The sequence below is a fragment of the Camelina sativa genome, chromosome 15, assembly GCF_030686135.1.
Source record: "Camelina sativa cultivar CO46 ecotype springtype chromosome 15, ASM3068613v1".
Classification (NCBI taxonomy): domain Eukaryota; kingdom Viridiplantae; phylum Streptophyta; class Magnoliopsida; order Brassicales; family Brassicaceae; genus Camelina; species Camelina sativa.
In genome coordinates this window covers 18,442,548-18,508,258 of record NC_141894.1, presented here as the reverse complement: position 1 = coordinate 18,508,258, position 65,711 = coordinate 18,442,548, and the positions used below count along the sequence as shown (strand labels likewise).

General features: G+C 40.6%; 2 protein-coding genes and 2 non-coding genes across 6 annotated transcripts; 1 reads left to right on the top strand and 3 right to left on the bottom strand.

Annotated features, from left to right (window-relative positions):
• The first annotated feature begins 14,407 nt into the window (after positions 1 to 14,407).
• On the top strand, positions 14,408 to 14,514 carry LOC147926792 (small nucleolar RNA R71). Its single transcript, XR_015583127.1, has one exon. It is a non-coding gene; the product is annotated as a small nucleolar RNA R71 (small nucleolar RNA).
• Positions 14,515 to 20,018: 5,504 nt separating this feature from the next.
• Positions 20,019 to 20,125, bottom strand: LOC147926791 (small nucleolar RNA R71). Its single transcript, XR_015583171.1, has one exon. It is a non-coding gene; the product is annotated as a small nucleolar RNA R71 (small nucleolar RNA).
• A 4,599-nt stretch (positions 20,126 to 24,724) lies between these two features.
• Positions 24,725 to 26,538, bottom strand: LOC104747247 (uncharacterized). 3 transcript variants are annotated; one of them, XM_010468847.3, is made up of 3 exons: positions 26,278 to 26,521; positions 25,466 to 25,585; positions 24,725 to 25,131 (listed from the first exon to the last, which is right to left on the bottom strand). In XM_010468847.3, the coding sequence occupies exons 1-3, from the start codon at positions 26,475 to 26,477 to the stop codon at positions 25,050 to 25,052; spliced, it is 402 nt and encodes a 133-aa protein (XP_010467149.1). In that variant the 5' UTR covers positions 26,478 to 26,521; the 3' UTR covers positions 24,725 to 25,049. The 3 variants fall into 3 exon arrangements, 2 of the variants coding, with proteins under 2 accessions (XP_010467149.1, XP_010467150.1); XM_010468848.3 differs by having other exon boundaries at positions 24,725 to 25,124; XR_015581792.1 differs by lacking the exon at positions 25,466 to 25,585 and having other exon boundaries at positions 24,725 to 25,124; positions 26,278 to 26,538.
• A 2,783-nt stretch (positions 26,539 to 29,321) lies between these two features.
• On the bottom strand, positions 29,322 to 33,461 carry LOC104747248 (ATPase 6, plasma membrane-type-like). The gene is made up of 9 exons (XM_010468849.2): positions 33,258 to 33,461; positions 32,467 to 33,138; positions 32,058 to 32,384; positions 31,320 to 31,974; positions 30,728 to 31,242; positions 30,475 to 30,648; positions 30,206 to 30,388; positions 29,924 to 30,099; positions 29,322 to 29,838 (listed from the first exon to the last, which is right to left on the bottom strand). Exons 1-9 carry the CDS (start codon positions 33,306 to 33,308, stop codon positions 29,742 to 29,744), a joined length of 2,850 nt encoding a protein of 949 aa, XP_010467151.2. The 5' UTR covers positions 33,309 to 33,461; the 3' UTR covers positions 29,322 to 29,741.
• Between the last annotated feature and the right edge of the window lie 32,250 nt (positions 33,462 to 65,711).

The window sequence follows — 65,711 nt, the reverse complement described above, 5'->3', positions numbered from 1 at the left end:
GGTGTTTTACTTTGTTAACCTAAGAAAAATTTATATTAACAATTTTTAAGTACTTTTGGCAATTTACCTTTTTAGTTATACTAATCTACAAAGTTAATCTCTAGAAAATATCATGACATAATAATAACTAAAATATGACTACAAATATCTATTACTTCTTCAATACAAATCTTGTAAATCAAATTTTGTTTTTTAAAAAAAAATATATATATAGTGTAAATTCAATAGCTTCTAATTCAGATTATTATTAGGGGTGCTTGCAAAAGTGGACCTCTAACTTGATTCAACTGCAATGTTAGACCCCTCTTTTTCTCTCTCCAACATTTGCCACTTTCTCCCTATTAAATCCTTGTCCATTCATTGTATTCACAAAAATGTCATTATTTCTGATTTATTTGAATTTCTTACGAAAATGTTTATTACATTCATATCCTCATTTTCTTCTTTTATTTACGGTTGTGCCACCGCCATCAATTTTCCAACAACCATGAACAACCAAATTTGAAGCTCTTAAAGCTTCAACAACCTGAATTTGTAAGCTTAAATAACACTCAATGCTAGGAGCACTTCATTTTCTTCCATCTACTCTCCATTTTAATCCAAGAAAATTTGCAAACGCATTCATCTTGTTATATGTCATGATTCTTGGATAGTGATTAAATTGGTGATGGGTTTCTTCTGTGGTGACTAAAGACGACGTCCTCGGTGCTTGACATTGCGAAACAACCACCGATAAGGTTATTTCCGGTAGATTTCATGATTTTCCTTGATTTTTTTTTGCGAAATTAGACTTCATTTGTTAGTCTAACTGTCACAATATCATGTAAAGTCTACTATGTTGTCAATTTTGCAATTAAAAATTTATCGAGTTTCGAGCCCGTAGACTGAAATTTCAGTCTCCTTAATTTCATTTGAAAACAAAAAAATATGGTTCAGACTGCATTATAATCTTTCTGTCTGATACTTCGTTTGCAGTCTACTAAGGTGTATTTTTGCAATTGACCAAATTCTTGACTTTATAGTTATGACTGCCGGACGAAGTCTTCTTCCGATAATAAAAGAGTAGACTTCTATAGTGGCTATTTTTGGATTTGACCAACATATAAAAACATTGACCGTAATATTACTGATATAAAATTAATTAGTTGACTGCAAAAGAAGTCTACTAGTTAAAAAATTAAAATGTTGGTCAACCCCAAAAATGACCACGGCAGACTGCAAACGAAGTCAACATTCCTGGAGACTTCGTACGTAGTCTACTTGGTGAAAGTCAAACTTGGTCAATTGCAAATTAACCACAACGAAGTTTACTTTTTCTAGTTGACGGATAGATGAAGTCTACTTGTCAGCTAGAAGTCTACTACCAAGTCAATGGTTTGGTCAATAGCAAAAATAACCAGAGTTGAATGTAATCGAAGTTAACTTGTTGAAACTTCCTAAGAAGTCTACTATGTTCTATGTTTTTAATTGCAAAACTGACCAAAAAATTAACAAAGGAAGACAACAAAAGAAGTCAACTATCCTAGTAGACTTCATCTGGTGTCTCCTTTATTAAATTGTAATTGCAAAAATAGACCACACAAAATAGACTTCGAGTTAAAGTCTCTGCGTAGAGGCTTGTTGATGTCTACTCGTTTGACATCAACATGAAGTCGGCAAAATTTGTAAACCAATTTATTGCAAATTGGTGAATAATTTTTAAGATTTTCTTGTTATATTTTTTGATATATGTTATGTACTTGCTTCTATATGTTTTTGACATGATTATATATTATACATATGGAGAAATCAAGTTTTTGGTTTTCTTAGGCTATTAGGTCATTAACTTAGACTTTTTTTGAAGTCAACGTGTTGGAGTTCTGTGTGAAGTCTGTATAATTGCAAAAGTTTTTAATTAAAAATATTTATATAAAGAATTTTTGATTTTTTAGTTCAAAGATGAAACGACGGCGACAAATTCATAGTGGGCAATACAACACATTCACACAATTAATATTCATTTTCTTTGTTCTATTGATATTTAAGTTAAACTTTTTCTACAACAATTCTATCTCTAAGACGCTAACTGTTAGACAACTTGAAACAACCCGACCTTTTTTATATATATAATTAAATACAATATATAATTAAGCATGCCATACCACTTAATTAAACCAATAACAACCAACATCCAATAACATGCACAGCGGAAACATATCAATAATACAAAACCAATACAATAACATTTCTAACCATTCTATCCAGCAACCTAACATAACACTAACCAAGGTTCAACCAACATATCCAATAAATCTAATAACACCCAAACGAGACCCTAGATCATCCTCCTCCTCATCGCCATGATTCCATGTCACATACATGCACACCACAAACAACAATTAAGATGCGTAAGTATTATACCAAATACTTACTGAGGCAATCCTACCATCTACTAGGCAATACACACAAGCAACTGAGATTCCAATGCTTAACAAACCACAAACAAAACACAACAAACCAGGAAAACACGAAACAGACAAGTTGGTGCCGATCGGCACCCCCTCCGCAGACGCTTTCTGCTTGAAGCCAATCGTCGAATCTCCTTTCCAATCCATCCAGAACTCACCCAAAAGTCACAAGAACCATTAGAGACCCTAAAGCAATCACAACCAACGAGAAAAACACCATAACAACACCAAACAAGCAAAACATAAGAGATCTCAGGCTTAGATCAGCCATGGTCATGCACTCACCTCTTCTGCAGGAAGATTTGATTGAGAAACGGCGGAAACAACACCACAAGAAGCTTCTCCTTCGTTCCCAGCAACCACACTCCCTTCCACAACAACAGATCTCCCCAAAACCTCCAAGTACAAGCCAAAATCTCTCAAGAACACTCACAAAACTTTCTCTCCTTTTTCTCTCTTTTCTCACTCAACGGCGACCAAACACACCATCAAACCCTTAATTTGTCGCTTCTCCACTTAAATACTCGGTTTAGATAACTAAACCAAAACAACCAAACCAAAATCGCGAATTAAAACAAACCCAACGAACCCATAAATAGTGGTGTCGATCGACACACCCTTGGTGTCGGTCGACACCAAACCCAAAATACCAAAAATCGGTTCGCGGATGTTACAATTCTCCCCCACCAATAAGGATTCGTCCTCGAATCCCGCAGCACCGTCCATCTATCAAGGACCTCCGTGCCACCATCAACATGGCCCGCACAGCCTCCGACCGGACTAAACACCGTCAGCCAAGGTTTCCCGCGCAGCTCTCGCAACAGCCCGCACACCTCTGACTGAACCACGAGGTCTCCTCTAGTCAATATACTCACATCCTAGACATTATTTGCTCACAACTCAGTGCTTCCCCCGTCCGCGGTTGCAACCAACGAATCATGCTGGCTCGCTATCAGGCTAACCACCTTAAGCTACGGCATCCAGGAAGTCACTCACACTCCCCCCGCTCTCAGGTCGCAACCTTCGAGTCATACCGGCTCACTGCCAGGCCATAGCCTACAACTACGGTATCCAGGGAGTCTCACACGCCCACTCCCCCCGCTCTCGGGTCGCAACCCTCGAGACATACCGGCTCACTACCGAGCCACGGCTCACAGCTACGGTATCCAGGGAGTCTCAAAATCCCGCTCTTGGGTCGTCACCCTAAAGCGCGCTCTCGGATCGTCATCCGAAGCAAACATACAACTTCCACTCTCTGGCCACAAAGTCCATCGAGCTATCGGTATCACATGAGTTGGGCTCACACAATCTTGAGCAAAAAAGTCTGATGTCATCGAGTATCTCCCGACTAGATCTACCTCAACTCTTACCATTAATAGGCAAGCTTTAACTATTCATAAAACTTCTCATTTTAGAAACTTTCCTTTTAGCACCCTCTCTAGCCATCTGCACTACCCAGAACAGAAGGCTAAGCACACAATTCAAAACCGCACATAAAGTACACATCTTACCGTGGAATCTCATTGAAGGCTCGAAGAGGATGATACTAGGACTCCATACCACAAAAAAATTGACTAACTATGCATATTCAATTTCTTCACACAACATCATGCATCAATCAACAGGAAAAGTAATTCCACCAATTAAATTCTTAAACCGCTCTAATCCATTCACTTAACCATCCTAGAACCGTAAGGGCTCTGATACCAAAATGAAACAATCCGACCTTTTTTTTTTATAATTAAATACAATATATAATCAAGCATCTCATACCACTTAATTAAACCAATAACAACCAACATCCAATAACATGCACAGCGGAAACATATCAATAATACAAAACCAATACAATAACATTTCTAACCATTCTATCCAGCAACCTAACATAACACTAACCAAGGTTCCAACAACATATCCAATAAATCTAATAACACTCATACAAGACCCTAGATCATCCTCCTCCTCATCGCCATGATTCCACGTCACATACCTGCACACCACAAACAACAAATGAGATGCGTAAGTATTATCACAAATACTTAGTGAGGCAATCTGAAACAAGATTTTGTATGTGTGGGTGAATGATGATGATGATGATTGTAATGGTGAGATATGAATGAATGGATGGTAAGGTGTTTCAATTCCCCTTATGCAGTTGCAGTATAAGAGGTGTCAATCCTATCTGAGTGTTTGTGAACAATTAAGACATGCATATGAGACTAAGTCAAGCCAAATTGTAAAGGATGTTTGTCACTAACAATCCTATGATGGAAATACAAAGTGCAGAAAGTAAAACTACAAGAACTAGATGCTAAATGTAAATGGAACAGAATGATTATGACTAAAATGAAGCTAGAACAGAAATAGAAACTACAATACTGAACTAATGCAAGACAATAATGAACAGGACAATAAGTAAATGCAACAGAAATGCAAATAGAATGAGACTAGAGATAAGACAGGACAACTACAAATCATAAACCAAAGTTTTGGGGAAGAACTCGAGCAAGCACTCGATCGAGTGTAGATCGAGTGCAGGGTCGAGCTGGACTAAACGCAAAAATAGTGCAACACAATAAAAACAGAGCAATGCCGAAACGAATCAAACAACAAGCAAGCAACATGATTAAGACTTAAAAATCAATAAACAAAGAAGATCCTGAGGAGGGATTCATGGGCTGAACTAATCATTGTGGTTATCTAACTTGGTCAACAAATCTCAAGCAAACTATGAGCTAATCTCTAGACATATAAATCTAAGACAAGTTTCATCCACTCTCATGGCAAGAAACAATCAAACCTATGCATCTCTAGACTTGTTCTCACATAGTAAAGAGTCTACACAATCAGGCATTAAGCAATACATCTCAAACCAAACAAGACCTCTAATCTCTTAGCAAGCCTAATGGTAAGCTCTAGATCTAGCCTTATCTATGCTTCTTAAACATTGGTGTGATGCTAAGATGCTTGAAATCAAACCATACCTTCTCAGATATAGGATCAGCATTAAGAACATCTAGCCTAGAAGAGATCTACAACAATCAAGCTTGACCAAATCAAACAAACCACAAGATCAATCCAGCCTAACCCATCCTCAAGATCCTAGAGAACTACTTACAAGAACACATGATGAACAAAGTCAAAAACTCAGAAAAATACGAAACTTGCATCATTAGAAAGATGAAACAAAGATCTATAGTATTGGAGAAAGAATCAAACTCGAATTCTCAATATTAAGAAAGTTATGGAACCAACAATATTGAAGAATTTAGTCTTTTCTCCTTAAAAACAAGTACAAGATCTAAGAAAAATAAAAGTGCAAAAAGAATAATTCCCAAAAGGGTAAAAACTAGGTTTAGAGAATATCTAAAAAGCTGGACTCTTTTGGTGGCTGCAGGTACAAGGCTTTATATAGGAGAGGGAGTGGAAGCCCTAAAAATACTAAAAGACAAAACAGTCAACGGCTCGGTCAACTCGACCCGTGCTCGGTCGAGTGGCAGGTCGAGCTGGCTTCTCTCGTGCATCCTCCACTCGGTCGAGTCCTCCTCAGCACACAGTCGAGTGTCTGGTCAAGTGTGCGGTCGAGTTGGACTCTGGACCTTGGTTCTTCAGCCTTAACTCTCTTGCTTTCCTTTCATGATTGCTTCACTTCTCCTCAGCATTGCTTCCATGCTCCTTAAGCTCCAAAATCACCTGATTATGCATGAAAAAATGCAAATGCAATGCAACTAAACTCTAATGCATGATTAGTCGTAAAGCTATGAAATAATGGTGAAAATGGCTAGCAAAAGATGCAAAAGATGTGAATAAACTAAGGGAAAATATGGTAAAATATATGAACATCACAATCCTCCCATCTACTAGGCTATACACACAAGCAACTGAGATTCCAATGCTTAACAAACCACAAACAAAACACAACAAACCAGGAAAACACGAAACAGACAAGTTGGTGTCGACCGACACCAGAGTGGTGTCGATCGACACTGGCCCAAACATGGTGTCGACCGACATCAACCTGGTGTCGATCGACACCCCCTCCGCAGACGCGTTCTGCTCGAAGCCGATCATCGAATCTCCTTTCCAATCCATCTCCAATCCATCCAGAACTTACCCAAAAGTCACAGGAACCATTGGAGACCCTAAAGCAATCACAACCAACAAGAAAAACACCAAAACAACACCAAACAAGCAAAACATAAGAGATCTCAGGTTTAGATCAGCCATGGTCATGCACTCACCTCTTCTGCAGGAAGATTTGATTGAGAAACGGCGGAAACAACACCACAAGAAGCTTCTCCTTCGTTCCCAGCAACCACACTTCCTTCCACAACAACAGATCTCCCCAAAACCTCCAAGAACAAGCCAAAATCTCTCAAGAACACTCACAGAACTTTCTCTCCTTTTACTCTCTTTTCTCACTCAACGGCGACCAAACACACCATCAAACTCTTAATTTGTCGCTTCTCCACTTAAATACTGGGTTTAGATAACTAAACCAAACCAACCAAACCAAAATCGCGAATTGAAACAAACCCAACGAACCCATAAATAGTGGTGTCAATCGACACACCCTTGGTGTCGGTCGACACCAAACCCAAAATACCAAAAACTAGCTGTTCGATTAAATTAATTAATGATCATGCTTTTATTTTTATTTGACCAATGTTGCTAAGCAACACCTTTATCTAACCATGGATTTTGTACAGCTCTGAAACCAGTTTCTAATAATTCGGTTATATGTCTATATTTGTATATAGAATCCTAGAGAGCAAAAGATAGCTCAAACGTTGACCAATGTTGCTAAACAGAATTTTATTTGGATTTGGTTTACAACATGCCCTTTTCTTAACTTAAACAATGGAAAGCTTCCATACCCATCAGACAATGTATCTTAACCTTACACAACGAAGATAACTATAATAAATTATCAACTGTAGCTAAATAATATTACAGTAATTATCTATGACTTATATATATTATATATTATATATATTAAATTTGGTCAAACATATATTTTTTATTTCATACAAAATCCATAAAAACGTCTTACAAAGATTAAAACATGTACTTTAGAGCCTAAAAAGAGCAAAAAGAAGGGTTAATAAGTTGCAGCTATCACAAGGAAGGAACTGGTTACATTTATAGGGTTTACACAGACGCATCAAGAAGGAAAAAGGAGGCACCCAACCATCCCATCCGATAATTTCCACATAGCACCTGGTCGAGTTCATGACGAGACATTCAAATACCACCTCTTAACCCTATTTTCGACAGACAAGAGGCGACATCTGTTTTTACACTTTTCTTTGAACAAATTCTCTAGTTTTTGTTATTCTTTCAACTTGAATTCTGTTTACATTTTGCTATTGCTTCTTTCTAATAAAACGTTTATCTCTTTTTCATCGTTATGATTATGCAATTTTTATTTATTTCTGGGTTTATGTTCTTTGCCATGAGATCTGAGTAGTGAATCAAAGTTTCTAGGGATGAGATAGGCTAGTATGTATTTTTAATCAGTTAGGATATTTTAGCTTGATTGTTGTTATGAAAATTCCCTTCTGGATTAGTGTTCTTAGTGCTATTTTCAGACCGAGAGGTTGAGATTAATTTCAAGGCATTTCTGCCCGAGAGGTGTTCGAAGAAATGCCTGAATTAGCTAATGCTAGAGATTTACTCACTTTGCCTAAGAGATTAGATGAGTAAGGAGTTTATTGACAATCTAGACCATCTAGAATCAATGTCCAAGTATTGACAATCTAGACCTAAAGCTTGCAAATAGACCATCTAGAATCAATGTCCTAGTTACTAGTACTATGATGCAAGTTGAATGAGCTGTACTTAAAGACTTTAGACAAGCATATCACAGCCTTTACTGATTTGAGCCTAGGATATCCACATGCATTCAAATCAACCATTTCCTTTAACATTCATTAATCAAGAATATGAATAAATTCTATGCAATTCTTAAAACTCATTTGGCTTGGAGATAAAGGTTTTGAGACAATGATGGTCTCTTTTTAGAGTGGGGCTTGTCAATATCAAAGTTCTCTCATAAAATGGATTGAGCTTTAGAAGAATGCTAAAGGTAAGAACACTTAGACACATACAAGAACAAAACCTTGTCTACCCAAAGGTACCCAAAGTGTTTATCCTATCAATCTAAACCCAAATGATCCTAGTGCTACCCTTTAACTTCTTCTTTTCTCTTTCACCCTTTTCTCTTTTGGTTTTCAAGTCTTAGGAGAGGTTTCTTATTTGATCTTTCTAGTGGGATGGGGGATTCTTACTTATTTTCTATGGTTCTCTTTTCTTCCTATTCTTAAGACATACAAGCTTTTTGCTAGACTTTTCTTTTCTTTCTTTTCTTTTCTTTAACTAGAACCATCTTCAACAATTTTTTACTTCCCATCCTTTCACTAGACTTTGCTTAAACACATCCTCCTCTTAAAGACTCTACCCTTTTTTTCTTTCTCTTTTTCCTCTTTTCCTTTCAAAACAGCCAAGTCCCAAACCCAACAAGTGAACCACCTAGTCCTATCTAGTTTGAAAAATGCAAACTAGAACTACACAAGGTTTTACTCTTGTCAGTTCAAACCTAACACTTTCTACCAAGCTCAATCCCAAAAATAGGCCTCACACACACAAGAATAAACATGGCTTGAAAGAAGGGTTGGTTAAGGGGTAGGGGAACTGATTTTAAAGGTTTAATCAGCTACTTGGATCAACAAGAGTGGTAAAAAGGAGAAAGATGATCCAAATATGTATATGGTATCCATGAGTCTAAAGCAATGCACACATTGATAATTAAAATTCAATATTAGGTTCTTATAAATAGGAAATGGTATCAAGTCACAACATGCTTCAATATAGATCAAATGCAATGCAGGAACTCAAGGCTTGGTTCAATCTTATGCTTCTAACTACTCAACTAGCATCAAAGTACTATTAACTTGGGCATTGATCCTAGTCTAGTGAATAAGCAAGCTAACAAGAAAAACTCATCATAGATCCCTAATGCAAATATTACACAATCCTATATGAAACATGCTAAACAAGATCCTAATATGCAATGCAAACTACATGAACACTCTTTTTTTTATAAAGATTTTTGCAAAAAAATTTCAAATTTTTAGGGTTTTTCTATGCCTTAGATGCTATGCAAATACTAATATGAGGATGCTAAAATTTTGAAATAAGAACACAAAACACAATGTCAAATGCTATCTCAAACCCTCCTCCAAACTTAAATCACACAGTCCTTTGTGTGAAAGAAATTTGTAAGAGGATTCAAGATCAAAAACAAAACATAATATGAGATGCAATGGTATTTACAAGTGAAGGTGATAGTGGTACCTCAAGGGTTGTGGAAGAAGTTGTCCACATCCTCTTGCATGCTGTCAAAGGAGTAGTTGGGGTCTTGTTGGTGACTTGGAGATGGAGATTGGGGCAGCTCGACGACGGCGATCGACCGGCACTCGGTCGAGTGCGTGCTCGAGTGGGGGGGGGGGGTCGAGCTGGACCGCGTGTGTCAAAATGTTGACCTTGCTGTTGGCAAAACTGCTGGTAGAGAGCTGGATCCATGAAGTACTGAGGTGGGATGGGAGGGTAACCTGGATAGCCTGGATAAGCAGCTGGAGGTGGGAAGCCATAGGGTGATCTGGGCTGGTACTCGGTCGAGTACGTCGAGGGTGCTCGGTCGAGTGGGCACTCGAGTGACCCGGTTGAGTGCCTCGAAGACTATTGTTCGCGGGTACTTGAGCTCCTCTTCCTCTGATTTGGCTCATACATTGAAGCCCTAGCTGGTTCCAAAGGGTTTGCAACTCTTGAAAGTGCTCTAGTTGAGCTACTTCTCCTCAAAGGGCTTGAATGGCTTGGAGATGAGTTTCCACTTTTCAGCTCAGCAATCTCCTTCTTTAAGCCTTTGATAGACTTAGCCATGTTGGTCACCTTCTTCTTCAGCTTATCAAACCTCTTCCCATGCCACTTGCTCCACTTTTGCAAAAGAGTCAACCTCTTCGCAGTCTCCCTCACTCCTCTACTATCCCTTGGGTTGGGCTCATAATCCTCAAAATAAAACTGCTCCTCCCCATCAGCCACTTGTGCATTCCCAGCTTCCTCAACTCTAGCTTGAACTACTCCATCAAACAAGTGCTCCTCAGCTGGCCAAAAGTCAATGTTGGCTCCTTCTTGAATGGTGGTGAACTCTTGGTTAGGCAAGATCAATTGTTTCTTCCCAAGTGTTGGAAGCTCAAAATTGAAAATGTGATTTCCTTGATGCATCTCTTTGGCCAGAATGAGAGTATAGGTGAGGTAGCTTGAGTCAATCCATCTTGGTGAGACCCTTTCTCCTCTAAGTGGGACCTTAGCTGCTTGTAGAATTGGAGTAATGATGCCTCCAATGGTTAGTGCTCCTCTTGAGCCTTTGTTCTCCAACTTGCCTACCCAACTTCTCAAATATATCATATGGTCTATGAGCACCATTGCAAGGTCAGTCTCCACAGTGCTCCCAAGGATAATGGTCCCATCTCTTGCCTTGAGGATGATCCCATTGAGAGCCATATCAATCATCTTAAGCTCTCCCTCATTAATATTCCCAGTTTCCTTCCTTTCAAAGAAGGTGTTGGCAAGAGCTTTGTGGAAGTACCTTAGGACTGGACTCCTTATCCTTGAGCTCTTGGAATTGGAGGATGAGTAGAGTTTGTTGTCCCCAATGGTTTCCCAAACAGAATAAAGCTCCTCTCTTGGTATCATCAAGCTTCTATTACTCCCAACTTCAAAACCAAACACATCGGCTATCTTCCTCATTGAAAGCTCATGCTTCTTCCCCTTGATTGTGAAGGAAATGTGACCAGCTCCAGCCTCAGCATCCTTCCTTGCATATGTATGCAACTTGACAGTGGCTAGAAACTCACAACTTTCTTCTTTGTAGCCCTCCATGCAAAGCCCCATGAACTTGGTTAAGTTACTCTTTTCAAAAAGAAACTCCACATCTTCATCAATGGCAAGCTTCTCCATGGTTTCCTTGTGAGGATATCTAGTCCCCAAGAACTCCATTCTCATGAAGGCTTCATACAGCTGCCTCTTTGTCAACCCACAAGATTCTGTTTCTCCATCATCCTCTAGCTCTTCTTCTTCACTTTCTTCCTCACTTTCATTTTCACTCTCCTCTTGCTCAACCTCAACTGCTGGCCTCTTCCCTTTGGCCTTGTGTCTCCTCATGAACTCATTGAGAGTTGGCTCCCTTTCTTCTTCACTTTCAGTCCTCTCAGGATCTTCCTTAACTGACTCTCTCCTTGGACACGGCATCTGGCTCGACCGACTGCTCAAACCACCACTCGGTCGAGTGCATGATCGAGTAGGGCGTCGAGTTGTCTTTCCAGCTTCTCCTCTTGAATCAAGGCCAGCATCACGACGTTCCATGGAGCTTGCAGTGGTTTGTTGAGACTTCCATTCAAATTTGAATTGGGAATCTTTGACCTGCTTTTTGCTGCCACTCGACCCCACACTCGACCATCACGTGGTCGAGCTCCCTTAACCAAAGTTTGAAAATTCAAATTTTTCTTCTTGTTCTTCCCTCCACTCGATTGTTCTAGCAATTTGAAGATCAAATGGGCCTTAGTTCCTTTCCAACTCGGTCGAGTACCTCTCGTGGGCTGGTCGAGTGGGCTTGCGTTTCTCCTTCTCCAAGTCCAAATTTCTCCTTACCCATCTACACTTATATTAAAAGGCCTGTCCAACACAAATATAAAAGAAAACACATCAAAACTACAAGGAAATTAAACCATATTTACAAAGGATACCTTAGGGACTTCCTCCCTAGTGAGCTTATTTAGAGTCACTAAGCTTGACTTTAGTTTCCTTCTTAGACTTGGTCTAGGTACCAAGGAGGTGATGAAATCCTCCCTGGAACCTCTTGGTCACTGTGAAGTTGATCCTTGATCACCTCACCCTTAGCACACAAATCATATTTCTTCTTAATTTTGAGCCTTGGTCTTGCTTTCTTCAAAGACCTCTTGTTCAGCTTAACTTGGAGATCCTCAACCATACTAGTCAGCTCTTGAACTGACCTCTTAAGCTTCTCCACAGAATCCTCTTGAAGTGAGAGCTCAGCCTTTGGAGTTGCTTTATCACTTAAGACCTCTTGACCACCTTTGTCCTTGATAGTAAAAGGCTGATCATCTATGGTAGGAAGGTTGGTTGGGTTATAGATGTTGAACTTCATAACTATACCCTCTGCAATATTCAAGGTCACAAGACCTTCCTTGACATCAATGACTGCTCCAACAGTGGCTAAGAATGGCCTCCCAAGGATGATTGGATCTTCAGGTTCCTTGTCCATCTCCAATACCACAAAATCTGTATGAACCATTTCCTTCCCTATCTTGAGTGGGACATTCTCCAACCTTCCAACTACTTCTCTGTTTGACCCATCAGCTAGGCATACATGGAGGTTGGTGGATTTGAAATCAGTTCTCCCAAGCTTTTGAGCCATGGAGTATGGCATCACACTAGTTGAAGCTCCCAAATCACAAAGGCATTGGTTGTAGTGGAGGTAACTGATTGTGCATGGCAGATAGAATGGTCCTGGATCCTTGAGCTTAATTGGGATGATCACTCCTCCAAGGTTCTCAAGATCCTTCTCATCTTGAGCTTGAGCCTTCTTCTTTGAAATATCAAGCAAAAAATCTCTATAGAGAGGATAAGGTTCATACTGTTCCATGGCAGGTCCTCTCTCCTCTTCTTGATAAGCAATGATGATCTCTTGTATAGCCATCACTTCCTCTTGTTTCTCAACCACAGCTTCTTTCTTCAAAGCTTCCTCATCCTTTTGTTGCTTAGCCAACATCTCCTTTTTCTCAATTATTTCCCTTAATTCCTTGATCCTTTGTGCTTTGAAACGTCCTGGGAATGGTAAAGGTGGTTTGTAAGCAGGAGGAATGTACTTAGCAGGTTTAACAGCTCCTGATCCTTCAGCTTAATCGACCACTCGATCAGGCACTCGGTCGAGTGCTAGCTCGAGTACCTGGTCGAGTGCAATGTCGGATTCAGATTTCTCTGCACAAACTTCACTCAAAGCTTCAATAACTGACCAATCCTCCCCATCTTGAACATCACTGTCCTCAGTGACTTCCCCATCAGAGATATGGATGGCTTTTGCAGTGAACTCCCTTGGATTTTGAACAGCTTTTCCAGGGAGTTGGTTGGGTTTAGGAGCAGAAGTAGAGGCAATGTTGCTCTCTATATACTTCACTCTTGAGTTGAGACCTTCAAACTTCATGTTAAGGTCATTATACTGGGATGTGAGCCTTTGATTCAACTCAGCAAACTGTTTGGCTTCCTCAATCTTTCCTTGTGTTTGCCCAATCAACAATTGTTGTATCATAGCTCTTAAGTCTTGTTCTTGGCCTTGGTTAGTCTGAAACCCTGTTGGGGGACACAACTGAGGCTGGAACACTTGATGTTGTTGTTTGGGAACATAGTTTTGTTGCTGTTGAGGCTGTTGAGGTGGATACACTTGGTCTTGTGGATTAGCTACATTGGTGCTCCTATAGGAGAGGTTGTTTTTGTTGAACCCTCCTTGGTTGTAGCCTTTGAATCCACCCTGGTTTTGCATGTAACAGAGCTCAGCAAATTCAGTCTCCCCCTCTTGAACTGGAACCTCTTCTTCACCAATGAAGTGAATAGACTTTTGTTGGCTAAGAAGGATCTCGTCAAGCTTCTCATTGACCATCTTCAAGTCCTTCTTGTACTTGTCCTCTTGATCAGTTAATGATGACCTTATGCTTCTGTCATAGTCCTCATTATAGTTGCCATCTGACTGAGCAAGATTCTCAACTAATTCCCAGCCTTCTTCCACATTCTTGTTAAGGAAGTTGCCATTAGAGGCTGTGTCAAGAAGCATCCTGATCTTGGGAAGCACTCCTCTATACAATGTGCTAAGTAGGGACTCATTGCTGAAGCCATGGTGAGGACACTGAGTCTGAAATCCTTTGAACCTCTCCCAAGCTTCACAAAAGCTTTCATTGTTTCTTTGAACAAACCCAGAAATTTCATTCCTCAATCTAGCAGTCCTTGCATTTGAGAAGAATTTTTCCAAGAAAGCCTTCTTGCAAGCATCCCATGTGGTTATTGCTCCAGTAGGAAGAGTCTTCTCCCAAAGGTGTGCCTTGTCTCCAAGTGAGAATGGGAAGAGCTTCAACTTGAATCCATCTTCACTCACTCCATTAATCTTAGTAAGACCACAAATTTTGTCAAACTCAACAAGGTGATCTAGTGGATCCTCCATTGGCAACCCATGGAACTTGTTGGCTTGAATCATGGAGATCAATCCACTCTTGATCTCAAAATTATTATTAGGAACTGTAGGAGGCACAATACCAGCTCTTTGGTTGTGTGTGTTGGGTGCATCTCCAGCACCAATGTGCCTAGGTCTCTGCTCATGGTTAGCTTGTTGCTCCATGATGACTTGATCCTCTTGCTGAACTTGAACTACTCTTCTTCTCTGATTTCCCAAACCTTTTTGCAGCCTATGGATGTTGTCAAGAGGCTTTTGAAGATTATCTTTCCCCTTAGACCTTGTGTGCATCAACAGACACGAGTACAGACTCGAACAGGTACACAGTTGAGCTCAGGCTCGAGTAGGCGGTTAAGGCGACTGGGAAGTGGTGTCCAAATAGAGATGGCTTCTGACTCGATCAGGTGCTTGATCACTGCTCGGTCGAGTGGTAGTCGAGTGGGTACCTGAAACTCAAGACAACCCAGCAACAGAAGATTCAAATCCAACAACTTCACAAGTGTATAAACGAACTTAATCTTAGACTAATATGGATCCTAAATGTCACAAAAACACACTCAAATGGGCAACGGCGCCAAATTGAAACAAGATTTTGTATGTGTGGGTGAATGATGATGATAATTGTAATGGTGAGATATGAATGAATGGATGGTAAAGTGTTTCAATTCCCCTTATGCAGTTGCAGTATAAGAGGTGTCAATCCTATCTGAGTGTTTGTGAGCAATTAAGACATGCATATGAGACTAAGTCAAGCCAAATTGTAAAGGATGTTTGTCACTAACAATCCTATGATGGAAATGCAAAGTGCAGAAAGTAAAACTACAAGAACTAGATGCTAAATGTAAATGGAACAGAATGATTATGAATAAAATGAAGCTAGAACAGAAATAGAAACTACAATAATGAACTAATGCAAGACAATAATGAACAGGACAATAAGTAAATGCAACAGAAATGCAAATAGAATGAGACTAGAGATAAGACAGGACAACTACAAATCATAAACCAAAGTTCTGGGGAAGAACTCGAGCAAGCACTCGATCGAGTGTAGATCGAGTGCAGGGTCGAGCTGGACTAAACGCAAAAACAGAGCAACACAATAAAAACAGAGCAATGCAGAAACGAATCAAACAACAAGCAAGCAACATGATTAAGACTTAAAAATCAATAAATAAAGAAGGTCCTGAGGAGGGATTCATGGGCTGAACTAATCATTGTGGTTATCTAACTTGGTCAACAAATCTCAAGCAAACTATGAGCTAATCTCTAGACATATAAATCTAAGACAAGTTTCATCCACTCTCATGGCAAGAAACAATCAAACCTATGCATCTCTAGACTTGTTCTCACATAGTAAAGAGTCTACACAAGCAGACATTAAGCAATACATCTCAAACAAAACAAGACCTCTAATCTCTTAGCAAGCCTAATGGTAAGCTCTAGATCTAGCCTTATATATGCTTCTTAAACATTGGTGTGATGCTAAGATGCTTGAAATCAAACCCTACCTTCTCAGATATAGGATCAGCATTAAGAACATCTAGCCTAGAAGAGATCTACAACAATCAAGCTTGACCAAATCAAACAAACCACAAGATCAATCCAGCCTAACCCATCCTCAAGATCCTAGAGAACTACTCACAAGAACACATGATGAACAAAGTCAAAAACCCAGAAAAATACGAAACTTGCATCATTAGAAAGATGAAACAAAGATCTATAGTATTGGAGAAAGAATCAAACTCGAATTCTCAATATTAAGAAAGTTATGGAACCAACAATATTGAAGAATTTAGTATTTTCTCCTTAAAAACAAGTACAAGATCTAAGAAAAATAAAAGTGCAAAAAGAATAATTCCCAAAAGGGTAAAAACTAGGTTTAGAGAATATCTAAAAAGCTGGATTCTTTTGGTGGCTGCAGGTACAAGGCTTTATATAGGAGAGGGAGTGGAAGCCCTAAAAATACTAAAAGACAAAACAGTCAACGGCTCGGTCAACTCGACCCGTGCTCGGTCGAGTGGCAGGTCGAGCTGGCTTCTCTCGTGCATCCTCCACTCGGTCGAGTCCTCCTCAGCACACAGTCGAGTGTCTGGTCGAGTGTGCGGTCGAGTTGGACTCTGGACCTTGGTTCTTCAGCCTTAACTCTCTTGCTTTCCTTTTATGATTGCTTCACTTCTCCTCAGCATTGCTTCCATGCTCCTTAAGCTCCAAAATCACCTGATTATGCATGAAAAGATGCAAATGCAATGCAACTAAACTCTAATGCATGATTAGTCGTAAAGCTATGCAATAATGGTGAAAATGGCTAGCAAAAGATGCAAAAGATGTGAATAAACTAAGGAAAAATATGGTAAAATATATGAACATCACAATCCTCCCATCTACTAGGCTATACACACAAGCAACTGAGATTCCAATGCTTAACAAACCACAAACAAAACACAACAAACCAGGAAAACACGAAACAGACAAGTTGGTGTCAACCGACACCAGAGTGGTGTCGATCGACACTGGCCCAAACATGGTGTCGACCGACATCAACCTGGTGTCGATCGACACCCCCTCCGCAGACGCGTTCTGCTCGAAGCCGATCGTCGAATCTCCTTTCCAATCCATCTCCAATCCATCCAGAACTTACCCAAAAGTCACAGGAACCATTGGAGACCCTAAAGCAATCACAACCAACAAGAAAAACACCAAAACAACACCAAACAAGCAAAACATAAGAGATCTCAGGTTTAGATCAGCCATGGTCATGCACTCACCTCTTCTGCAGGAAGATTTGATTGAGAAACGGCGGAAACAACACCACAAGAAGCTTCTCCTTCGTTCCCAGCAACCACACTTCCTTCCACAACAACAGATCTCCCCAAAACCTCTAAGAACAAGCCAAAATCTCTCAAGAACACTCACAGAACTTTCTCTCATTTTACTCTCTTTTCTCACTCAACGGCGACCAAACACACCATCAAACTCTTAATTTGTCGCTTCTCCACTTAAATACTGGGTTTAGATAACTAAACCAAACCAACCAAACCAAAATCGCGAATTAAAACAAACCCAACGAACCCATAAATAGTGGTGTCAATCGACACACCCTTGGTGTCGGTCGACACCAAACCCAAAATACCAAAAACTAGCTGTTCGATTAAATTAATTAATGATCATGCTTTTATTTTTATTTGACCAATGTTGCTAAGCAACACCTTTATCTAACCATGGATTTTGTACAGCTCTGAAACCAGTTTCTAATAATTCGGTTATATGTCTGTATTTGTATATAGAATTCTAGAGAGCAAAAGATAGCTCAAACGTTGACCCATGTTGTTAAACAGAATTTTATTTGGATTTGGTTTACAACATGCCCTTTTCTTAACTTAAACAATGGAAAGCTTCCATACCCATCAGACAATGTATCTTAACCTTACACAACGAAGATAACTATAATAAATTATCAACTGTAGCTAAATAATATTACAGTAATTATCTATGACTTATATATATTATATATTATATATATTAAATTTGGTCAAACAATATATTTTTTATTTCATACAAAATCCATAAAAACGTCTTATAAAGATTAAAACATGTACTTTAGAGCCTAAAAAGAGCAAAAAGAAGGGTTAATAAGTTGCAGCTATCACAAGGAAGGAACTGGTTACATTTATAGGGTTTACACAGACGCATCAAGAAGGAAAAAGGAGGCACCCAACCATCCCATCCGATAATTTCCACATAGCACCTGGTCGAGTTCATGACGAGACATTCAAATTCCACCTCTTAACCCTATTTTCGACAGACAAGAGGCGACATCCGTTTTTACACTTTTCTTTGAACAAATTCTCTAGTTTTAGTTATTCTTTCAACTTGAATTCTGTTTACATTTTGCTATTGCTTCTTTCTAATAAAACGTTTATCTCTTTTTCATCTTTATGATTATGCAATTTTTATTTATTTCTGGGTTTATGTTCTTTGCCATGAGATCTGAGTAGTGAATCAAAGTTTCTAGTGATGAGATAGGCTAGTATGTATTTTTAATCAGTTAGGATATTTTAGCTTGATTGTTTTTATGAAAATTCCCTTCTGGATTAGTGTTCTTAGTGCTATTTTCAGACCGAGAGGTTGAGATTAATTTCAAGGCATTTCTGCCCGAGAGGTGTTCGATGAAATGCCTGAATTAGCTAATGCTAGAGATTTACTCGCTTTGCCTAAGAGATTAGATGTGTAAGGAGTTTATTGACAATAATGAATCGGATTTTAATGCCTTATTAGTCATGTTTCTCCAACGAGCGTTGGGTAGGGGAGTGACTAAGGTTGATTGTTTCTATCACGAGAGTGTTTTAGCCAGGTTTAGAGATTCATTGTCTAGGGAATAGATTGCTTGAGGCTTGTAAAACATTCTAGGTTGATTAGGAATACTTATGAACCAATTACCCCATCCTTAGGAGCTTTTGCATCTTGATTGTTTACTGTTTTTATATCAACCTGACCACCAACCCGATCAGCTACTCGATCACCTGCATCGTGTGGTACTTCGAGTTGTTCTTGATTTTTGTTCTTTCTGTTTTCTTATTTTTGTTCCCCTTAGGTTGATAGATAAACCCCCATTATTACTTGGCTTGACTTGCTTGTTTCTGATTGCATCATATCTGCTAGTATAACAACCATTTGGATTGATAACCCTTTGTACTACAACTGCATAGGGAATTGATACACTGGGTGAAAAATCCTGTTATCAATTTGGCGCTGTTGCCATTTGGTTGTTTCTTGTTATAGTTAGGATTTCAGCACTTGCTAGATCAAATTCTTTTTATTATATCTCAGTACTGAGTGTTTGCTTGTCTGTTATGGATCTCAGGTGAACCGACGTGACCCCTACCCGATCAAAATGAACCTCAAAGGAGAAGGAAGATTGGTGATAGTGATGCTCCCACTACTCATACTCATAGGTATGGGATAGTGCCTCCTGCTGTCCACAACACAACCTTCACAATCAAGAGTAGTCTGATTTCAATGGTTCTGAGCAACAGATTTCATGAACTGCCTACTGAAGACCCCCTTGCATATCTTGATGAGTTTGATAGGCTCTGTAGCCTCACCAATATAAATGGAGTTAGTGAGGATGCATTGAAGCTGAGATTGTTTCCTTTTTTTTCTAGGAGATAAAGCCCATCAGTGGGAGAAGACTCTACATCCTTGGAAAAATCACCTCTTGGATTGATTGTAAGAAGGTCTTTCTTGCAAAGTTCTTCTCTAGTTCATTGACTGCATGTTTGAGGAACGAAATTTCAGGATTTCTCCAACAGAGTAGCGAGTCTTTCAGTGAAGCATGGGAGCGCTTCAAAGGCTACCAGAGACAATGCCCACATCATGGATTCAACAATGCATCTTTGTTGAGTACTTTGTATAGAGGTGTTATTACCATTATCATAAACTTTTAGACACAGCCTCCAATGGAAGTTTCATGAATATAGATGTCGCTGAAGGTTGGGAATTAGTAGAGAATCTTGCTAAGTGCAATGGAAATTATAGTGAGGAATATGATTCCAGCTTAAGGGGCGGTGTTGATTCTGAGGAAGGGCATAGAAAGGAACTAAAAGCCTTCAATGAGAAGCTGGATAAACTCTTTCAAACCCAACAGAAGCAAGTACATGTTGTTTGTGAAGATGAGCAGTTTATGGTCTCAAACTATCCTCCATAACAACCCAAGCAGGCTCCTCCTCAAGATCAGGGGATGAAGAGTATGCTTCAGCAAATCCTACAAGGTCAAGCTAATGGAGCTATGGAAACAAGTAAAAAGCTCACAGAGATGAATAACAAGATAGACTGCACATATGGTGGCCTTAATATTAAGATTGAAGCTTTAACCTGCAGAATGTTTCACCTAGAGAGCAAGAGTGCATCTCCTTCTTCTGGACTATTCAATGGGACTGCAATTACAATCTCAAAGAGATTGCCACTGCCCAAGCTATATCTCTCAAAGAACTACCTACAAAGCTCACCTTGGACAGTGAGAACCAAGATGGGGAGGATTTTCTCCAACCAGAAGTGCAGAATGAGAAGAAAACTGAGCTTGAGACCCCACTCGACCATACACATGGTCGAGCACATGGTCGAGTGCTTGATCGAGTCATTTCTCAAGATCCTGAAAATCCAGTTCAGTTCATTCCTCCTCCCTATCAGCCACATTTTCCATTTCCAAGCCGGTTTAAAGAGCAAATGCTGAAAAAGAACAACGCTTATATTGATAAGCCAGCAATGATCGTCTTGAGTCATGAACCTTTGTTAGAACATGCTGAAATGAAGGATAAGCCAAAAGTTAAAGAACTTGAGCAGAAGAAGCCAACTATTGTTGGGCATACCTTCTGGATCCAAGAAAAAAACTAGCTACCTGAGCCAGCAGTCTTTGAGAGTGTAAATGGGCCAGAAACTGAAATTTTCACAGCATCTGAGAAAGCTCCATGGGGAGCACGACCCCACGACCCCATGGTCGATTTCATGTTTGGGTCCATGGTCGGGTCACACTCCAGCTCTTCCAGAATGCTCAGACTCAATCTCCAAGCTTCCCCAACAGCTAAAGTCAAGAAAGCACGTATCTGATGGGTTGTCAGCACTTCAAACTACTAACATTCTCAAGGATTCTGTGAGGGATTTGACAACTACAGTGAAGAATATCAGTGGGAAAATCAAGAAACTTCAAGGGAAAGTCAGTGGTTCTTCCTCAAAGAAAGCAAAGCAAGGGCTGCATGTAACGATGAGAAATAACACTTTTAGCATAGATCCTAGAAAAAGAAGAAAAATGAAATCTCAGGGAATAGAGAGGACTTCATCTTCTCTCTATAAATCTTCCAAAGCATGAGAAGGGTGAAAAGTCAAGCTTAGTGACTTTAAACAAGCTCACTTGGGAGGAAGTCCCAAAGGTATCCTTCTAAATATGGCTAAAGTTTTTTGTTGTTTTGATTTCTTTTCTTTAGTGTCTTTGAATTCTAGGAATAAAAGACATTAAGGGGGTGTTATTGGATGGGTGATTTCTAAATTCATATGGAATTGTAAATTCTAGAAATCAAAACACATAGATTTTGAAATAACATGTTTTATCCTTGGATTTGAATCCTTCTATTTTACACTTTCAAATCCATACAAATCCATTTAAAACATAATGTGGATTTTGAAATCCAAAAACAAATCATTAAATGAATAACATGGGATTTTAACAAGTATTTGTAAATCATGATACCAATAACACATTATTTTGATAAGTATTTTAAAATCAATGATTGAATAACACATAATTTTTGTCTGGATTTCCAAATCCATTAAAATCATAGAACCAATAACCCCCTCTAAGTGTTAAGGGGATATTTGAATGAGCTAGAGCCTATCCGATGTCAAACCCGATGGGGTACTCGATGCCCTACCCGATGCATGACTCGGATGCTGGTCCAAGCAACAGGTCCACACACATCAACGAGCTCACTGATGAGCCAAATCCAGCAACCACTGGAGCTGAGAACAAGCCTGAGTGTTCATTGGGAAGCATGAAAGCTGTTGTGACGTCTTTCTTCACCAACCAATGAGGTACCACATTCATCCAACCTTTGTAAATAACATTGCATTAAAGTTTGTTCCATTTTGTGATTCTTGGATTCTTTTCCAGACTTTTATTTACACAGGGACTGTGTAATTTAAGTTTGGGGGAGGGTCCTAGAATGTATTTAACATTGTGTTTTATTTTCTTATTTTCTAATTTCAAATTTTTTCATACTAGTTTTATTCATTTGAGTCTGCATCTATTTGCATTAAAAAAACCCTAAAAATTTGAAAATTAAAAAAAAAAAAAAAAGTGTTCATTTAGTTGCATTTACATATTAGGATTGAGTCTAGATTGTTGCTTTTAGGATTGTTGCATATGCATTTTAGGGGACAATGATTAAAACCACCTTGTTTAAAGTCCAACCTTAGGATTGAAGTTATAGCCTTTAATCACAATATTCATTGTTGCTAGATCAATCTCTGAAAAAAAAAAAATCTTTGTTTAAAACCTTGTGTCTTTTGAAAGCTTTTTCCACTTGTGTGAAACTTGCTTGAACATTGTATCATCTCTATATTATTGGACTTAACCTGAACTTAAATTATATTGCTTATGGAATTTGAATGTTTGCTCATGGTAACTCTAAACTCGGGTTAACACTCTATTTTTGCCAATCTTTTCACTTAACCCAAAATTCTTTTTCCCTACCCTTAAACCCAATCCTTTTCTTTCAAGCCTTGTTGTGATTTGTTGAGTGAGGCTTTTTCATGTTTTGATGTTTCTATAGGTTGTGAAACCTTGAGAGTATTGAGAACGACAAAGAATTGGCTCTTGTTTTAGCTAAGTTTAGAATCATTTGGACTAGCTAATAGAATGGGTTTTGAAAGATAGGTTGTTAGCATTTTTATTTGGGGTTGGGTTGAGGAATAAAATAAAAACTAAAGAAGAAAGTCCCTAAGGTTCAGTTTAATTAGCTCTAAGTCTCTAAGTAAAAAAAAAAAAAAAAGAGAAGAGTCTTGCTATAGCCTCCTAGAAAAGAAAAAAAAAGGAGAAAACACAAAAAAATAGGAGTACAGCAAAAAAAGAAAAAAAAAATTGTTGTAAGAGAGGGCTAGCTGTTCAAAGTTAAAACCTTAGGGATTGTAAAAAAAAAAAAGGAGTTAAAATCAAGGTTGTAGGCAGTTTTATTCTAAGGTGTTGGATATAAAGAAAGTGAATGAGAAAATGGTAGATTATTAAGAACTAAGCTTTGTATGCCCAAATTGTTTTCAGTCTTAGATAGTTTTCACAACTGTCTAGCATTCCTTCTTTTTGAGAATAAGCCACCTAAAGATATTGTTTGGAACCTACCTACCCAAAAAAAAACCCTTACCCTTGAAACCGATTGAGTTTGATTCACTTTCCATTTGCAAGAATTCGCCAAACAGTTTAATGAATATGAAAGAGATGTTCTTTGGAATCACAAGTCTTTACTGTTAGTTGGAGGATGAACTAGATCGATGCATGGTGATAAGCATAGAAAAATATTTGTAAGTATGTTAATTGATCTTAGCACCATTAAATTATCTTTAATGACTATAGCTTGAATCCTTCGCTTGGTACTATGAGGTTATGAGTCCCCATTTTCAAACCTCATCCTCTTACTTCCTTGCTAGATGACTAGCAAGAGATAAGTTTGGGGGTGTGATAACTCTCTAATTTACATGTTTTAGGCACCTTTTTTGTCCATATTTTGCATTATATATACCCTAACCTTAGTATTTTTAGGTCCTTAACCGTAGGAATCTGCATTTAGGCTACTTAATGTACTGCATTGTTGCATTTGTGCATTTTAGATGAAAACGGGTACTTTAGAGCCTAAAAAGAGCAAAAAGAAGGGTTAACAAGTTGCAGTTATCACACGGACGGAACTGGTTACATTTATAGGGCTTACACAGAAGCATCAAGAAGGAAAAAGGAGGCACCCGACCATACCACCCGATAATTGCCACATAGCACCTGGTCGAGTTCATGACAAGACCTTCAAATATCGACTCGAATGAAGATTTTACGGTGGGGTTCAGCTTCTGAGTTCTTCATCAAAGTTATAGGAAATCGAGTTCTCTTTCTAAAGGTGGTAATTTGAAGCCAATCGGATGTGCGGTTCAAGAGTTATTCCTGTTTTAGTGAGCGTATATACATTCAGATCAAAGAATGGAACCACCCGATCACCTATCCGATCATGCACTCGAAGTGGAGCTCGAGTTCCACCTCGTGCAGCATGGTCGTATACCTGCTGACGTAGCTAGGTCAACCTGTTTCCTTAGAGAATGTTTATTGGTAGATTTGTATTTGGGGCTCTTATATTTTTGTAAGAATAAATAGTGTACTTTTTAAAACTAAGAACTTTTTGTAGGTGAAATAAAATTATCCCCTCCAATGGTAAATCTCTTGATGAAGTTCTTATTTTTGAAAAATATTATAGAAATTTAAAGAAATTTATAAAAGTGGAGAAACAAATCTCACCCCAACACTCCATAATTAATTGAACTATAGCATCCCAAGATCCTTTACATACTTGGTCGATAATGCAATGACATCATACAAAACCAAAAGATCCTCACAGACTATCTCAAAAACCATCAAAGCCCTCTTTAGCTTTTTCTTCTGGTGATTTAACCACCATGTTGCTGTTAGAGAACACATGAGCGCAATCGAACCACCATTCATAAAGCTTGAAACTCATCCAGTATTGCCTCGGTGTTCATCTGATGGAAGGTCTGGAAACTCATTAGAGTAGAATCAATTCACAAGCTTCGTCAGCCTCAGCCAGCTCACAGGAACGTTCAGTCCTCTGTCCAAATGGCTGCAAACTTTTAAGATCCAACTATCAGATGTTGAGTCTTTTATTCTTCCATAAACATGAATAGCTTCTAAATACATATATCTCTGCCCACATTACAACAACACATACGGTAAAAATACCAATTAACTCCTCAGGTTTCATCTACAAGAACTAGAGGTGGACAAACAAACACTAGTTATTCTCTCACATCACATCATTGTTCACAATAAAACCCGCCCAATCTCAAAACTAAGGAGCTTTATCACCGAGAATATTGCAGGACATGATATGCTGGTTGTTGTCTAATCTAAAAAATGTGTCTAAATATGGAGTACCACGCAATGTAAAACGAATAGAGTGACCTCAAAGGACGAGAGCAAGAAAAGAAACCACAAAAGGTCTTGCGCTTTAGTAAGTCATCATCATCATGTCCATTGATGCCTTTCTCTGCTAGTCTAGAGCAAATTTGACAATACTTGAGGCTGATGCAAATAAAAAAAAGATCAAGCATACCAAAAGTTAGCTAGTAAAAGAACCAAGGAACTGTGGTTGCACTAAAGATCACAATTTTAGATAGAATCCTCCATCTGTAGAACTAAGAAACCAAAACCTAGTAATCAAGCACACATGAGTTAGAATCAATGGCAATACTATTGCGTTCAACTTAAGAGTTTCGAGTATGGCGAATCTGATTTAGAGTTTTGGTTTAGGTGATTTGGACGTACAAAATCCAGTTCAGTCAACAAACTTAAGTCTCTTCAACCAATCAATCACTTTCAAAACTTTAAAACCAAGACAAATCAATTGGAAAAATCCTAAATTTAGCCAAAAACTAAAAAACCTGAACCAGAAACAGGGCAATTAGGCAAACCCAGAACAATTGTCACCAATATAAAAATCTAACTTTATAAACAACTCAAAACCCTGAAACAGAAGCAGAACAACCTTAGGGCTAAAGAATTCACAACCCATGTCACAAAATTCAAACTTTCAAGGGGCAAAACGTCACAAAATATCCAAACTTGAGCAATGCCCAATCCTAAAACCAATCAGCTTCATGGAACAATCAATCTACAGTAAAGGCTAAATCACCACCATTTATCTCCAAAATTCCCGAACAGGGTAAAAATTTAGTTCCTACAAAGATAATATATATATAGAGAGAGAGGGAGACCTGGTGATAGTGAGCTCAAGGCCATTATTGTCTACAATGGCCACCTTTCCATGGCCGTGACGGAGACGACGGTTACTCGGACCAGCAGAACTGTACGGAACTCGGTGCATTCTAGTAGAAAGAGGAGGACTCTGGTGGTCGTTGTCGTCAATCATCTCTACTTCCAACAGATCATTGACAAAAATCCTTTTCAACTTCATAATCTCCGTCGCAAGAGAAAAAAAAAAGTGAATGCAATTTTTTTCCTTTAATATTAAAAATTACACCCAATCATTTTTGAGCACGTCCATGCTTCTTAGAGTTTCTTAAACCCCTAGTTAAGAAGTTATTCTTAGTAATATCACCATTTTTTATTTGTTTTTAATCATATTAAACCTAAGAAATATTGCTAAGAAGTCCCGATAAAGATAGTCTTATAAATATTCCCTCTTAACCCTATTTTGCTATGCATGTGTCAGCAGTTGCTTCTGAAAGTGCTTTTAGCACTAGTGGAAGGATAATAAACTGATTTAGAAGTTATCTAACAGACTATATGGTGGAGATTTTGATGTGTACGGAACATTGGCTAAAGCAAGACAAAGTTTGAAGAAAAAGTGCTTACAAATGCACAGATTCTTGCAGAATTTGTATTTGAAGATGAGCTTCAAAGAGGTTCATTTTATCTCTCTATTTGAAATTAACATTGCTTACAATCTGAAATTTTGTAGTGTTAATTCAAAAACTTATCTCTCAATGTTTGTAATTTTCTTTTTCAGAGTTTGAACCCCAATAGAAAAACCTTAAGTGACTACATGCCAAAGGAACAAGCAAGAGAAGAGTGTGAAACAAATGAAAGATATTTTGGATTTCTCTTTTTTTTGGAATAGTTGAATTTCTCTTTAGTTTTGAAGACTTTTATTTTGTTTAACATTCAGTTCAAGTGTTTTAACATTCAGGTTAAGTGTCTAACTTTCAATTTAGGTGTATAAATTCGATTGGGTTCTCGGATATCTGTTGGGTTCATCGGGTTTCAGGTATACCCAAACTAACCCGAACCCAAAGGAATCCAATCCAAACCCGATCTGAAAGGATAAAAAAATCCGAACGGGTGTCTAAACCTGAAAAACCAAAAATCCAAAAACTCTGGGTTCGAGTACCTGAATGCCCAGGGCTACTCGAGGTAAAGCCATGAAGTAAAGGTAAATACAGAATCAATTCAAAACAGATGTTAAAAAATAATTGTGAAATCAAAAGAAACAACATAATAGGGAATTATGAGATTAGATAACTGGTTTGCCAAAAAAAAAAAAAAGAAGAAGAAGAAGAAGATAACTGCATTAATTGCTTATTTTTGTATAAATACAAAACCTTGTACATCCAAAAAGGGCATTCACTTTTAGAATTAACTAGATTTTAACTCGCGGTACACCGTATGCATATAATTTTTATTATTATTTATATTTTATATTGTATTTGTTTGTTAAATATTGGATGTTTTCCAAATAGAGGAATAACTAAATTTTCTGACCGTTTGTGCGGTTAAGTGTTTATATTAATTTTTTAATCTGCAAGATACTTTATGACCATTTGTTTGTTATATTTAGTTTGTTTTGTTAAGAGTTTGAGATTCTATTTTGATTTTTAATTATTATAACAAAAAATAAGGGATCTAAGTACATAGTAAGTCATTTATACGCTATGATTAAGTCACATTTTTCCTAATGATTTAATTATTTTACATAATCTTAGTTAAATCAACTTAATTTTTATATGTCAAATATTCTAGTATTAATAGTGTTGACAAAAAAATAAAATTAGGATTTAACCCATGCTAGCATAATTTTAATAATATTTTATTAATTCCAACATTTCCTCTTTATAACCCATCTACTATGTATCCATATTATATAATATTTTTTAAAAATTTATTTTTACATATTCGTAATATTATTTAATTTTATTAAGTTTATATATATTAATTTTAATATTTAAATAAATGTGAATCGAAACTCTTCTTACGTTAAGAATCAACACTCACAGGTTTTGGAAAACAAATAATTTTCTTTATTTGCAAATGATTTAGAGATAGAATATCTTCAATACACAATAGAAGGTGTGACTAACTACTGTATATCATAGTTTCTGTTTCCATATTGATTCTGTTGTATTTTTTAGTTGGAATGGTATGTAAAATATATAGGAAACAAAATCTTAAATAATATTATTTTTGGAAAAATTTTAGCGATTAACTTTGTAAATAAGTATAAATAAAAGGGTAGAAGCCAAAATGTAATTCAAAAATGTATATATAGATTTTTGAAAAAATTTTAGGGATTAACTTTGTAAATAAGTACAAATAAAAGGGTATAATCCAAAATCTAATTCAAAAATGTATATATAGATACACACAACTTTTTAACAGTTTAAGCTTTGTCGATTTAAATTTTATATTTTTTTTTTATTTTTTCTTCGTTTATTATCATTTTTGAGGGATCCAATATCTCTTTGTCCACTAGGATACTTGAGTGTGGGATCTAATACCCACAGTGATCTCCCAGTTTCTAACATAACACAATGTAGAACAAATTATGATGTTTAATTTATATTAACTAATTAATCTGATCATACTTTTTTTCTAAAAAGAGTTTCAATAATTTCTTTAATTATATTTATTTGAAAAAAAGTTTAAGTACCAATTGAGGAAAATATTAAATAACCAATAACAGAAAATTATATTAAATCAATATGTATTAATTATAATATACAAATTATCAATCTATTCTAAAATATGAAAAATACATTAATTTAATAAATTTGAGTACTTTAGGAGTGAAAATATTCTAAGTAAAATAAATATTTGGTAAAAATAAGATTAACGTTTTATCTACAAAGTATTATAACATTCCTTAATTTTTAAATATAACTTCACTATTTGAATCTCATTAAAGAAAAAACATTAAAACATAGTCACATACTATAGCACGAATCACACTCTTGTTTTGGTAGGATGCAGAATCATAATCTAGTACCAACTAAACTCGCCGAATCAAAAAAAAAAAAGCTTCTTGAAAAAAAGTTATTCCTATCATTATCAAATTTAGTTTCTTATATTAAGAAAAAGGAACATAAATAAAAAAAGCTTATAACAAAAACAAGTAGAAACAAATATGGTTTTACTAATAAGTAATGAATACGAGTGTATCATCACATGATGATGTCTCTTCTCTTTCCTTTATTCCATCTCATTCATCCAGCCTACCATCTTCGTCTTATTCTTTTTTGCATTTTTTCGCAAGTTATGAAGCGTTCCACTGATTATATCATGTTTTTACCAAGAAAAAACGAAATTGAAACCGAAGGAGAATCCAGATCGGAATTTTCTTTTTCTTCTTTTTTATCTTTAAGATTTCATTTTCTCCAACTTTATTGCTTAGATCATCATCATGTGTCCCCAGTCGAATAATTGAATGTCATTGTAGTTTGGCTTAGACGGTGTAGTGTTGGTTAAGATTGTCGATGTCAAGACCCTTGAGCTTCACTACCGACTCAACGTGGCCTTTCAGAGTGTGCACTTCTCGTAGCCTGCATGCACCACAACAAAACACAATTTTCACCAATCTTGTAAAATATGTTTACGTGTGGATCATTCGAGTGATCATTTACGTACCTAGCAACTTCTGCACGTTTCTTGGCCTGTTCAGCGATCTCAGAGAGCTCGGTGTAGGTTGCCGTGTCTTCGAACATTGACTCTGGTGGTTTAAGCCCGTGAAGCGTACGTTGAGCTAGAGCCCATTGGGCCTCTCTCTCTCCCCTACCGTAGTCTTTCTTGGTTGTGAAAGCGGTCTTCGATTACAAGGGGCAAAATTAAATACAATGTCAATATATATATATATATATATATATATATATACATATACCATTCAAGAATCAAGATTTAACTCACACATACCCTATTTTCAATCATGTTGTTCCAAGCTTTGCCACTAAGGGTATAGCGGGTGATAAACTTGAGGATATCAAGAGGAATGTATGTGACGATACTGTAAATCCAAATGACTCCACACCATCCCCATCCGCAGCCTTTAATTCTCGCGAATTCCCAATGTGCATAAGTAGCTATTAAGGTTGCAATCTGTTACAGTGAGAAGAAAAGGAAAAAAAAAAATTAGTCGAGAGAGATATATCAGAAATGTGTATGTGTGAATACAAATGGCATACCAGTTGGGCAACAAAGAAAGCAATAAGAAGAAGAAGTCCAGGACGTTCCACAAAGGACCAGCTCCTTGATCGAGTAACAAATATGAGAGCCTGACTAATTATACTGACTTGCAAATACAAAACTGCAATTAACTCCTCGTTTTTGCCTTGTAATGACCTTACTCCAAATTTATCCTACACACACCAACACCAAGATGAATGAATTTATAGATTATAACAATTAAGTAAATTGTAGTAGTGTTGTATCGAGTACCGGGAAGAAGGTGGTGTCATGAGCCAGCCAGAAGAAGACAACGGTAACGAGAGCCATGTACGTCCCAAGAACAACTCCAGTAGCAAAGATCTCCTTAAGTTTCCATGAGTCAGGAATTGGGGAAGGCTTGACTCTATCCTTGGAAATGGTCATGATGGTACCGTCATTTAGGATTGCAATAATGAGGACCATGAAAGGAGAAAAGTCAAACTCCCAAATAAGAGCCACAAGCATGAAGCCTAGGACTATACGGATGGTAATGGAGACTGCATAGATCGTGTAGTTTTTCATTCTTTGAAAGATAGCTCGACTAGTGAGCACAGCGCTGACTATGACACTAAGACCTGGCTCTGTCAGGACTATATCTGAGGCGCTTCTTGCGGCATCAGTTGCATCATCCACTGCTATACCGATATCTGCCTTTTTCAGTGCTGGAGCATCGTTGACACCATCCCCGGTCATACCAACAATATGTTTCCTTTCTTGGAGTTTCCGTACAATCTCATACTTGTGCTCTACGCAAGATCAGAAAAGTTTAGAATTTGATTAGTGAGATCAAAGGAAAAGTGAAATTTGAGGATGATTACTATACCAGGAAAGACTCCAGCGAATCCATCAGCCTTCTCAATGAGCTCATCGACAGGAACTCCGCCCGTGGTGTCATCTTTGTTTTCAAGTAAAGAAGAGGAAGGATACATGTTTGTTCCCATTCCAAGCCTACGACCTGTCTCTTTACCAATAGCCAATTGGTCTCCAGTAATCATTTTAACATTCACACCAAGATCAAGAGCTCGTCTAATGGTCTCTGCACTGTCATGTCTTGGAGGGTCAAAGAGTGGCAAAAGACCAACAAACTCCCATGGTGTTCCTGCACTCTCTTTGTCCTTCGCGGGAACCGTCTGCCGTGCAACCCCGAGTGAACGGAGGCCACGCTCAGCAAACTTGTCAATGATCTCATGTGCTCGTCTCTTTGTCTCTCCCTTGAGCTCACAGAGTTCAATTATCTGCTCGGGAGCACCTTTGCTGCATCTATGCCACTCTCCATTGCTATCAATGTAAGTGATCGCGGTTCGCTTTTCTACCGGATTGAAGGGCAAGAAATGCACTTCAGTTATTCCAGCTCTTGCCTCTTTTGGATCACCCAACATGTTAACAATGGAAGTATCGATGGCATCTTGATTCTCTATTCTTGAAGCCCTAGCTGAAAGTAGTATCACAGTGTCCTTGTCTACGTCTTTGGGGAATACCTGATGAACACAAAAAACCACAAGGTTTTAATAAAAAAAAAAAAAAAAAAAAAGTGATAGATGAAAAAGATTCGTCCTCAAACCTCAATCAAATTCTTGTCAACTGTAAGTTTGTTAAGAGTTAGAGTCCCGGTTTTGTCGCTGCAAAGAACATCCATACCAGCCATTTCTTCGATGGCAGTCATTCTTTTGGTGATGGCACCTTGTTGAGACAACCTATGTGATCCAATAGCCATTGTCACGGACAACACAGTGGGCATCGCAATTGGGATTCCTCCGATGAGAAGCACAAGAAGATTGTCGATTCCATCTCTATACTTGCGATGCTGGATCGGATACATTATAATTACCTCAATCAACATTCCTATTCCGATTGAACAGATACAGAAATTACCGATGGCGGTTAGGACCTGAAACATTTAGAGGCCATATTAGAAATACTCGAAATGATCGCTTGCCCCGCTAGAAAATATAAGTTAAAGTTAGATATACCTTTTGAAAGTGTCCAACATTGTTAGTACTGTCAACAAGGTGAGCTGCCTTCCCAAAGAAGGTATGCACTCCAGTGGCAATGACAACAGCCTCGATCTCACCTTGTTTGCAAGTGGAGCCAGAGAAGACCTCATCCCCCGGGTGTTTAGTGGCTGGGAGAGATTCACCGGTAAGAGCAGATTGGTCGATCTTAAGAGGATCACCTTCAAGAAGACGAGCATCCGCTGGAACAATATCACCCAACTTGATGCTGATTAAGTCACCTGGAACTAGAATCGCAGCCTCTTGCTCTCCCCATCTCCCATCTCTTAATACCTTTGTTTTAGGTGCAAGGTTGGCCATGAGAGCCGCTGCTGCATTACCGGCATTGTTCTCCTCAATAAAACTGATGGTCGAGTTTATGATGAGCAAACACGTGATACCAACAAAGTCTTGCCAATCCGGTGGCCTTCCACCACCGTTTGCCAGCACAATTGCCATGATTGCCGCCGCTTCCATCACCCATGAAAGAGGGTTCCACATAAACCCCAGAAACTTAAGAAATTTGTTATCTTCCTTCTCTTCTAGTTTGTTTGCCCCAAATATTTGGAGTCTGTTTCTTCCTTCCTCTGATGACAGACCTTCCCGTGAACATTTTAGCTGTTGGAACACTTCGTCCACTGGAATTTTCTCCTGTAATACGTACGTACATTCATGGTTTAATACTTTCTAATTATAACAATTTATGTTTTAATGTTGAAACACAATAATAAAATAAATGGGTACATTAACAAATAACAACAAACACTAACAAGATCAACGTTCTCCTTCTTTATTTCTTCCCATGAGATATCAGCAGCCATGATGAATCACAACGATGAGAAACAACAGTTTTCACGAAGCTCGACTTCTGTAGAAAGAAAAATAAAACTCTCCTTATTCTCTTGTCAAGTGTCTTAAAGAACAAGAAGAGTAAAAGCTATTAAAACTGGGATTTTTCTTTGGTTTGGTGATTTGATGTGAGGACAAAGAACTGGTATATATACACTTAGACAAGTGGCTTGTATGTGTTTTCATAGTTTGTGGCAGACCTTAAACTGAGGAGTTTTGACAATACGTGTGTGTGTTTTGAACTGTTTTTATGCCTTTTCTTTTGCTTTCCATAATTTGTTTTTTTTTTTTAGTTTAGGAGAAAACAGATTACTTGTATTTCTACAAATAGAAATCTAGCATTCATTAATATTTAACACATTTATAAGTTTGAAAAAGAAAGAAGCTGGCCAAACGTTTTGTATTTTTTTTTAATATAACTAGGTTTTGAATCCACGCTACGCGTGGATTTATTTGATATATTTTGATGAAAATTTTATACAATTGATTTAGTTATTAAATATTATTTTATAAAACCTTTAAATTACTATTAAGGTCAATTTTTTATTTCAAATATATAATTAGAAAATTAAAAAAATTATTTGTGTTTAAGAATTAATAATATAGAAAATATTTATAATTTTAAAAATGTTAATTAGTGAGATGTCTAATATATTTTTTCCATATTTTAAAAATATTTTTATTTCCATATATCGTAGTTTTTTTTTCCTATTTACAAAAATAAGTTATACATATTTAATATATTGATCTTACATTCTAAATATAAGATATCAAAAATTTACATATCTCCTCTTTCCATAGTTTTTTTTTTTAAATCTATTAATATCTTTGCATAGAAAATATTACACTAATAGCAGTCAGGTGATGAAACAACCCTTCCCGTTTTTTTTTTAAATACCTTAAATTACTAGTGGTCCCATACCCACTAACATCCTAACATCAATCAATAACAGCGGATAACCAAATAAAATAATTCCAATAATATCCAACATAATAATCCAATAACATCATAATCCAAACAAAGAAATAACCAAAAGCTAACATCCTACAATGTTCCTTTGACTTAATCTAGCAACCTAACAACAGCTAGACCACAATCAATCAAGTCTCTAGAACATCCTCCTCCTCATAGCCCTTGATTCCACGATCACACTTTTCCTTTACCTGCACACCACAAACAACAATTGAGATGCGTAAGTATTATCATAAATACTTAGTGAGGCCATCCTCCCATCTACTGGGTTATACACACAAGCAGATGAGACCCTCAAGTTCAAGCAAAACAAACAACACACAACAATACATCAAACCAGAAAAACAAGTCTCGGATAAGACTAGTGTCGACCGATGCCAAACGGTGTCGATCGATGCTACAACAAGGTGTCGACCGATGCCAAACAGTGTCGACCGATGCCCATCAAATTGGTGTCGACCGATGCTCCTGAGTGTCGATCGATGCCTCCTCTGCAGACACGATCTGCGCGAATCCCAGCGACGAACTCCGACTCCAATCAACCCAAAATCGACTCCAATCAAGTCTATCCATCTCGGAATTCACTAGAAATCACACAAACAACGAACCCAAGCACAAAACAACACAAAACAACAAGGAAAACACTCAAACAAGAGAGATCTCATGCTTAGATCAACCATGGTCAAGCACTCACCTCAAGAACATGAAGATTCTGAACAGTAGGAACGAAATCCTCACTCCTAGCAAGCTTCTAACTCTTTCCCAGCTCCAAAACTCTCAGGAACAGCAAGTAATCTCCCAAACTTCTCCCAAAAGCTTAAGAACTCTCTCTCCTTTCTTTTCCTCTCAAAAGCGGCGAGTACAAACAAATAATACGACCTAGGGTCGTTTTTTCCCCTTTTACACACGATTAGGGTTTTAAATCAAACCAAACCGAAAAACATGGTGTCGATCGATGCCACCAAGGGTGTCGATCGACACCCACACCAAAAATACACAAATTGGTTCGCGGGCGTTACAATTCTCCCCCACCAATATGGATTCGTCCCCGAATCCCGCAATACCGTCCATCTGCCAAGGACCTCCGTGCCACCGTCATCACGGCCCGCACGTCCCCAGACCGGACTAAACACCATCAGTCAAGGTTTCCCGTGCCACTGTCGCAACAGCCCGCACACCTCCGACTGACCCTCGAGGTCTCCCTCTAGCCAATATACTCGCATCATAACACTATTTGCTCACAACTCAGTGCTTCCCCCGTCCGTGGTCGCAACCAACGAATCATGCCGGCTCGCTATCAGGCCAACCGCCTTAAGCTACGGCATCCAGGAAGTCACACACACACACTCCCCCTGCTCTCGGGTCGCAACCCTCGAGACATACCGGCTCACTGCCGAGCCTCGGCTCACAGCTACGGTATCCAGGGAGCCTCACATATCCCGCTCTTGGGTCGTCACCCTCAAGCGCGCTCTCGGATCGTCATCCGAAGCAACATACCACTCCCACTCTCTGGCCACAAAGTCCATCGAGCTATCGGTATCACGTGAGTTGGGCCCACACGGCCTAGAGCAAAAACAACACTGATGCCAACGAGTATCTCCCGGCTAGATCTACCTCACTTTTCCACAAAACATTCCCATTTTAGAAACTTCCTATTTATGGAAACCTTCCTTTTGTGGAAACTTTCTATTTATGGAAACTTTCCAAAAATAGAAACCCGAGCTATTTCTCTTTTCCCATGACAACAACAGTCAAACATAAAGAAAAATACTCATCTTATTAATCTCAAAATGTCATAATCGTTACAATCTCAACGAAATTTCATCAGAAAAACCAAAAATACAACAACCGGAGCCAACAACCCGCATCCCGAGCACCACCTCATCTTGATACTTAGTCGCACAACCAACCACCCCTAAGCGACCAAATATCAAGAGAGATGGGCTGGAATACTCCGTACCCGCTCCAGCCACGGACTACAACTCGGACCCGGCTAGGCAAGCTCAAGCGGTCTGCTTCTCAAACCACTTCTTAAACCTTGCCTTCATCCTCGCCTCGGGCTCCCAAGTCTGCTCCTCTACTCCGTCACAGTCCCACAGGACTCTCATCAAAGGAATCTTCTTCTTCCGAAGTTCCTTGACTCTCCTCTCGAGCACCCTCACTGGTCTCGCCTCCAAAGTCATGTTAGGCTGCAGATCCTCAGGAATCTTAGCCAACAACTGATCACCCTCGTGAAGACACTTCCTCAGCATCGACACATGAAATACCTTGTGGAACGCACGCATAACCTCAGGCAACTCCAGCCTATATGCCACTGGTCCCACCCGCTCAACCACTCTGAACGGACCCATGTACCTCGGACTCAACTTAGTCTCTGTCAAAGACCTGTTCGGACCCCGCAACATAGCCATCTTGAGGTACACTCTATCACCAACCTGTAACTCAAGATCCTTTCTCCTCTTATCAGCATAACTCTTCTGCCGATCCTGAGCCTCCTTCATGTTCAGCCTCAAAACCCGAATCTTCTCCGAGGTCTCCTGAACAAAATCTGCACCAAATATGCTCCTCTCCCCCACCTGAGTCCAACATAAAAGTGTACGACACGGCCTCCCATACAGGGCCTCATAAGGAGCCATCCCAATACTAGCCTGGTAGCTGTTGTTATAAGCAAACTCCACCAAACTCAAGTGATCTGCCCAATGACCACCCCAATCCAGCACACACATCCTCAATAAATCCTCCAAAATCTGGATTGTCCTCTCTGACTGACCGTCCGTCTGAGGATGGTAGGCTGTACTCATATGCACTTTCGTGCCCATCTCTGCCTGAAACGCCCTCCAGAACACCGAAGTGAACTTGGAATCTCTATCAGACACAATACTAGCAGGCACACCATGCAATCTGACTATCTCCCTCACATACTTCTTGGCCAAAACCGCTGCTCCATCAGTTTTCTTGATGGCCAGAAAATGTGCAGACTTAGTCAAACGGTCCACAATGACCCAAATAGCATCAAACGTCCTCGACACAGGTAAACCTACCACGAAGTCCATCGTGATCAAATCCCACTTCCACTCTGGAATGGGTAAACTCTGTAACAAACCACCAGGAACCTGATGCTCCGCCTTCACCAGCTGGCAAGTATCACACTTCGCCACCCAGTCAGCTACGTCCTTCTTCATCCCGACCCAGTGATAATACCGCTTGAGATCACGGTACATCTTGGTCGCCCCTGGATGAATAGAGAACTTACTCGAATGAGCCTCTCTCAGTATCTCCTGCCTCAAATCCTCACCCTTGGGCACGCAGATCCGACCATGCACAAGGATAGTACCATTAGCAGAAACCTGATACTCTGCACCCGCAGCCTTAGAGGCATTCACCAGCCCCTCATCACTCTCCTGAGCTAACCTCACTCTGCTCAACAAATCTGCTCTATCAACTGCCTCCAACCCAAAGGTTCTTGTGAGATAGCACACAAACTCAATGCACTAATCTCACCTACCAACACCTCCATATCCTGCTCCTGAGCCGAAGCCACCCGCTTCCGACTCAAGGCATCTGCAACCAGATTAGCTTTACCAGGATGGTAAGCTATGTCCAAATCATAATCTGCTACTAACTCCATCCAACGCCTCTGCCTCAAATTCAGCTCAGGCTGAGTAAAAATACACTTCAGACTCTTGTGATCTGTAAATACCTGTACCTTCCCACCATACAGATAGGATCTCCAAATCTTAAGAGCAAAGATCACTGCTGCCATCTCCAAATCATGAGTAGGGTAATTAGCTTCATGCTTCCGCAACTGCCGCGAAGCATAAGCTATAACCTTCCCCTGCTGCATAAGTACACAACCCAACCCCACTCTAGAAGCATCTGTATACACAACATAAGGCTCGTCCTGCTCAGGCAATGCTAACACCGGCGTGGTAGTCAACATCTGCTTGAGACTTGCAAAACTTGCCTCACACTCTGGTGACCACACAAACAGGACATCCTTCCCTGTAAGCTTAGTCATCGGCTGAGCCATACTCGCAAAACCCCGAACAAACCTCCTGTAGTAACCTGCTAACCCCAGGAAACTCCGAATCTCAGTGGCACTCTGCGGCCTCGGCCACTCCCTGATGGACTGAATCTTCTCTGGATCCACTGAAACTCCCTCAGCTGAAACAATATGACCCAAGAACCCCATCTCACGCTGCCAGAAACTGCACTTACTCAGCTTAGCAAACAACTTCTGCTCCCGCAGCTTCTCCAACACTGCTCTCAGATGTACTGCATGCTCCTCAGGACTCTTAGAATATACCAGGATGTCGTCGATGAAAATGATGACTGACACGTCCGGAAACTCCTGGAACACGCTGTTCATCAATCTCATAAACGCAGCTGGCGCGTTTGTCAACCCAAACGGCATCACCACAAACTCATAGTGCCCATATCTCGTCCTGAAGGCTGTCTTCCTCACATCTGCCTCATGAATAGGGATCTGATGATAACCTGAAGCCAAGTCGATCTTGGAGAACCAAGTAGCACCCCTCAACTGATCCAACAACTCATCAATCCTCGGGAGAGGGTACTTGTTCTTCACAGTAACTCGGTTCAAACCCCGGTAGTCAATACACAACCGAAAACTCCCATCCTTCTTCTTAACAAACAACACCGGAGCTCCCCACGGTGAACAACTAGGACGGATAAAACCCTTGCCCAACAAATCCTCCAGCTGCTTCTTCAGCTCTGCCATCTCTGCTGGAGCCATCCTGTAAGGAGCCTTGGATAACGGCATCGTCCCCGGTTCCAGCTCAATGGTAAAAGGATCCGACCGAGATGGTGGTAATCCCTGCAATGACTGGAACACATCCTCAAAGTCCTCCACAACCGGAATACCGCTAACCGTAGACTTCCCCACTGACTCTGGCATAGATATAGTAACCAGATAGGCCTCACGGCCCTTCTCGATCATCTTCCCTGCCTGAACGGCTGAGATCACGAGACTCCCCGAAGTCGGTCTAATACCCTGAAAAACCAACTTCCCTCCTGGACGCTCAAACTCCACTCTACCCCGATAGCAATCCAAATGCACCTTATACCGATGCAACCAATCCATACCAAGAATGACGTCATACAACTCCACTGGACTGATAAGCAAATCCGCTGGCCACGACTCTCCTGCGATCTGAATATCAACTCCTCCAGCTCGTCCAATAACCCTCAGAAACTTGCCTCCAGCAACTCTGACAACTCCTGAACGCTCTCCAGAATCCCCTCTGATCCCCGCACTCACGGCACACTCCGGAGTAATGAAGCTATGAGAAGCTCCAGAGTCAAACATAACATGGGACTTAAACCCGCCCACCAACAAGGTCCCTACACAAATCTCATGTGTTGAGAACCTAACACTTGACCACAAGCAAAAACAAATATAATCTGAACTATTGAATTGACTAAGTTCGAATCTCAGAAGTTATACCTGTGATCGCTCCTGCACTAGTGCCACCGGGCTCCTGGGTCGAGTACACCTGAGTCGTCGGCTCAATCCAACCCACCGGCTGCACACCGTGCTGCACACCCTGCTGCACCCCTGGCTGAGCTCCAGCCTGCAACACTGCTACTGCCCTCTACTGCAACTTGGGACAACGAGGCTTGATATGCCCCGTCTCTCTGCAGTAGTAACACACTCGAGTATCGGTCCGCGGCTCCGTCACCGCCCGCTGCTCTGTCACTGCCCGCTGCTCACCTCTCTGTGGACAGCTAGTCACCTTGTGGTCCATACTACCACACCCAAAGCATCTCGCACCCCCGTGCCTCGACCTCTGCATAGCATCAAACTTCCGCTTCTGCCCTTGCGCAGGCTTGCCGCCCTTGCTAGGAACAGAAGACGGCTGAGACTGCTGTGGCTGCACTGAAGAACCGACCACAACCACCTGTGACCTCAAGTCATCCTCTATCCCAGCTGCAACCTCAACCAACTCCGCTCTCGTAGCATAACTCCTCACTCTACACCGAGTCCTCAAATCATCCCGCAGAGCCAACAAAAACCTCCGCACCTGAGCCGCCTCTGGCTCCCATGCCCTGCCTGCATACCCTACAAGCCGACTGAACTCCGCATCCAGCTCCCGCACTGTACGGTTCCCCTGAGTCAGACCCAAGAACCGTGCCTCCATACGATCAAGAGCCTCCTGAGGAAAATACTTGGAGTTAAACTCCCCCACAAAATCTCCCCAAGACATACCCCTCTGCACCCTCCGTGCTGTCACCGACCTCCACCACACACGAGCATCTCCTGACAAGTAAAACACTGCCAGATCCACCCTGTACCGGTCGGGACACCTAAGCGAAAGGAAAATATCCTCCATCCGCTCTCTCCACTCATCCGCTACACTCGGATCGGTACTTCCTGAGAAATACCCTGCTCCCACATGCCGCAGCTGCTCCATCATCCGAACATACTGAGCATCCACTACCTCGGCCCCCGGCTGCACACCTGCCTGCAAACCCGCCATAGGCTGCACCGCTGGACCCTGCCCACCACCCACGGGCGGCACTACCGGATCCTGCCCACCAACCACTGGCGGCACAACTGCTGGAAGTCGCTGGAAAGCCTGAGCTACCTGAGCTAGCAAGTCCATCAAGACATCCTCCCTGCCTGGAGCACCTCCCGCTGCAACCCCCACACCCGGGGCAACACCGTGACCGACACCGGGCCCATCCGCCCTGCCGTCACCCAAGCCAGCCTGGTCTCCAGACACACTAGGATGAACCTGTGACTCCGCCACCTCCTCACTGGCCATGCTCTGGGTCACACTCACACTGGCCTCAGGAACCTGACCTCGTCCCCGACCCCGACCACGACCACACCCACGACCACGACCGCGACCAACAGCATCCTCACCCCTAACCATCTGTATCATCCAAGAACAGAAGGCTAAGCAAACAATAATTCTAATACACAAGAAACACAACTTACCGTGGAATCACAATCAGGCTCGAAGAGGATGTTCTAGGACTTCATGCCACACACAATTGCCAATCACACAATCAATTATAGCATGTAATCCTAAACATCAACAGCAAAAGCACAATGAACCCTAGACCTAGAACCGTAAGGGCTCTGATACCAAAATGAAACAACCCTTCCCGTTTTTTTTTTTTTAAATACCTTAAATTACTAGTGGTCCCATACCCACTAACATCCTAACATCAATCAATAACAGCGGATAACCAAATAAAATAATTCCAATAATATCCAACATAATAATCCAATAACATCATAATCCAAACAAAGAAATAACCAAAAGCTAACATCCTACAATGTTTCTTTGACTTAATCTAGCAACCTAACAACAGCTAGACCACAATCAATCAAGTCTCTAGAACATCCTCCTCCTCATAGCCCTTGATTCCACGATCACACTTTTCCTTTACCTGCACACCACAAACAACAATTGAGATGCGTAAGTATTATCATAAATACTTAGTGAGGCCATCCTCCCATCTACTTGGTTATACACACAAGCAGATGAGACCCTCAAGTTCAAGCAAAACAAACAACACACAACAATACATCAAACCAGAAAAACAAGTCTCGGATAAGACTAGTGTCGACCGATGCCAAACGGTGTTGATCGATGCTACAACAAGGTGTCGACCGATGCCAAACAGTGTCGACCGATGCCCATCAAATTGGTGTCGACCGATGCTCCTGAGTGTCGATCGATGCCTCCTCTGCAGACACGATCTGCGCGAATCCCAGCGACGAACTCCGACTCCAATCAACCCAAAATCGACTCCAATCAAGTCTATCCATCTCGGAATTCACTAGAAATCACACAAACAACGAACCCAAGCACAAAACAACACAAAACAACAAGGAAAACACTCAAACAAGAGAGATCTCATGCTTAGATCAACCATGGTCAAGCACTCACCTCAAGAACAGGAAGATTCTGAACAGTAGGAACGAAATCCTCACTCCTAGCAAGCTTCTAACTCTTTCCCAGCTCCAAAACTCTCAGGAACAGCAAGTAATCTCCCAAATTTCTCCCAAAAGCTTAAGAACTCTCTCTCCTTTCTTTTCCTCTCAAAAGCGGCGAGTACAAACAAATAATACGACCTAGGGTCGTTTTTTCCCCTTTTACACACGATTAGGGTTTTAAATCAAACCAAACCGAAAAACATGGTGTCGATCGATGCCACCAAGGGTGTCGATCGACACCCACACCAAAAATACACAAATTGGTTCGCGGGCGTTACAGGTGATAAGTATCAAAGCTGTAAGCTGCGTTATGCTATTTTGAAAGAATTCTCTGAGCTTGGTTTTAAAATCAAGTTAATAATCTTAGAATCAAATTGCTCAGTGCTCTTAATATTGATGACATGAATTCTTAAAGAAGGAAAAAAAAGAACTACTCATGTTAACTCTACAACATGACTTATTCATATCTATACTATTAAAGCAGAAGTATTCCTTAGACTCAAAATGGACCATGACTTAGTTTTGGTAGGTTTTTCATTAAAAATGATTAGAGAATCACAAAATTTAATCTAATTAACCTATAGTTTCATTTTTGACAAATAACCATTATACCCTTGTGACAACCCGTCCCGCGGACTCCACTATCTCACAGCTAGCCGCCCCAACGGACCCCAAGCTGGCCCTGCAGGGCATCGATCCTAACCCCTCACCGTAGAATGGAACTATTCATCCAAATCCACCAATAGGTTATTGGTTATTGAGCTGCAGGTCAATTGGTGACAGCTTGTCCTGTGGGAAGGTTATTAAAGGATGGGGACCAGGGTTCGAGGAATGCCTGACGCACCAATAACATACTGGTGTATTTGGATGAATAGTTCATGTCCATGGTGAGGGGTTAGGATCGATGCCCTGCAGGGCCAGCTTGGAGTCCGTTGGGACAGCTAGCGGGGGGCTAGCAGGGTCCACGGATGGTCCGTTGGAGCAGCTAGCGGGGGGACTAGTGGGGTCTGCGGGGCGGGTTGTCACAACCCTCAATCGATCACTTAAAAAATTATGGGTCGGGACGCGGATCCTAAAATATCCGACAACAGAAGGAAAAAAACCCGCGGATCTGTTTGTACTCCAGATTAATCTTTTTCGGATCTAGTATATTATTTCATTCAAGATTAGTTATTTAAGATTCCAAACAGAGTTTTTCGTTATAGGCAAACACTCTGATTTCATTTTCCTTTAAGGTATTTAAATGAAAACCATAAATTTTAATCACCAAAAATTTGGATATTTCCTTAATTACCGAGATTGATCTGCTAGAACAATAAAAATTAAATCAAATCGTCAATAACTGCTAGAACAAACTTAACAAAAATAATCCATAAAAATCGGATATTGATTTAGCAAATATTGATAGGTCCTAAATTTTGGAAACTAATAATCTTCTAAGTGAATATAACAGCATATTCGAATTTATACTAACTATAATTCTTGCAAACTTTTTAATATATTCTTTAATTAGCATAATTAATAATAAATAGAAATGATATAAATCTCATTATATCATAAATATATTACATTGTTTAGTTTGCGTCAATCTCATGGAATCATATTCTTTTTATATCCGATCTTAATTTCAAAATTCTCTTATTTTCACAGATTTTCTAAACTAATTCCATCAATACCTTCATTAGCATTCAATATTTTCCTAATACTATATCCAATTATAATTAAATTATGAAGCTTTGCTTGCTCACAAAGTTTTTCCTATACTATATATAGGGATATATGATACTGTATATCTGTATTCATTGCCAAGAGTAAAGCATCTTCTCTATTTGCTCACCTACATATGTTTGATCTTGGTTGATGAGAAGGTAAAAACCCATTTATATTTATTAAAACCTCTATGTATATGTTTTAAAAATACATTATATCCATCTTCTTCTTAAATTTTAAATCTCATTTTTTTTTTTTAATATTTTAGGGAAAACAAATTGAAACTAAACTCCAAAGTCATATCCTCTTACATAGCTACTATTCAATATTGCGGTGTCTCTGTTTCCGTAAAAAGCTATATTATGCAAAGTACCGACATACTATGTTTTTTATATCCAAATTAATACTATATAAACTTAGAAAATAAGTTTAAGTACATAAATCAAGAAAAAGGAAAATTACAAAAACAAATTACTAACAAAAAATATACACCTGTGCTGTAGCACGGGATATCCCCTAGTTAATAGAATTATAGAACTAAACTAAAAACAAAGTTAGACAATTTGGTGACATAATCTTCGATCCCATCATTGATTTTCATGAGGAAACTCAAAACGACACAATGGACAAAAGTATCTGGCCGCAAACCAGTCTACAATACACTTATCATCAAACTCATGTCCACATGGTAAAGTCACAACTCTTGCTCCATTCTTAAATGCTTCAGAAAAAATTGTGCACTCATCACCCATAATCTTCGATCCCATCATTGATTTTCATGAGGAAACTCAAAACACCATTAATGGACAAAAGTGTCTGGCCGCAAACCAGTCTACAATACACTTATCGTCAAACTCATGTCCACATGGTAAAGTCACAACTCATGCTTCATCCTTAAACGCTTCTAAACAAATTGTACACTCATCACCATTAGAGATAGTCTGGTAGTATATTTTATTGGTCTGAAAAATTATGATCGAATATGATGCTTCCAGTTATTATTTATATTGAAAAGATCTTAGATTTATAGAATTAGTATTTTTGTTATTTGTTTGTTTAGGGAAAATGAGAAGATTAACAAAATAAGATAAGAATACAATTTGTATATATTTCATATATTGTTTTTTTTTTTTTTTTTCTAATTTACATATATCTTCTTTCCATAGTTTTTTTTCCTTTTTATTAATATAATTACATAGAAAATATTAAAATTTAAAAATGTTAATTTATGAGATTTTTGAAAATATTAAATATTGAGTTGTCGGATTATGATTGGTAGTTTTAAATCCTAGGTGGATTCTCTTAGAAACTTATAGCTCCTACTTTTATTTAGTATAGATTTATATAATTATTTAAAGTGAACTTTTTTTTTGTTTTGTCATCTAGAATTTTATTATTGAAACCATTACAACTTAGGATTACAACATAAGCCGACGGAAAAACATAATATCCCCGGATTCTAAAGTCGGCGGAAGAACAAAATATCCCCGAAGTCTAAAGCCCTATGTAAGGGAAGCTAACATCTGAAAATACAAGGCTATTACAGAGATAGAAGGAGAAACCCATAACAAATACATACCAAAACAAAAACCTCGACAAAGAAGGATTATACCAAGCCCAACAAAGGATGCTAACTTTAAGAGAACCTTTGCTTGTACAAATCGAAGATGCCCTCGGCCAACCTTCGAATATCCATTCCTCCTCTAAGAAAGTGCCTAAAAGTAACAGGACTCCTATGCTAATCTTCATAATCCGCAAAGACATAACCACTCATAGTTCTTCACACTTTCTTCCGGATACGACGACGTCGTACACAAAGCAACTTTGTTGCACCTAGGTAGAAGCAAAACCCATAGGACCAAATCTCGATCAGAACTGAAAAAGCAGAGACAAGGAGCGAAAAATCCAAACTGGGTACCACCAATCTCAATCAAAGACAGCGGAAGATCGAACCAGAATGAACCCAAAGAGAACTCTAAAGGACACAAGAACTTGTAGGCCTGACAATCACCACGACGAGGAATCGTTCATTCATCAACAAGCATAAACTGGGAACCTCAACATCTATCCAAAACAGTCAGAGACAATACAAAACCTAATCAATTAATTCTGGAAAGATATTGCCTTTTCCACATCCCATACCGTCGGAGAAGAAGAAAAGGAAAATGACACCATCTCTGAAACTGAACCAGCCTACTAATTGAAACTACCAAAGTGATTCCATCTAACCCTAGCAAAACAGAAAAGAAGAAAGGCTGGATAGTCGGTTTACCGGACCAAAGAGCCGAAGCAAGAAAAAAGGTCGCAGGTTCGCAAATCCCTTTCTAAGACAGAGCAACCAGTAGATCTACAGATCTCGGAAGCCCAAACAGACAACTCTCTCTGCAGAAGCTGACCACCTGCCATGCCTCCAAAGCTCGCCGAGATGAACCACCGTCACAGCCTGATGAAAATCTTCTCTACTTAACCACCGGAGCTAAGACGAAGCGAGGGAAACAACAACTAAACGAAAATGAATCTACTGGGTACCCTCTCACGGCTGCGGCAAGGAGCGCCGATCACCAGAGAGGGCAAACGAAAACGAGATCTTGGATGGACGGCAGCTGGTTTGTGTTTAGGCGAGAGAGAAAATTAGGTTTACTTCCATTTAAAGTGAACTAAAGATAACGTTAAATTTTAGCGGACTAACATTTAAAGCCTATAGAGCTAAGACCACCGCGCCATACTGTCAAACTGAACTTCCTTATACTACTAGATTTATAACTTGTTTATAATTTTTTTTTTATTAATACAAACCGTTAAATAGAATTATAATTATATAATATTAAAAATATAAATTTGTATAGATGTAAAATTTATTTGTATAAATTCATAACAATTTTCATATTTTTCATTTTCCAATAGTTTTTTTTCCTCGGTTGAGTGATCATTATTTATTAATGTAGACGTAAAAAATCTTACTAAACTTACCCACCATTTTTTGTGAAGTTTCTTTAACAGTGTTGTACTACACGTAAATTTTGTTTCCTAGTAATATGAATCTCATAACTAGACTATTTTTTATCCATAAACATCATATTATAACATCAAATATTATATTTTATCTTAACTGTTTGACAAAAGAAAACTTATGTTCACATATATAATTTTTTCTACTTTAAAATATGTAGTCTACAAAGTTTCTAAAAAAACCAAAAAAAACCAAAAAAAAAAAAACTGTCTCTTCCAAGCGACAGAAAAGGGAATCAAAGACAAGCTAACAATCCACCAGTTTTTGGCTGGCATCGGTCACCTTCATCTGTAGTTTTACTTCTCTTTAATTTCTGCAAGTTTCTGGTTTTCATAGTGTAAATAACGGCGAATCACAGATTTCAGATCTATGCTCTTTGATATTGTAACGGTGGTGATATATGCTTTTCTTCCGGTGATTCAAGATCTGGGCTTTCACTCACTTCTGCTTTATTCTCCAATTTCGATAGCCTATCATCTTAACTTGCCGTTAGATTGGTCAGATTCATCTGATCGATGTCCTTTGTATCATGTAATACCGATTCATTCGAATCGGGATGGTTGTCCCTATCTAGGGTTTGTTTTTGGTGGTATTCCTCACTGATGTTATCTATGGTTCTCAACCGATGATTCTTCTCTGCACCATTTATATGAAGATATCACTTGGGTTTTCGATCCTAGAATCAACAAATTAACCATCTCGCTTGAAGGAACTGGTCCACGCAGGCTTTGTATTGGCCTTCGACTTTCGACGACATGGTCTGACGATGATTTTATCTCTATTCATCGGTCAAAAAGTTTAGGTTTTATGAACGGAGAAACCATGTTCACAAACCGGCAAAGATACGTACAACGCTTCAAAAGACATGATCCAGGAGCTTTTCAAGCAACATATCATTGTATTGGTTTAATCAAAGTAATGCGAAAAGATATAGGAGTTTCATCTACAAGATGTTAGCCTTTTACGAGTATACGAAGAGGGGACTTAACAGATTTCATCTGTTGCATGTAAGGCTTCCGTTAAGAAAGCAGGGTTACTTCCACTTTTTCGTCTATATTGTGTTCAATTTCCTTTTTTTGTTTCAATTGTTGTTTTTGAAATTTTCATGTATCATGTAACACTAGATTAGGACCCGCCCACTGGGCGGGTTTAGAGTTTTTAAAATAAAATAAAATTTAACAAAGAATATAAAGTAAATATTTTTAATAAGTTAAAACTATCTATAAAAGAAAATAGATACACTGAGGTGTCCAATGTGATATTTAATGTTAAAGGTGCGACTCTAAGGTTGATACTATTAATCACATTTTTTTAATGTCCTCACTCGTGTGAAGTTTAGGATTTATCACCGACTCCGGTCTCATCAGAGGATTTTCCATATGAGTCGGTGTACTCGAATTTGTATTTTGTTTTCTAGAGGGATGCCTCTCAACAGAGTGATCCTGATCAACTTCTTCAATGACCATAAATTTTATGGGCAATCTAGAAGACCATAAATAAAAAAGATTTTCAAGGTTTAGAAATCGAGACAAATAATATAATTGCTCAGGCTTTGGGCGATAAGTTAGCCTGGGAAGAGGCGTTCTCTTTTACGGCGGTCATGTCAGCTCCATCTCCGTCTTCGGATGTCCAGGTTTCTTCACCTTGTTATCAGATTGATGGTTCTTGGAAAGCAACCAATGTGCATTCAGGATTGGGCTGGTGGTGTTGCATTGGTGAGGAGCGAAACTTGTTGTTGGGGGCTAAGTGTCTAAGACGGAGCCCCTCCCCCTTGCATTCAGAGTTAGAAGCGTTGTTGTGGGCCATGGAGCGGATATATGCTGAGTTACTCACTATGGTGCAGTCATTTGAATATTGGCCGTCCTTCTCCAACTTGCTAATTGAGTTTAACTCGATGGAGTCTATCCTACTATTCTCCATCTCTTGGATCCCGCATGCGTCAAATTTGAAGGCGGATTGTCTTGTTCGTGCTTTGCATTCTCTTATCTCTGAAGTTTATTTTTTAAACCCCTTCCCTCTGGCTTGGGCAACTAACCGAGGAATTTTATTTTAATTTATTGGTTGGTTGAAAAAAAATAGATACACTTTTAGTTAAAGAAAAAAGTTGTAGATGATTTCAAAGTTATTAAAATTAAATTAAATTTAACAAAGAATATATATTTAATTTCTTTTCGTAAGTAAAAACAATGTATAAAAGTAAAGAGATAAACTTTTAGTTATAGAAAATAGTTGTTTTTTTTTTGCTATAATACACTAATGTTTATCCATTTACAAATCTACTATCTACATTACCACTAAAAGTGTATTTGTACACACAAATATATTTTACTTTTAAAATATACTCTTTAGTCTTTACTACTAACAACAAATTGTCTTTATGAACACATTAAATAACCTATTATATGTCTCTTCATTTTAACATTTTTATAGTTACAAAACCGCATATGTTAGTCTTACATACTCCTATCTTATATATATTACAATAGCAATCTTTTTGAATAAATTATTTGATTGGTGAAAAAAAGATGAGAGATCTATTTTTGTTTTTATTATTTTTAATTCAACAATTTTTTTCTTTATGTAAATGTGAGTATTTACATTTTCTTAGAAACAGTAATTAATTGTATAATTTTCACAAACATTTTTTTATCTTATATAAAAAGTAATCATTTTTCTTGTAAAATTAGCAACTTAAAATTAAATTAAGTAACAAAAATTATAATTTTGAATTTTATGATATATATATAATTTATCTTATAATTAGATAATAAATAAAATTAGGTTTTATTTTATCTATTTTACTTTTATATAAAACCTTTTTATGGTAGGTTTTGAATTTTTACATTTTTATTTTTTAAAATTTTAAAAAATTTAGAATTGACATGTGTCAACATCTTAATTATACAATTGACAAGTGTCACGATCTTGTTAGTGAGTAACTTTGACATCAAAATTATATAATAAGATGTTTATAATAATATATTTGTTTGCCATTAAAAAAAGTCTACTATGTTTCTGTATATTGTTCTTTTATTTCATTCTCCTAAATCTAGAAACTCATAAGAATACTCTAACTTTTAAATATGTTGTTTTATTCAAAATAAGAATTGTTTTAAATTTTAATTAAAATTCTACAATCTACCACTACTTTATAATTATTTTTATTACAAATACCTTTATCAAATTTTTTCTTAGTATTTTTAACTTTTTTTCGTGTGTGTGATGTCCAGAATAAGTTTTTTTTAATGTGTTTGATTCCAAGTAATCTTATACATTTCTCTTAAATATAAAAATGTACATTATTTTAATTTTTGAGCACTTCATTAATATTTTATTGTTTTTTGGATATACCTTTGTTTAACAAATTTCACTATTTTTCAATTTTGAAAACGATAACTAACATAGATCACTCAAACTATTTTAATTATTTATATATTTAGATATAACCTCTTAATTTAAAAAAAAACCTTTAAATTTTGTGTTTATTTTTTAAAAAAAACTCTTATTTTTTTTAATCCTAATAACTGTAACTCCTGAAAGTAATTATTGTTCCATTTAATATATGATAGCTTTATTTTTCTCATATTATACATTGTTTTATTTGATTAAAGTATAAAAATTTCTTTCTAGTTTTAAACTTTTTATTTTAACTAATTTGGTTTTAGTGAATATAGATGAGTTATTTAAATTTTGAATCAGTTGTTTTTATAGTGCACCTTTGTAACACCCGCAAACCAATTTGAGTGTTTTGGGTGAGGGTGTCGATCGACACCACTGATTTTCTGGTTCGACCAGATTGAGTTTTTAATCGATTTGGACCGGTTTGGTTTAGGGAAAACCATTAAATCGTGATATTTAAGTGGGAGAATGACCTAGGTCGTGTTTTGTTGTTGCCTAGCCGCTGAAAACAAAGAGAAAGAGGAGAAGGAAGAGTAAACTTGATTTTGGTGTTCAAAGCAAAAAGGAACAGAATCGTCAGGGTTTGGGAGAAGGAAGATCTGTATACTCAAATCGTTTTGAAAGGTATTGAGTTTTGGTAGGGTTGTAGCTAAGAGATTTTCGTACACTCTCCTTTTTACAGAAGTGAATTTGGGTTAATATTGTAGGAGATATCGGCAGTTTTGTGGGACGTTTCTTCTCAGTCGCGGATTGAGACCAGTGGGAGTTTTGGGATCGATTGCGGTTTCATCTGAGATCCGATCGTGCTGAAATTTTGTGAAAAGCTTCGTGATGCCTAGGAATAGCTTTTCACCGGAGGGATGTGATAGTTAACGGTTCATTTTCATTTTAGAAGGTGAGTGCATGACCATGGCTAATCTAAGCCTTTGATTCCCTTGTTCTTGCTTGTTGTTGCTTGTTTGTGTGTTTTTCTTGCTGGGGATTGGTTGTTACAGGTTCCTATGGAGGTATAAGGCTTGGGTTTTGAGTATTGGACGATTTGGAGGAGATTTGGTAGCGAGATTCGACTCTCGACTTCGCGCGGATCGCAGTTGCAGAGGGAGTGTCGATCGATACCACTTGGTGTCGGTCGACACCAGCAAATTGGGCATCGATCGACAGTGTGGGGTAGTGTCGGTCGACACCATTGAGCCAGTGTCGGTCGACACTTGGCTGGTGTCGATCGACACCTCCCTTCCAGCGAGACGATGTTTGATTTCCTGGTTTGTGTGTTTGTTGTTGCTTGTTTTGGAACTTTGGAATCATTGTTGCTTGTGTGTATAGCCCAGTAGATGGGAGGATTGCCTCACTGAGTGTTTATCAAATACTCATGCATCTCAATTTGTGTTTGTGGTGCAGGTAAAGGCAAAGTGTGATCGTGGAATCAAGGCGATGAAGAGGAGGATGTTCTAGGGACTCGATTGGATGTTATCTAGCATTGTTAGGTTGCTAGAGTTGAGTCATTAGAAACATTGCTAGGTTGCTGGTTCCATGTTTCTTGTTGTTTGGTATTGGAATATTGCCCTTGCTATAATATTGGAATGTTATTGGTTATTATTGGTCTACTATTGGATATTGATTTATGTTATTCCGCTGTTGTTTGTGAATGTGGTTAGGAGGCTAGTGGGTATGGGACCACTAGCTGTAGTTTATTTATATATATATATATATATATTATTTATTTATTATATAAAAAAAGGGTCGGTTGTTTCATTTTGGTATCAGAGCCCTTACGGTTCTAGGTTTGGGTTCGCTAGGTTTCTGTTGTGATGTTTGGATTGCATGTTTTGATTGATTATGTGAGTTAGTCAATTGTGTGTGGCATGGAGTCCTAGAACATCCTCTTCGAGCCTTCAATGAGATTCCACGGTGAGTTATTGTTATGTTTCTTTGTGTGATATTGATTTGTTTTCTGCTTGTTAGCCTCTGTTCTTGGAAGATCAGTGGTTAAGGTGTTTGAGTTGTTGGTCGTGGACGGGGACATGGTCGTGGTCATTGTCGGGCGGGTCCCGAGGCCAGCGAGTGTGTGGTCCAGAGTTCCACGAGGAGGTACGTCAGAGGGTCACAAGCGTATCAGGAGGGACCAGAGGGGATTAACCGGTGAGCGTGCCGGGGGTGCTGGGAACCCAGGTGTGGGGTTGCAGCAGGTGGAGCCCAGGGTCGAGATGATCGCTTGGCGGATCTGTTGGCGTGCTGTTGGAGCGGTTACCGAGAGGGGTACCAGTGTAGGCTCCAGTTGTGCCGCATGTGGCGGGGTGCAGTCGAGGGCTGCGGATGTTGGGGACTTTCCACCTTACGTTAAGAGGATGGAGCGGTTGTAGATGACCGGTATGAGATTATTCTCAAGAGGTATCGGGCCTAGAGAGGCGGATAGGTGGACATATGCAGTTGGAGCAGATATTTCTCTATTTGGGGGTTAATCCAGTTGGATATTAGAATTTTAGTGGGCAGATGTAACATTGCAATGTTATACTCGGACCACAGGAGGTACTTGTGTCGGGAAATATTTATAGTCGTTAAGGATTGTTGCTCCTGAGGGGATGGTGATTCCCCTGAATACCGATAGCTCGAGGGGCTAAGGGCTCCAAGAGTGGCAGAGGGGACGTTGTTCTCCTGAGGGGATTAGTAGTTCCCCTGATACCGAGATCTTGAGGATTGTGGTCCAAGAGTGAGACGGTATAACTCGAAGACGCTGGTCTGAGAGTGAGATCGGTATGACTCGAAGGTTGCAACCTAAGAGTGGAGGAGGTGGGAGCAAGCAATGTATAGAAGGTGAGTATAAACACCACGACGGAATGTAGACCTCGAGAGTGATGGTGGTTTAATCTTGGATTTTAGGTTTTTGTTGGCCGTTGGGCCAGGGTTTTATGAACTAGAGCGGTTATGAATGTGTGGCTGTTTTGCCAGGATTGTGAGGCCGGTGGTGCCGGAATCCCGGGAAGGGGAGTTACAGCAGGATTTAGCCGGGAGAGGTATGTTTGCCAGATACATAAGTTCACGAAAAGCCTTCATGGCAGGATAAACTAATCGTTGCAACGATGTTGGATGAAGTTCATTGGAGAAGGACAGGGTTGCTAGATTCAAGGTTTTGGTAAGCTTGTTGGAGGGAATAAGTCAAGTGGTTTGATTTAGCGGCCTGCAAAGCATTTGAAGCGGTGAATCAGAATATGCGAGCGTATGGTACTTGTTTGTTTTATTACGTTCGTATTGATGATTTGCTGTGGAGAATTGCCAAGCGGAAAGCTATCTTTGGAATAAGCTAACTTGTGGAAGTTTCCCTAACTGGCAAGTTACTAGAGGTTTTTGGAGGAACAAGAGGGTTGATATTCAGGTGGGGGCGAGTTGATGTCGGCATACTTGAGTGTTGGTTTAGTTGAGCTGAAGAAGTAACTAGAGGATTTATGGAGCAAGAGATTCATACGTTCTAGTGTATCACAGTGGAGAGCGCCGGTGTTGTTTGTGAAGAAGAAGGATGGGAGTTTCAGGTTGTGCATTGATTATCGGGGTTTGAACCGGGTCACATTGTTTCTGCAGAGTGAGTTTCTGTAGATCTATAGAAGATTCAGGCTATCAGGGATTGGCCTATACAACAGAATGTCACTAAGATCAGGAGTTTCCTTGGTTTGACAGGTTACTACAGGACCATGAGATGAAGTCTCTGGTAGGAGAGATCAGTGCGTTGAGCTTGTGTGTGGTTTCTCGAGAACTATTGGGTTAGGAGGCGGCTTATGGAGCGGATCTTCTGAGCAGGGTGTGGTTGGCTCAGGAGAAGGATTTTGGGGCTGGTGAATGTCTCTAAGGATATTGATTCAGAGTATCAGGTCTCAGCTAATGGTACTATCTTGGTGCGCGGTCGGATTTGTGTGCCCAAAGATGAGGATTTGAGATGGGTGATCTTGAGGGAGGCTTATGCGAGCATGTTTTCTATTCATTCAGGAGCAACTAAGACGTACCATGATCTCAAGATGTACTATCATTAAGTCCGGATGAAGAAGGTTATAGCTAGTTGGGTCACGAGGTGCGACGTGTGTCAGCTGGTGAAGGCTGAGCATCAGGTTCCAAGCGGATTAATAAAGAGTCTATCCATTCTAGAGTGGAAGTGGGATATGATCACGATGGATTTTGTAGTAGGATTGCCAGTGTCACGGACCTTTGATGCTATCTGGGTCATTGTGGACTGGTTGACTAAGTCAGCACATTTTCTAGCCATTAAGAAGACTGATGGAGCAGCGGTCTTGGCTAAGAAGTATGTGAGGGAGATAGTCAGATTGCATGGGGTGCCAGCAAGCATTGTGTCTGACAGAGATTCTAAGTTCACTTCGGTGTTCTGGAAGGTATTTCAGGCAGAGATGGGCACTAAGGTGCATATGAGTACAGCTTATCATCCCAGACAGATGGACAGTCTGAGAGGACAATCCAGACGCTGGAAGATTTGCTGAGGATGTGTGTGTTGGATTGGGGTGGCCATTGGGCAGATCACCTGAACCTGGTAGAGTTTGCTTACAACAACAGTTATCAGGCGAGTATTAAGATGGCTCCTTATGAGGCTTTGTAGGGGAGATCATGTCGTACACCATTATGCTGGACTCAGGTGGGGGAGAGGAGCATGTTTGGTGCTAGTATCGTTCAGGAGACCTAAGAGAAGATTTGGGTTCTCAAGCTGAACATGAAGGAGGCTCAGGATAGGCAGAGGAGTTATGCTGACAGGAGGAGGAGAGATCTTGAGTTTCAGGTAGGAGACAGAGTGTACCTCAAGATGACCATGTTGCAGGGTCCGAACAGGTCATTGTCAGAGACTAAGTTGAGTCCGAGGTATATGGGTCCATTCAGAGTGACTGAGCGGGTTGGACCAGTGGCATATATATTGGAGTTACCTGAGGTTATGCGTGCATTCCATAAGGTTTTCCATGTGTCGATGTTGCGGAAGTGTCTCCGTGAGGGTGAGCAGGTGTTGGCTAAGATTCCTTTGATGAGAGTCTTGTGGGACTGTGATGGTGTTGAGGAGCAGACTTTGGAGCCTGAGGCAAAGATGAAGGCAAGGTTCAAGAAGTGGTATGAGAAGCAAGCCGCGACTTGAGCTTATTTAGCCTGGTCCCATCTATAATCCGTGGCTGGAGCGGAAATGGAGTATTCCAGCCCATCTCTCTTGTTACTTGGTCGCTTGGGATGGTTGGTTGTGCGACTCAGTAACAAGATGAGGTGGTGTTTGGGGTACAAAGTTTCCGTGAGGCAGGGTTGTGAAGAGGAGTTTCCAAAAATGGAAAGTGTTAAATATGGAAAGTTTTGCGGGAGTCAGAATTTTGTCCATTTTAGCGGTGGGAAGCCTTGGGAGGGGCTTTTGTGCCTTTGTGGCGGACTTTTGAGTCAGAGTGCCTGTGTGTGGCGGTATTGTTAGACATTGTATGGCCTCTGTGGCGGGCTTTTAGCCAATTGTGTGGCCTTTGTGGCGGGCTTTTAGCCATTTGTTGGCCTTTGTGGCGGGCTGTTTAGCCAGAGTGTCTTTGTGACGGTCCTTCGGGACAGATGGTCTTTGTGACGGTCCTTCGGGACAGATGGTCTTTGTGACGGTCCTTCGGGACAGATGGTCTTTGTGACGGTCCTTCGGGACAGATGGTCTTTGTGACGGTCCTTCGGGACAGACGGTCTTTGTGACGGTCCTTTGGGGACGAGTGGCCTTGGTGGCGGTCCTTTTTAGGACATTTTGTTTGGCCTTGGTGGCGGTCCTCGTGAGGACATTTTTGTTGGCCTTTGTGGCGGCCCGTGTGGCGTGTATATGATCCTTGTGTGGTCATGAGGTATCCCAATGAGGGGATATGTGGTTGGTAGGACATTGAGATGTTTTTACGCGAGCCACGGGAAGGAAACCTGGATAGGGATAGGACTCAGACGTGTTCAGAATCGTTTGCTCGCGACTCTTGGGGGACTTAGGTTCTCCTAGTACTGCCATATTCAGAGACTTTGTGGCTCGGGGGTATGGTTGGTATATCGACTTCGGATGACGATCCGGGGGCGCGCTGTAGGGTGGCAACCCGAGAGACGAGTTTGGATTTTCCTTATATATTATGGCATGCGGGCTTCGGCCTGATGAGGAGCCAACATTTGGCATGCAGACTTAGGTCTGATGAGGAGCCAATAAAACTCAAGGTTTAGGCCTATGAGTAAAGGAAAGTCCAAAAAGTCAAGAGCAAATGACGCCCGGAGCGTGAGTCTATCGCCTAGAGGTGACCTTCTGTAGATCAGTCGGAGGAGTGCGGGCCGTGGAGACGGTTGCACGGGAGTCCTTGGCTGATGGTTGTTCGAGATTCAAGGACGAATCCAGTTTGGTGGGGGAGAATTGTAACACCCGCAAACCAATTTGAGTGTTTTGGGTGAGGGTGTCGATCGACACCACTGATTTTCTGGTTCGACCAGATTGAGTTTTTAATCGATTTGGACCGGTTTGGTTTAGGGAAAACCATTAAACCGTGATATTTAAGTGGGAGAATGACCTAGGTCGTGTTTTGTTGTTGCCTAGCCGCTGAAAACAAAGAGAAAGAGGAGAAGGAAGAGTAAACTTGATTTTGGTGTTCAAAGCAAAAAGGAACAGAATCGTCAGGGTTTGGGAGAAGGAAGATCTGTATACTCAAATCGTTTTGAAAGGTATTGAGTTTTGGTGGGTTGTAGCTAAGAGATTTTCGTACACTCTCCTTTTTACAGAAGTGAATTTGGGTTAATATTCTAGGAGATATCGGCAGTTTTGTGGGACGTTTCTTCTCAGTCGCGGATTGAGACCAGTGGGAGTTTTGGGATCGATTGCGGTTTCATCTGAGATCCGATCGTGCTGAAATTTTGTGGGAAGCTTCGTGACGCCTAGGAATAGATTTTCACCGGAGGGATGTGATAGTTAACGGTTCATTTTCATTTTAGAAGGTGAGTGCATGACCATGGCTAATCTAAGCCTTTGATTCCCTTGTTCTTGCTTGTTGTTGCTTGTTTGTGTGTTTTTCTTGCTGGGGATTGGTTGTTACAGGTTCCTATGGAGGTATAAGGCTTGGGTTTTGAGTATTGGACGATTTGGAGGAGATTTGGGAGCGAGATTCGACTCTCGACTTCGCGCGGATCGCAGTTGCAGAGGGAGTGTCGATCGATACCACTTGGTGTCGGTCGACACCAGAAAATTGGGCATCGATCGACACTGTGGGGTAGTGTCGGTCGACACCATTGAGCCAGTGTCGGTCGACACTTGGCTGGTGTCGATCGACACCTCCCTTCCAGCGAGACGATGTTTGATTTCCTGATTTGTGTGTTTGTTGTTGCTTGTTTTGGAACTTTGGAATCATTGTTGCTTGTGTGTATAGCCCAGTAGATGGGAGGATTGCCTCACTGAGTGTTTATCAAATACTCATGCATCTCAATTTGTGTTTGTGGTGCAGGTAAAGGCAAAGTGTGATCGTGGAATCAAGGCGATGAAGAGGAGGATGTTCTAGGGACTCGATTGGATGTTATCTAGCATTGTTAGGTTGCTAGAGTTGAGTCATTAGAAACATTGCTAGGTTGCTGGTTCCATGTTTCTTGTTGTTTGGTATTGGAATATTGCCCTTGCTATAATATTGGAATGTTATTGGTTATTATTGGTCTACTATTGGATATTGATTTATGTTATTCCGCTGTTGTTTGTGAATGTGGTTAGGAGGCTAGTGGGTATGGGACCACTAGCTGTAGTTTATTTATATATATATATATATATATATTATTTATTTATTATATAAAAAAAAGGGTCGGTTGTTTCAACCTTTAAACATTGTTTTTTAAGACATGGTATAAACTTATAATTTTGAATTATTTATTTGTAAAGAAACCCGGAAAAGTCCAAAAAGTCCGGTAGTCCTATTTGGGCTAGACCGGGCTTTAAAATATAAGCTCGGAAATATTTCGGACCGGACCGGACAGCCCGATTGACACCCCTAACTATGACTATGACTATGACTATCTAAGTGAATATGTAAATATACAACATACAGATAAAAATTATATAAATTATTTGTAACATCCGTGAACCGAAATCCCGGTTTGGGGATTGCAGCGGTCGATGCAGATGGTGCATCGGTCGATGCAGGTTCACTTTTGTGCGTTTTGACTTAAGTTAAACACTGCGTTTTGGGTTAGGGAAAACCCTTAAGTCGACTTTTTTGTCTCATTCGGCGAGTTTAGCCGTTTCGGAGAGGAAAGAAGAGAAAAAGAAGAGTTCTTGGTGATTTCTTGGAGCTGGAAGCTGTTTCTGTAGAGATCTGTAGCTGGGATTGTTGTAGGAGCGTCCTAGGAATATTTTATTCCTGTGTTTTGGTCGGTTTTCTTCTGTGGCAAATGTAAGTGCAGGACCATGGCTAATCTAAGCTAGAGAACTCTCTAATTTGCTTGTTGTGTGTTGTTAGACTTGTTAGATCGTTATTTTGGACGTTAGGAAGCTTTCTTGTGGCTTGGGATCGAGCTTTGTGGTTGTAGGAACGAAGATCCGGCGAGAAGTTTCCGGGAAAACATGATGCTCGACATTGCATCGGTCGATGCATATCTTGCGTCGGTCGATGCAAGTGCGAGGACGGCGCATAAAACTCTAGGGTTTTTGTGTTATGTCGAGCATGTGTCGGTCGATGCAGTGCGAGTGTCGGTCGATGCAAGTGCATCGAGCATCGGTCGATGCAACACTGTGTCGGTCGATGCATCCCCATTCGGTGTCGATCGATGCATGTTGGTGTCGGTCGATGCAGAGTCCTGGTTTGTCATTTGTTGAATGTTTATTGTTGTTTGATGGTTAGAGATGACTCTATTGCTTGTGTGTATAGCCCAGTAGATGGGAGAATTGCCTTACTGAGTGTTTATAAAATACTCATGCATTGCAATTTGTGTTTGTGGTGCAGGTAAAGGCAAAGTGTGACCGTGGAATCAGGGCAATGAAGAGGAGGATGTTCTAGAGGTTCGCTTGGTTGTCTGGCTTCTGTTAGGTTGCTAGAGTGAAGTCCTAGAATTTTGTTTAGGATTGCTGGTTCTCTGGTTTATGTTGTTTGGATAATTAGTTTATGAATGGAATTAATACTGGTTATTATTTTATTGGTTGTTGGATGATTGGTTATTTATTAGTATTGTTATTTCTGCTGTTGGTTGTGATTGTGGTTAGGCGGCTAGTGGGTATGAGACCACTAGTTGTAGTTATTTAATTATTATTATTACTTATTTATTATTAAAAAAAATGGGTCGGGTTGTTTCAGTTTGGTATCAAAGACCTTACGGTTCTAGGATTGGGTTCACTAGGCTTTGTGCTGTAGATGTTTGGGATTGCATGTCTTGATTGATTATGTGAGTTAGTCAATTGTGTATGGCATGGAGTCCTAGTGCCACCAGTAGTGGCGGAGGAGCGGCAGCCAGTATGGACGGTATTTGTCCATGCTCAAGGAGATGACGCGTCTCGGGACTGAGCGGTTTTTGGGTGGTACAGACCCTACTGTTACAGATGCGTGGAGGACGAGTGTGGAACGTAACTTCCATACTCTGAGATATCCTGAGGAGTTTTGGGTGGATATAGGGGTCCACCATTTGAGTGGTGATGCTCAGGTGTGGTGGAGATCAGTGGCTGCTAGGAGAGTGCAGAGGGAGATGACTTGGGCTGACTTCGTCTTGGAGTTCAACCGCAAGTATTTTCCTAGAGAGGCATTGGATCAGTTGGAGGTGCAGTTCCTTCAGTTGTCTCAGGGGACACGGTTAGTGTGGGAGCTGGACTTGGAGTTCAGTCGACTTCTTTGTTATGGAGGTCGGGCTATGGAGCCTGAGGAAGCCCAGATCAGGAGCTTTATGAGGGCTCTTCGTGATGACTTGAGGGTCCATTGTAGAGGACGTAGTTATGCTACGCGTGCATAGCTGGTTGAGACTGCAGCAGAGATTGAGCAGGATATCCGGGCACAGTCAGTGGCGGTTAGTCCAGCGGTTCAGCCTAGTAAGGCTCAACATCATGGGGGTTCTAGCAGGGGCGGCAAGCCTATGCAGGGAACCAAGAGGAGGTGGGGGATACGTAGGTGCAGAGTGGTGCGGATTGCTTCAAGTGTGGGAGCAAGGATCACAAGTTTTCTAGCTGTCCCATGAGGAGTGCTCCGACAGCAGGGCCTCGAGTATGCTATCATTGCAGGGAGCCAGGGCACATCAGGCCCTTGTGTCCCAAGTTGCAGCCGGCAGTAGTAGCAGCGTTGCAGCAGGTGCAGCCTGGAGGTCAGCAGGTGGCACGGATTGAGCTGGCGCCACAAGTTTTCACGACTGCAGAGACTGGTGGAACCAGTGCCAGGGTGATCACAGGTATAATTTATGGTACTTGAGCTTTATGAATTTTAGTAGGTTCAGATTTTATGTTTTTCCTGTGATAAAGTGTTAGGTTCTCAACACATGAGGTTTGTGTAGGGACCTTGTTGGTGGGCGGGTTTAAGTCCCATGTTATGTTTGATTCTGGAGCTTCTTATAGCTTCATTACTCCGGAGTGTGCAAAGAGTGCGAGAATCAGAGGGGATCCCGGGGAGCGTACATGAGTTGTCAGAGTTGCGGGAGACAAGTTCCTGAGAGTTGTTGGATGAGTTAGAGGAGTTGATATCCAGATCGCAGGAGAGTCGTGGCCAGCGGATTTGCTTATCAGTCCAGTGGAGTTGTATGATGTTATTCTCGGGATGGATTGGTTGCATCGGCATATGGTGCATTTGGATTGCCATCGGGGTAGAGTGGAGTTTGAGCGTCCAGGAGGGAAGTTGGTTTTTCAGGGGATTAGACCGACTTCGGGGAGTCTTGTGATCTCGGCCATCCAGGCTGGGAAGATGATCGAGAAGGGCTGTGAGGCTTATTTGGTTACTATATCTGTGCCAAAGTCAGTGGGGAAGTCCACGGTTAGCGGTATTCCGGTAGTGGAGGAGTTTGAGGATGTGTTTCAGTCATTTCAGGGATTACCACCATCTCGGTCGGATCCTTTTACTATTGAACTGGAACCGGGGACGACGCCGTTATCCAAGGCTCCTTACAGAATGGCAGAGCTGAAGAAGCAGCTAGAGGATTTGTTGAGTAATAGATTCATCCGTCCTAGTGTATCACCGTGGGGAGCGCCGGTGTTGTTTGTGAAGAAGAAGGATGGAAATTTTCGGTTGTGCATTGATTATCAGGATTTGAACCGGGTCACTGTGAAGAACAAGTACCCTTTTCCTAGGATCGATGAGTTGTTGGATCAGTTGAGAGGTGCTACTTGGTTCACCAAGGTAGATCTGGCGTCGGGTTATCATCAGATACCGATAGATGAGGCAGATGTGAGGAAGACGGCTTTCAGGACGACGTATGGGCATTATGAGTTTGTGGTGATGCCTTTCGGGTTGACTAACGCGCCAACAGCGTTTATGAGATTGATGAACCGCGTGTTTCAGGAGTTTCTGGACGTGTCTATCATCATTTTCATCGACGATATCCTGGTTTATTCTAAAAGTCCTGAGGAGCATGCAGTGCATTTGAGGGCAGTTCTGGAGAAGCTGCGGGAGCAGAAGTTCTTTGCTAAGTTGAGCAAGTGCAGTTTTTGGCAGCGTGAGATGGGTTTTCTAGGTCACATTGTTTCTGCAGAGGGGGTTTCTGTAGATCCGGAGAAGATTCAAGCTATCAGGGAATGGCCTAGACCGCATAATGCCACAGAGATCAGGAGTTTCCTTGGTTTGGCAGGTTACTACAGGAGGTTTGTACAGGATTTTGCAAGTAGAGCACGCCCTATGACTAAGTTGATAGGGAAGGATGTCCCTTTTGTGTGGTCACAGGAGTGTGAGGAGGGCTTTGAAAGCCTTAAGGAGATGTTGACTACGACGCCAGTGTTGGCTTTCACTGAGCAGGGAGAACCCTATGTGGTTTATACAGATGCATCTAGAGTTGGTTTGGGGTGTGTTCTGATGCAGCATGGGAAGGTGATTGCCTATGCTTCGCAGCAGTTGCGGAAGCATGAGGGAAACTATCCTACTCATGATTTGGAGATGGCTGCTGTAGTTTTTGCCCTGAAGATTTGGAGATCTTATCTTTATGGTGCAAAGGTACAGGTGTTTCCATATCATAAGAGCCTGAAGTATATATTCACTCAGCCTGAGTTGAATTTGAGACAGAGGCGGTGGATGGAGCTTGTGGCAGATTGTGATTTGGAGATAGCTTATCACCCTGGTAAGGCTAACACGGTTGCAGATGCTCTGAGTCGGAAGAGGGTAGCTTCGGCTCAGGAGCAGGAGATGGAGTCTCTGGTAGGGGAGATCATTGCTTTGAGCTTGTGTGCTGTTTCACAGGAACCGTTAGGTTTAGAAGCAGTTGATAGAGCAGATCTTCTGAGTAGGGTGCGGTTAGCTCAGGAGTAGGATTTGGGCTGGTGAATGCCTCAAAGGATGTGGATTCAGAGTATCAGGTCTCAGATAATGGTACTATCTTAGTGCATGGTTGGGTTTGTGTGCCCAAGGATGAGGAGTTGAGACAGGAGATCCTGAGAGAGGCTCATGCGAGCAGGTTTTCTATTCATCCAGGAGCGACTAAGATGTACCGTGATCTCAAGAGGTACTATCACTGGGCCGGGATGAAGAAGGATGTAGCTAGTTGGGTCGCGAGGTGCGATGTGTGTCAGCTAGTGAAGGCTGAGCACCAAGTTCCTGGCGGGTTGCTGAAGAGTCTACCCATTCCTGAGTGGAAGTGGGATATGATTACTATGGACTTCGTGGTGGGTTTGCCAGTGTCCAGGACGTTTGATGCTATTTGGGGTCATTGTGGACCGGTTGACTAAGTCAGCACATTTTCTAGCCATTAAGAAGACTGATGAGCAGCGGTCTTTGCTAAGAAGTATGTGAGGGAGATAGTCAGGTTGCATGGGGTGCCAGCGAGTATTGTGTCTGATAGGGATTCTAAGTTCACTTCGGTGTTCTGGAAGGCATTTCAGGCAGAGATGGGCACTAAGGTGCATATGTGTGCAACTTATCATCCCCAGACAGATTGACAGTCAGAGAGGACGATCCAGACGCTGGAGGATTTGCTGAGGATGTGTGTTTTGGATTGGGGTGGCCATTGGGCAGATCATCTGAACCTGGTAGTGTTTGATTACAACAACAGTTATCAGGCGAGTATTAAGATGGCTCCTTATGAGGCTTTGGATGGGAGACCGTGTCGTACACCGTTATGCTGGACTCAGGTGGCGGAGACGAGCATGTTCGGGGCAGATTTTGTTCAGGAGACCTCAGAGAAGATTCGAGTTCTCAAGCTGAACATGAAGGAGGCTCAGGATAGACAGAGGAGTTATGCTGATAGGAGGAGGAGAGATCTTGAGTTTCAGGTAGGAGACAGAGTGATGTGATCATGGGAACGGAGCCTAGCCATGACCCCCGAGACGCACGGAGCGGCCCCGAGACGCCAAACCAGGACGCACCAGCCACAGACAGAACGCCTAACTCGAACGCGACCAAAGCTTCAAAAGAACTCACCGGGGTCACAGCTAGCCCAAGGAGCCCCGGCCAAGACGCCCAAGAGGACTTAGGACCGCCAACCCTGACCAAAGCTCGGAGCCAACACGCATTAGAGGAAGCCAAGGCGTAAGTCAACGATGCGTCCAAAACACCATAAACCTCGGGACAACTCCTCGCACGAACAGTCGCCCCTCAAACAACGTCCCAAGGAGAACTCGAAGACTCGGTCCGATCGGTCTTCACTCTTACCCAAGAGTGAAGACACCAAAGTCGCCAAAGCAAGGTAGTGTACTCTTTTCCCTACTCCGGGTTTTTCCCAATGGGTTTACCGGAGAGGATTTAACGAGGCATGGAGCTTGGTGCACAACGCCTAAAGGCTAAGTTGCTTCATGCGCAAGGCCAAGGCGGTTATCTCTCTTCCCTCTCTTATTTTTGGTTTATATTTGAACATTAGGGAATATTCCTCTCGTGATGCTTTTACTTATGGACGTTGAGAGAGTTTGTGGCTAGCGTGTTAGTCAAAAGGTGGCGACGTGTTCTCATTGCAAACAGAACACGTCAAAGGATGATGTGCGGATCAAGATGAATCCGCGTGTCCTTAAGCCCCTACCTAAACCTAACTATTTAAACTCCTCTTAGCCCTTGCTTTCCCTTTAGACTTGAATGAAAATAAAAACTTTTCTCAAGAGAGATTCTTGACTTGTCTCCATCCTCTCATTAGTCTAATCCGGGATTGTCTAAGTGAGAGAACCCTAGCAAGACTGGAACCGGGTTCGATCTTGTTAGCGACCGTATCAAGAGAAGAATCAACTCTCTTGTGTCGTCATTCGATCCACTCTCGTCTCCGCTCACTTCGCTTCCATCTTTTCCCCTTCGCAACCTCGAGTTCTCTTTCACAAGTTCTCGAGTTCTCCATCGAACCATCTTAACTCGTCTCCATCATCGTTTCCACCACAACCATTTGTTCGTTCGTTCCGCATCCGTACCATCCGATCGACCAGTTCGTGGCTTCTCGACTGTATTTCCCAAACGGCTCGTTTGAATCACTTCAAACTCTGTTTCTCTCGTTTGTTTCTCGCCTAGATCCAAAGCCCAGATCCTTTGCCGGGGAAAGTTCTACCGTTCGAAAGTTGGCCGAGAGCTCAAGCCGCGACCGTACCGAAACCGTACCGCGACCGCGTCTCCGGGTCACATCACAGAGTGTACCTCAAGATGGCCATGTTGCAGGGTCCGAACAGGTTATTGACTAAGACTAAGTTGAGTCTGAGGTATATGGGTCCATTCAGAGTGATTGAACGAGCTGGACCAGTGGCATATAGACTGGAGTTACCTGAGGTTATGCGTGCATTCCACAAGGTTTTCCATGTGTCTATGTTGCGGAAGTGTCTCCGCGAGGGTGAGCGGGTGTTGGCTAAGATTCCTGAGGATTCTCAGCCTAAAATGACTTTGGAGGCGAGACCAGTGAGGGTTCTCGGGAGGAGGATCAAGGAACTTCAGAAGAAGAAGATTCCTTTGATGAGAGTCCTTTGGGACTGTGATGGCGTTGAGGAGCAGACTTGGGAGCCTGAGGCGAGGATGAAGGCAAGGTTTAAGAAGTGGTATGAGAAGCAAGCCGCGACTTGAGCTTTTCTAGCCTGATCTCATCTGTAATCCGTGGCTGGAGCGGGAATGGAGTATTCCATCCCATCTCTCTTGTTTACTTGGTCGCTTGGGGTGGTTGGTTGTGCGACTCAGTAACAATATGAGGTGGTGCTAGGGGTACAAAGTTTCCGTGAGGCGGGATTTTGGGGAAAGTTCCTGAAATAGAAG

Coding starts and splice junctions, on each gene's coding strand:
- LOC104747247 (XM_010468847.3), bottom strand. CDS start 26,477: ATGAAGTTGAAAAGGATTTTTGTCAATGATCTGTTGGAAGTAGAGATG. Junction 25,586..26,277: donor CTTGAGCTCACTATCACCAG/GTCTCCCTCTCT, acceptor TATTTGCATCAG/CCTCAAGTATTGTCAAATTT. Junction 25,132..25,465: donor TCTTGCTCTCGTCCTTTGAG/GTCACTCTATTC, acceptor GGATCTTAAAAG/TTTGCAGCCATTTGGACAGA.
- LOC104747248 (XM_010468849.2), bottom strand. CDS start 33,308: ATGGCTGCTGATATCTCATGGGAAGAAATAAAGAAGGAGAACGTTGAT. Junction 31,243..31,319: donor ATTCGCTGGAGTCTTTCCTG/GTATAGTAATCA, acceptor GATCTTGCGTAG/AGCACAAGTATGAGATTGTA. Junction 30,100..30,205: donor ACAACATGATTGAAAATAGG/GTATGTGTGAGT, acceptor TTGTAATCGAAG/ACCGCTTTCACAACCAAGAA.